This window comes from Pan paniscus, chromosome 9, assembly GCF_029289425.2.
Source record: "Pan paniscus chromosome 9, NHGRI_mPanPan1-v2.0_pri, whole genome shotgun sequence".
NCBI classification, from domain to species: Eukaryota; Metazoa; Chordata; class Mammalia; order Primates; family Hominidae; genus Pan; species Pan paniscus.
The window spans coordinates 58675485-58729929 of record NC_073258.2 but is presented as its reverse complement, the minus strand read 5'-3'; the positions used below and the strand labels follow the sequence as shown (position 1 = coordinate 58729929).

The 54445-nt window shown below is 48.5% G+C and overlaps 3 protein-coding genes across 5 annotated transcripts; 2 read left to right on the top strand and 1 right to left on the bottom strand.

Moving 5' to 3' along the window:
• Positions 1-5181: 5181 nt before the first annotated feature.
• UBE2L6 (ubiquitin conjugating enzyme E2 L6) lies at positions 5182-21813 on the top strand. Of its 2 annotated transcripts, none has more exons than XM_008951835.4 (4): positions 5182-5614; positions 13048-13143; positions 18841-19027; positions 20966-21813. In XM_008951835.4, the coding sequence occupies exons 3-4, from the start codon at positions 18916-18918 to the stop codon at positions 21115-21117; spliced, it is 264 nt and encodes an 87-aa protein (XP_008950083.1). In that variant the 5' UTR covers positions 5182-5614; positions 13048-13143; positions 18841-18915; the 3' UTR covers positions 21118-21813. The 2 variants fall into 2 exon arrangements, with proteins under 2 accessions (XP_008950083.1, XP_003826475.1); XM_003826427.4 differs by lacking the exon at positions 5182-5614 and adding an exon at positions 5759-5885.
• Positions 21814-23270: 1457 nt separating this feature from the next.
• On the bottom strand, positions 23271-37004 carry SMTNL1 (smoothelin like 1). Its single transcript, XM_003826426.5, has 7 exons — positions 30081-37004; positions 29699-29831; positions 29535-29586; positions 27420-27575; positions 27109-27223; positions 26804-26955; positions 23271-23483 (listed from the first exon to the last, which is right to left on the bottom strand). The coding sequence occupies exons 1-7, from the start codon at positions 30858-30860 to the stop codon at positions 23339-23341; spliced, it is 1533 nt and encodes a 510-aa protein (XP_003826474.3). The 5' UTR covers positions 30861-37004; the 3' UTR covers positions 23271-23338.
• A 5653-nt stretch (positions 37005-42657) lies between these two features.
• TIMM10 (translocase of inner mitochondrial membrane 10) lies at positions 42658-44991 on the top strand. Of its 2 annotated transcripts, none has more exons than XM_003826429.5 (3): positions 42658-42812; positions 43236-43351; positions 44552-44991. In XM_003826429.5, exons 2-3 carry the CDS (start codon positions 43281-43283, stop codon positions 44751-44753), a joined length of 273 nt encoding a protein of 90 aa, XP_003826477.1. In that variant the 5' UTR covers positions 42658-42812; positions 43236-43280; the 3' UTR covers positions 44754-44991. The 2 variants fall into 2 exon arrangements, with proteins under 2 accessions (XP_003826477.1, XP_003826478.1); XM_003826430.6 differs by having other exon boundaries at positions 42706-42812; positions 43177-43351.
• Positions 44992-54445: the final 9454 nt, after the last annotated feature.

Below are 54445 nucleotides of genomic sequence, written 5' to 3'. Positions count from 1 at the left end.
ATCAAAGTCTTCCAGGTAAAACCCCACATGAAGTAGACAGAAGTAGACAGGGCAGAGATTCTCACCAGTGGTTTTTTTTTTTTTTTTTGAGATGCAGTTTCATTCTTGTTGCCCAAGCGTGAGTGAAATGGTGCAATCTTGGCTCGCTGCAACCTCCATCTCCCAGGTTCAGGCGATTCTCCTGCCTCAGCCTCCCAAGTAGCTAGGACTACAGGTAGGCACCCCCACGACTGGCTAATTTTTTTATATTTTTAGTAGAAACAGGGTTTCACCATGTTGGCCAGGCTGGTCTCAAACTCTTGACCTCAGATGATCTGCCCGCCTTGGCCTCCCAAAATGCTGGGATTACAGGTGTGAACCACTGCGTCCGGCCTTCTCACCCTCATTTTTAACATGAAGAACTTAAGGCCCAGACAGACGTGGCAGTTAATAAGCAGGAAGTCAGTAGTTCTGGGTTTAAGTTCCATCTTAGAGAGTGTGTGACCTTGGGCCAGTAGTCACCTAGCCTCAGTTTCTTTACCTATAAAATGGAGACAAGGCTGGGTACAGGCTCATGCCTGTAATCCCAGCACTTTGGGAGGCCAAGGCAGGAGGATCAATCGAGTCCAGGGGTTTGAGAACAGGCTGAGCAACACGGTGAAACTGTGCCTACAAAAATACAAAAATTAGCCAGGCATGGTGGTACATGCCTGTAGTCCCAGCTACTTGGGGGACTGAGCTGGAAGGATTGCTTAAGCCTGTGAGGTTGAGGCTGTGGAGAGTAGTGATCATGTCACTGCACTCCAGCCTGGGTGACAGAGTAAGATTCTGTTTCAAAAAAAAAAAAAATCTGGTAACAATAAAAGAACCTATTTTAGGAAGTTAGAGAGAAAATTAAGCAAGCATTATTGAATGGATCAATTGTGATACTGCATGTCAAGCACTTAGCACAAATCTATGTTATGGAATAAATGTTTGTGTCCCTCAAAATTCACATGTTGAAGCTGTAACCTCCAGTGTGGTTGTATTTGGACATGGGGCCTCTAAAGGGTAATTAAGATTAAATGAAGTCATCAGGGTGGGGCCCCAATCGAACAGAATTCATGTCCATGTGAGAAGCGACACTGGAGAGCTCACTTTCTCTAATACCCACATTGCCTGCACAAGCACCTGAGGAAAGGCCATGTGAGGACATAGCAAGAAGGCAGCCGTCCACAAGCTGGGAAGAGAGCCCTCATCAGATATCAAATCAGTTAGAATCTTAATCTTGGACTTCCAGCCTCCAGAACTGTGAGAAAATAAAACCTGTTGTTAAAGCCATTTGGCCTGTGGTATTTTGTGATGGCAGCCCAAGCTGCTGATACATTCTTGCACATCCAATATACATTAGTTATTGTTGTTATCTGTTGTTAACTGTTATTTCTCATGTCCAAAGTCCCACAACAAGGAAGTCAGTGAGTGGTTGAGCCCCACTGAGGAAGCAGGTCCTTCACTCATCAGGCCACCTTCCTGCTCTTGTGGCAAGAATACCCCCAGCTCCCCTCCTGGGACTCCCTGACTCCATGATTGCCTCTATCCATCCCTCCACCTCAACCACAAGGGCAGGGCTCATGGTACAGGAGTGGTGTGTGTGTGTGTGTGTGCGCACGCGCACGCGTGTGTGTGTGAGAGACTAACCCAGAGGAAGGGGGGGTGTGGGGTAAGCAGGAGGAGTTTCCTTCCCTGATCAAAAGAAGCAGGAAATTCTCTTCTGTCTCTGGTTCCTGGGAACTTCTTTTTTTTTTTTTGCCTGCTCTTGTTGCCCAGGCTGGAGTGCAATGGCTCAATCTCAGCTCACTGCAACCTCCACCTCCCAGGTTCAAGTGATTCTCCTGCCTCAGCCTCCCGAGTAGCTGGGATCACATGCATGCACCACCACACCTAGCTAATTTTGTATTTTTAGTAGAGACAGGGGTTTCTCCATATTGGTCAGGCTGGTCTCGAACTCCCCACCTCAGATGATCCGCCTGCCTTGGCCTCCCAAAGTGCTGGGATTATAGGCACGAGCCACCGCACCTGGCCCAGGAACTTCTTTAAGCTCTAGGAAGATGAGGAGAGCTCGGGTAGTTCTGAGATTAACCGTCCCTACTCCAAATAGGAACAAGCCCAAGGAATGGGCATGGAAGGAAATCAACTGATCCTTCCTGATCCAAGTTCTTCCCTTGAAGACACACTGAAGGTTCTTGGAGACATTTGAAAAATCTGAACCTCTTGCCCAGAACTCTAGAGGCATTATAAATAGATAACATACTTTCACACCTACAAGGTGTCTCCTCACATACACCATCTCATTTTATCCTCATAAGAGACTGGCAAGCCTTACAGCTGGCAGAGCTCAGTCTTGGAAGAGACATACCTCATATGTGCACGTCACTTAAGACGCCTTTCTCCTACCACCTTTTGTCATCACACAGATGTGTGTCTCTTCCTCTCAATGGTGAAGACGAGCCAGCCTAACCAAAGCCTGAATCCCATCGAGTACCCCATACAGGGCCTTGTATAAGTAGGTGCTCAATAAATTTTGTAGATGGATGAATAAATGCCAGTGACCAGATCAGGGAGAAGTAAAACAGGGTCTCCTATTGGAGAAGATAGTGTTGCTGTTGTTCTAAGGGAGCAAGCTCAGGCATCTGTTCCTACAGCCTGGTACATTCACTCCTAGGCAGGCACCTGACATCATTTTAATATTTATTATGTTATCATTATCATAACTGTCACTTATTGTCCACCATTCAAAGTGAATTTCTTTGCAAATATCAACTCATTGTTTCTCACATCCACTATTATAAGCTCCATTTAACAGATGAGGAAATGGAGGCACAGACAGGTTAAGTAATGTGCCCAAGGTTATTTAGCCAAAAATAGTGGAGCTGGGATTCAAACCTGATTGTTTATATCCTGGACTTAAAATTTTCTTGTTTTGCTTTTTGAGTCGGAGTTTCGCTCTTGTCGCCCAGGCTGGAGTGCAATGGCCTGGTCTCGGCTTACTGCAACCTCTGCCTCCCAGGTTCAAGTGATTCTCCTGCCTCAGCCTCCCCAGTAGCTGGGATTACAGGCGCACGCCATTACACCCGGCTAATTTTTGTATTTTTAGTAGAGACGAGGTATCGCCATGTTAGCCAGGCTGGTCTCGAACTCCTGACCTCAGGTAATCCGCCTGCCTCGGCCTCCCAGAGTGCTGGGATTATAGGCATGAGCCACCATGCCCGGCCTTGGACTTAGAATTTTCTTTTCTTTTTTTCTTTGAGCGGAGTCTTGCTCTGTCCCCCAGGCTGGAGTGCAATGGCGTGATCTTGGCTCACTGCAACCTCTGCCTCCTGGGTTCAAGCGATTCTCCTGCCTCAGCCTCCTGACTAGCTGAGATTACAGGCACCCACCACCATGCCCGGCTAATTTTTGTATTTTTAGTGGAGACGAGGTTTCACCATATTGGTCAGGCTGGTCTCGAACTCCTGATCTCAGGTGATCCGCCTGCCTCGGCCTCCCAAAGTGCTGGGATTACACGCGTGAGCCACTGCGCCCGGCGACTTACAATATTCAAAGTTCCTCCACTTCCCTCAGCTTAGCCTCACAATGGTCCTGGCAAGCAGATAGGAGTTTCCGCCGACCACCCAAGGCCATAACTGCACGTGGGGGCAGATGTGGAACTAGAACCCAGGTCTCCCTGGGGCTTGTTCTGACACACAAAGGTCTGCATTGTGAAAGGACATGAAAGGCACACCAGTGGGCTGCCCCACTGTGTGGGGACTTAGGACCCAGCTATATCCATGACTGTGAATTCACCTCGGGATGCAGCGTTCCTGTAAGAAAAGAAAAGGAGAGCTACGATACGTGGACAGAGGCTTTTGCTCCAGTTTCCATAGACACTGCCCCGTTTGCTCATGCTGTTCCCTCTTGTTAGAACATCTTCATCCCACGCTCTTACTTCTCGCTGACTCATCATGTTTCACAATACACTTGGATTTTTCTCTCTTCCGGGAAACCTCTGCCCCTCCCTGAAGAGGGATAAAGTGACCCTCCTCATACTCCCAGAGTACCAGGTGATTCTCTATAGCATTATCATTAAAAATCAGGGGCTGCATTCTCTCCCTCTGTCCCAGTAGTCTGGGAACTAACTCCTCAGGAGCAGGGACTCCCCTTTCTCATCCTGGTGTTTCCTATTGGCAATGCCTGCCACTCAGTAGTAGGCGCTTGTTGACTGAGACTATTGATCACAGGCAGGTTCGAATGTCTTTGTTCCCTCATCTCTATCCCTGTTAAGGGATTACGGAGTGTCCTATTCATTTCGGGCATATAGAAAATGCTGTTAAAGTTCATTGAATTGAATGAAACAATTAATCGTTCTGCAAAATCTGAGCAGAGAAGTCATTTGGTTTCAAAATACTTGGATAAAAACATTACGGTGGCTCACGCCTGTAATTCCAACACTTTGGGAGGCCGAGGCGGGTGGATTACTTGAAACCAGGAGCTCGAGACCCTGACTCTACTAAAAATACAAAAATGAGCCGGTCGTGGTGGCGCGCGCCTGTAAATCTCAGCTACTCAGGAGGCTGAGGCACGAGAACAGCTTGAACCGGGAGGCGGAGGTTGCAGTGAGCCGATATCACCACTGAACTCCAGTCAGGGCGACAGTGAAACTCTGTCAGAAAAACAACAAACAAAAAAACTGTGAGGTACTGAGATCACAAACTGGTGCTCAAAATATACTGATTTCCTTTCTCGTCTGGACTAAACGGGGGTAGGGAAGGGTGAGAAGGAGGGGATCGGCCCTCCCAACAAGTCTCATCTTCCCCAGATGCTGCTTGGTGCTCAGGGGCTGCAAGTACTCTGTCCTTGCACAGAGGGTTGGGGACTCCAGCTGTGCATGGGGGCACACATTAGGCCCACAGCTTGTAATGGACCAGTAGTAAAGTAAGGGAGGGGAAGCAGACTCTCTCTTGGAAAGGAGGCTCCTGAGTCCGTCTTGGGGCTTCCCCCACCAACTGTTTCCCAAACCAGCATACAGTAGGCACTTAGTAAATACTAAACTTAGTAAAGGACTGAATGATGGTAGACCGAACCCCTAAAGCAAAAGAGAAAGGGTCCAACAGCGCCTCCTTGCGGTGCTCTGCCCCAAGCCACGGGGAGAAACGTTGCAGCCCGCGCCGAACGCCGGGCAGCACAAAGGATCCCCGACTGCCGGCGAGCGGTGCTCGGAGGGCACAGGTCTACGCCATCCCCCACGCAGTTTCGGAGATGGAGCGCTGGGCCCATGGAGGGAAGGCGGCAGGCTCGGCGGCTCCGGAAGCTCGCTGGGGCAGGGGCTCAAGGCGGCAGTCCGATAGTGGAGGCCGCTGAGAACTGTCACGGAGCTGCGTCTGTACAGCGAGCATCCCTTATTTATTCAGGGCGAGTGTGTATTTGGGGCCGCGTGCAGGGGGCTGACAAAGACCGGAGAGCTCCCGGTGCGGCCGCCGGCGGAGCGAAGACTGGAACCCGTATGAGCGCCCCCCAGCGCCCCTAAGCTCTCGCCGCCGGTGCACGGCGCACCCCGCGGGAGGCAGGGATCAGCAAAGCCGTGCGCCCCGAGGCCCGCCCCCGTCTCCGCACAAAGACCGTGAGTCCCGGGTCCGAGCCTAATGCGCGGGGATCGGGCGGTTGCCCGGCGGGTCGTCCTTCGGCGGCCTCCTGGCCTCGCCGGAGCGGGTGCGGGGAGGCCCACGCAGCGACGGCGGGAGGAGGGGTGGGCGGGGCTGCCGGGGGTGGGGTCCCCGGGGCGGGGCGGGGCGCGCTGTGTCGCGGATCGGAGCTCGGTCCTCGGTCCTGCTGGAGGCCACGGGTGCCACACACTCGGTCCCGACATGATGGCGAGCATGCGAGTGGTGAAGGTAACCGCGTATAGGATGACCCCTTTCTCTTGGCTCCCCTCGCCCCCCGCATTCCCTCCTCCCTCCATCCCCTCCGCGGCTCTCCGAGCACATTTATTTATTTGTCTGGGCACCAGGGCTGGCTGAATCCCTGTCCTCCCCGCCCTCTACTCAGAGGAGGACTGGCCTGCAAGAGTGGCCAGAGCTGGAGTTTTGGGGGTTTGGAGGCCTCTGCTTGAGCCGTTCGCGTGGTGAAGATGAGCCGGCTCCCCCAAAACTGGTTTCAATTTCGCTTTTCCTGCCTGAAACTTGTGATAACAACTGGGTGCATCTCCAGTGCAGGAAAAGTCCTTGGCATCTTGGTGCCAGGCATTCTGCTACTGCTGGTGGTGGGTTATGAACACAGATGACCAGGATGAAGTCCTTGCCTTGGAATAAGCCCATAGCCCATCCCATAATTTGATGCCTGTATTACTAGAGTCCTGAGAAACACGGAATGCTGATTAGAATTTGGGACAAAGTTCCCTGGGTATTCTCTGGAGGAAAAGATGCGGAGGTGGACCTGGAAGGCCTCCTGGAGTAGGTGGCTTGCGTTCGTGAGTTCTACAAGTGTTGAATGCCTACATGTGCTGGCCCTGTTCTAGGAGGGGGGGGGGGGGGTGGGGCGGGCAGAGATGAACACAAATCCGGCCCTTGTTGAATTTTATTCCTATCAGGGACACAATTTGAAATAAGATCTGGAAGGATGGGGAGGGGGCAGTTTCCTCCAGAAGGTGGGAAAACCCAGCCTTCTGTTTGGAGATGGATTAGGGAGGAAGGTGATCCTGGTGAAGTGAGTCTGGCATCCCAAGTCTTTCAGAAGTGCCCCTTCCAGTCTGCAGGGTGGAGGGGCAGGCTCTAGGAAGAGGGTGCCTGCTACCCTCAGCCTCTGAGAAGAAAATGGCCTCAGACTGGGATGCCCAGAGCAGGCTTGGCCTAGATACTAAATCTGGAGGTTGGCAGCAAAATGAGGCAGAGGGTCTTTCCAGCCAAGTGGAAGAGAGATGGGAGCCAGAATTTATTGCATTGGAACCATTACATGCCAAACGGTTTACATGGTTATTTCATCTAATTCGCACAGCAGTTCTGTGAGATAAGTAATATATACCCGCATTTTACAAATGAGGAAATTGAGGCACAGAGGAAATAACTCGCTTGTCCAGAGTCTTTCAGTAAGGAGCAATGGGACTGGAATATGAAACCAGGTCCACAGGCCTCCAGCCTGCAGGCTCTCTTAATGGCCTTTCTACTTTCATTTTCTGTTCCTCTGAGTCAGGTGATTTCCTAGTAGGCAGTAGGAAAGAACTGTGTGTTTTAGGTTGGGTTTCAACTTCCTCAGGCTTTGGGAAAGTTTTGGCAGAACTCATCCTAAACAGATAAAGTCCAAGTGTCTTTATCTTTCCAAGACCTGGAAAATGTCTATTCCAGATCTTCTCCGGTCAGCCCTGGGCTTTGTTCTTGCCAAAGAGTCACAGATAATAGAGAAACTCTTACAAGTGCAGATGCTTCTAGTTTGGGGTAAAGATAAATGAAGGGCCATTGGCTCTGGGTGGAAGGCACCAGAAGCAGCTTATTGGTTGAACAGAAATAGAACATAGGCTGAGAGATAGGAGGGGGGCATGGGATGTGTTTATATTATATGTTGGGGGTGGGGGTAAGGCAGAGAAAGTTCAAATGGTCCACAGTGTTAAAGGACCCCTCCCCACTTGTGGACTGGGTTTGGAGAGCTTCAGTTTCTCAACCTCATCACTGCTGACATTTTGGGTCACATAACTGTTATGTATCCATTGTATGTTTTTAGATTTGAGGTTACTACAAGGTTTGTAAATAATATCTTATAACCTGTTATTTTAAACTGATGACAAGTTAACACTGATTACATAAACAAACAAGCAAAATGAAAACTAATGAAGGCCAGGCGTGGTGTCCCACTCCTGTAATATCAGCACTTTGGGAGGCTGAGGTTCGCGGACTGCTTGAGCCTAGGAGTTCGAGACCAGCCTGGGTAACACAGCCAAACCCCATCTCTACAAAAAGTACCAAAATTAGCCGGGCATGGTAGCACACTGCTGTAGTCCTAGCTACTTGGGAGGCTGAGGTAGCAGGATCACCTGAGCCCGGGAGGTTGAGGCTGCAGTGAGCTGTGATTGTGCCACTGGACTCCAATCTGGGTGACAGAGTAAGACATTGTCTCAAAAAAAAAAAAACAAAAAAAGCAACTAATACAAACTGTATACTTTAACTTCGTCTTTCCGCTTACTAACTTTTTGTTGTTTCTATTTCTTTCCTTCTTTCTTTCTCTCTCTCCCTTTCTTTCCTTCCTTCCTTCCTTAAGATGGAGTTTCACTCTTGTTGCCCAGGCTGGAGTGCAATGGTGCCATCTCAGCTCACCGCAACCTCCGCCTCCCAGGTTCAAGTGATTCTCCTGCCTCAGCCTCCTGAGTAGCTGGGATCACAGGCAGGCACCATCACGCCTGGCTAATGTTGTATTTTTAGTAGAGACGGGGTTTCTCCATGTTGGTCAGGCTAGTCTCGAACTCCTGACCTCAGGTGATCCACCCACCTCAGCCTCCCAAAGTGCTGGGATTACATGAGCCACTGTGCCCGGCCATTTCTATTTCTTTCTTATTGTACTGTCTACACCTCTTGAAAAATTGTTGTAGTTATTATATTTAATTGGTCATCTTTTCCTCTTTCTACTTAAGATATGAGTAGTGTATACACCATAAATACAGTGTTATACTAATCTGTGTTTTTCTTTCTTTTTTTTTTTTGAGACGGAGTTTCGCTCTTGTTGCCCAGGCTGGAGAGCAATGGCTCGATCTCAGCTCACTGCAACCTCCGCCTCCTGGGGTCAAGTGATTCTCTTACCTCAGCCTCCCGAGTAGCTGGGGTTACAGGCACCTGCCACCACGCCCAGCTAATTTTTGTATTTTTAGTAGAGATGTGGTTTCACCATGTTAGCCAGGCTGGTCTCGAACTCCTGACCTCAGGTGATCCACCGGCTTTGGCCTCCCAAAGTGCTGGGATTACAGGCGTGAGCCACCATGCCCAGCCCAGATGATTTTTTATTGCTCATTAAAATTTTTTTAAATTTCTGATTGAAGAACTCCTTTTTAGCATTTCTTGTAGGACAGGTCTGGTGTTGATGGTATCTCTCAGCTTTTGTTTGTCTGGGAAAGTCTTTATTTCTCCTTCATGTTTGAAGGATATTTTCACTGGATATACTATTCTAGGGTAAAATATTTTTTTCCCTCAGCTGTATTTCATTTAAATATGTCATGCCACTCTCTCTTGGCCTGTAAGATTTCCACTGAAAAGTCGCTGCTGGACATATTGGAGCTCCATTGTATGTTATGTGTTTATTTTCTCTTGCTGCTGTTAGGACCCTTTCTTTAATCCCTGACATCTGGGAGATTGATTATTAAATGCCTTGAGGTAGTCTTCTTTGGGTTAAGTCTGCTTGGTGTTCTATAACCTTCTCATGTTTGGATATTGATATCTTTCTCTAGATTTGGGAAATTCTCTGCTACTATCCGTTTGAATAAACTTTCTAGCCCTGTCTCTCTCCCTACCTCCTATTTAAGGCCAGTAACTCTTAGATTTGCCCTTTTGAGGCCATTGTCTAGATCCTGTAGGCATACTTCATTCTTTGTTTATTCTTTTTTTTTATTTTTGAGACGGAGTCTCGCTCTGTTGCCCAGGATGGAGTGCAGTGGCACAATCTTGGCTCACTGCAAGCTCTGCCTCCTGGGTTCATACCATTCTCCTGCCTCAACCTCCTGAGTAGCTGGGACTACAGGCGCCCACCACCACGCCCGGCTAATTTTTTTTTTTTTTTTTTGTATTTTTAGTAGAGATGAGGTTTCACCATGTTAGCCAGGATGGTCTCGATCTCCTGATCTCATGATCCACCCGCCTCGGCCTCCCAAAGTCTTTGTTTATTCTTTTATTCTTTTGCTTCATCTGACTGTATTTTCAAATACCCTGTCTTTAAACACTCTAGTTCTTCTGCTTGATCAATTCTGCTGTTAAAAGACTGATGCGTTTCAGTATGTTAATTGCATTTTTTTCTTTCTTTCTTTTTTTTTTTTTTTTGAGACAGAGTTCCACTCTTGTTGCCCAGGCTGGAGTGCAATGGCATGCTCTCGGCTCACTGCAACCTCTGCCTCTCCAATTCTCCTGCCTGAGCCTCCCAAGTAGCTGGGATTACAGGCCTGCACCACCATGCCCAGCTAATTTTTGTATTTTTATAGAAACAGGGCCTCACCACGTTGGCCAGGCTGGTCTTGCACTCCTAACCTCAGGTGATCTGACTGCCTCGGCCTCCCAAAGTGCTGGGATTACAGGCCTGAGCCACTGCACCCGGCCTCAATTGCATTTTTCGACTCCGGAATTTCTGCTTGATTCTTTTTAATTATTTCAATTTATTTGTTAAATTTGTTGATGGGATTCTGAATTCCTTCTCTGTGGAGGAAATATTGAATTTCTTTGAGTTTTCTCAAAACAGCTATTTTGATTTCTCTGTCTGAAAGGTCACATATCTCTGTTTCTCTGGAATTGGCCCCGTGTGCCTTATTTAGTTCGTTTGGTGAGGCTATGTTTTCCTGGATCGTCTTGAAGCTTGTGGATGTTTGTTGGTGTCTGGGCACTAAGGAGTTAGGTATTTATTATAGTCTTTGTAGGCTGGGCTTGTTTGTACTCATCCTTCTTGGGAAGGCTTTCGAGGTATTGGAAGGGGCTTGGCTGTTGTGATCTAAGTTTTGGTCACTGCAGCCATGTCTACATAAGGGGGCACTCCAAGCCTAGTAACACTGTAGTTCTTGCAGACTCTTAGAGGTTACTACCTTTGTGGTTTTGGATAACATCAGGAAGAATTCTCTGGATTACCAGGTAGAGACTCCCATTTTCTTCCCTTACTTTCTCCCAAACAAATGGAGTCTTACTCTCCGTGCTGAGCTCCCTGGAGCTGGGTGAGGTGTGACACAAGCATCCCCATGGTCACCAGAATTGGGACTGCACTGGGTCAGGCCTGAAGCCAGCACAAGACTGGGTTTTGCTCAAGGCCCGCTGTAATCACTACCTGGCTATGCCCTACGTTCGCTCAAGGCCCTAGGGCTCTGCAATCAGCAGGTGGTGAAGCCAGCCAGGCTTGTGTTCTTCCCTTTAGGGTGGTTAGTTCACTGCTGGGCCCCAGAGAGGTCCACAGTTGCTGTCCATGGGCCAGGGCCTGGAGTCAGAAACCTTAGAAATCTCTCTAGTGCTCTGTGCTACTGCAGCTAAGCTGGCACTGAAACCACAGGACACAGTCCTTCCCACTCTTCCCTCCCTTTTCCCCAGATATAGGAGTCTCTCCCCTTGTCCACCACCACCACGGGTCTATGAGGAGTACTGCCAGGGTACTACTGCTGATGTTCGCCTAAGGCCCAAAGGCCCTTCAGTCAGCTTGTGGTGAATGTGACCAGGCCTGAGACTCACCCTGCAGGGCAGCGGTCTCCCCTCTTGTTCGGCCAGATAATTCTTTGTTAGGATGTTTATCAGCATCTCTGGCCTCTATCCACTCTCCCGATTTATGACAATGGAACAATGTTCCCGGATATTACCGGATGTCCCTGGCTGGGTAAAATCGCCCCTGGTTGAGAACCACTGGTTTGTACCAATTCATTGTTCCAGAGAAATGTGACCTGCCCTTGAGTGTCTTTTTATCTTCCCCAACAAGAAAAGGCCTGTAGTCCCACAAGATGGACCCTAAAAGAGGGGCAGCATTCCTTTGTCAAATACATTTGAGAAGTACTGCATGCCGTGGGCCCACAGCTTGGTCAATCACCATACACAATAGCATATTAAAGGCTGTGGGAAGTTCTCCAGTGAAGAAACCTCTTTAGCTGAGATTTCCCAAATGTACTTGACCTTGGAACTCTTTTCCTGTACTACCTATTAACCTTCTGCAGGACATACTGTACTTACATGCCCCATCTGGGCCCTCTGCCCTGGTGCTTCTCCCCTTCTCTGCTTTATGGATTCCTGTTCATTCTGCATGGCCCAGCTCACAGAGTGCACCCTCTGTGAAGCCTTCCTTCTCCCCTCTCATCTCCTTCCCTACTGGATATCCATACACATTCACATAATCACATCCATGTTTCGTCCATTACTCTATTGAAATTCTTGAGGACTGGGTCCTGTCTCAGTTAAATGTCAGTAGAAGATGCTCAGTAATGGCTGTTGGGAGAATTCAAAAGGGATATTCAGGTGTTTGGGCCACAGTTTTGGGAAGATGAGTCACTCCTTGCCCCCTTGTTTCCCCACTTGGTGTGTAGAGTTCTTCTCTGCTATGGTCTTCTGGAGTCATTTCCCTTCTCCAGCCCTGATCTGGCAGAGTTTGAAGCGGTGGGGTCATGTCTTTGCTGTAGATGCTCAGTCGATGCTTATGGAAGGAAGAAAGGAAGAGAGGAAGGGAATTAGAACCTAGTGACTTTCTAGGAAGAAGGCTAGAGAGCAGAGGTTAAGTACCCTGCTTTCAGGAGAAAAGCCTCCTAAGAGCACTTACTCCCAAGTTTTAATATCTGGGAGAAGTGATCTATTTTTCCCTGCACCTAGTACCTAGGTGTACCAGAGTTGTGGTGAGGCCACAGTCAGAAAATTCACTTAAAGCACCAGCACCGGCTGGGCGCGGTGGCTCACGTCTGTAATCCCAGCACTTTGGGAGGCTGAGGCGGGCAGATCGCGAGGTCAGGAGATCAAGACCATCCTGGATAACACGGTGAAACCCCGTCTCTACTAAAAATACAAAAAATTAGCGGGGCGTGGTGGCGGGCGTCTGTAGTCCCAGCTACTCAGGAGGCTGAGGCAGGAGAATGGCGTGAACCCAGGAGGCGGAGCTTGCAGGGAACCGAGATTGCGCCACTGCATTCCAGCCTGGGCAACAGAGCGAGACTCTGTCTCAAAAAAAAAAAGAAAAAAGAAAAAGCACCAGCACCATGCCTGATACATACTAAGTGCTCAGTAAATGTAGGCTCTGACTTTACCGGCTTCTGCCCCTAAGATGGCCAGTTTTGAACTTGGGGCAGCTTGCTGCTGGGGCAGGGGGAGGGAGCTGAAAGAAGGAGGACTAGGCCAACTGCCCACTCACTTGTGTCCCCTGCAGGAGCTGGAGGATCTTCAGAAGAAGCCTCCCCCGTACCTGCGGAACCTGTCCAGCGATGATGCCAATGTCCTGGTGTGGCATGCTCTCCTCCTACCCGTGAGTATCCATGGGGACCATGGCTTTGGATTGGGGCCAACTTAGGCCAGGGACATGGGCAGGGAGGGTTAGGACTAGGCAAGAATTTTCCCTGCTTGAGATCCTTTTACTGGAGGTTATCATTGCTGGAGGGGGCTTTTCTCTGAATTGATTGCTTCTGAGATCCAGATACTTCTGAGGTTCATCTTCTGATAAAGATGCCAAAGGACTTTTGACTCAGTAGGAGACCCCTTCCTTAAACCAGTAGCCACCAAGCCCACCACAGAACTTCAGGAGACAAACAGCATCAAAAAGAAGAAGAAATAAAGATTTCTTGGACCTTTGTCAAGGGATAGGGATAAACTTTCAGGCTCTCACAGTTGGTAGAATTTGCTCCCGCAAACCTAAATTGTATTTTGTTTTTCTGTAGTCTTATTTCAGAAAATTGTTACATATGAAAACACAAATAGCTCATTTCTACTGTTCTTATTTTTCTCTGTTTATTATTTGGTATTTTCTTGATAAAGTCTCTCTGAAAGCAGTATTCCAAAATAGTTTTCAGAGTGCAAGATCTCTCTTTTTTTCATCCGATTATTAGTGACTAAAGATACTTTGAGAAATTAATCTACACTTTTCATTACTTGGAAATAAAATTTAAGACATTGAACTTTTTGTTAGTCAAAGCTCTTTGGAATATCAAAGGAACAATTCATCTTATCATTTAGGATTTGGACTTTTTTTTTTTTTTTTGAGACGGAGTCTTACTGTGTCACCCAGGCTGGAGTGCAGTGATACGATGTTCGTTTCCTGCAACCTCCACTCTGGGGTTCAAGCGATTCTCCTGCCTCAGCCTCCTGAGTAGCTGCGACTACAGGCACGTGCCACTATGCCTGGCTAATTTTTGTATTTTTAGTGGAGACAGGATTTTGCCATGTTGGCCAGGCTGGTCTCAAACTCCTGGCCTCAAGTGATCTGCCCACCTCGGCCTCCCAAAGTGCTGGGATTACAGGTGGAGCCACCACACCCGGCAGGATTTACTTTTTATTGACAATGCAGTGGCCTAGGTTGTGTCGTCTTCTCTTTAAACTGACCTATAGTCCAGAAAAGTAGAGAAAGGCCTGAGTCAGGTCAACCTGGGAACCTCTGTCAAGTCCCTTGGGTTACTGTGTTGAAACGATCCACTTACCTGGCTTAGAGTGAGGACACCTGTTCTAGGCCTCAGGTGCCGGGAGAAGATGCTCAAAGGAGCTCCAGGGACTGATTATATCTCCAAGGAGACCAACTTTGAGATGATGAAAGCAGGGGTGATAGGAAAACCTAGGGAATGTCTCGTTTGGCAGAGTACTATGAAATCAGAGGACCTCAATAGTTGGCAAGACCAAGGTGGTTAAGTGTGCCCCAGGAACTGGCCACAGACCTTCCAGCCATATAGGAGTCCTGAAGAAACATGATACTTGGGAGGAATCCCAGAGCTGGGGGACCAAAGCTTGATGTAAGTCATCAGCTAAGGGGGCCTGAAGGTGCCTGGTGAGGCCGTAAAGGAGGGGATGGTTGACTGGCAGAGGAAGGAGAACCAGGAAAGGTCTTTTGGAATAGCACACAAATTCCTCCTCAAAGGCTCAGTCTCAGTTTATGTGTTCACCAAAGTGGCCCCACTTGTCACATCTTGGTCATGGAAGGATTCAGCTCGATGAGTCTTTCGAAGCTAATAGTAAAATTCTCATTCCTTGAGAGTTTCCTGTGGACCAAGTGCTGTTTTAAGCACATGACATATGAGGTCATATTGAATCCTCTCAACCATCCAGTGAGGAAGGTTGTCTTCGTCTTAAAATTGCAGAGATGGAAACCAAGGAGGTTAAGTAACTGGTCTGGGGTCACTCAGAATAAGGTGGCAGGAGTGGAATTCAGCGGACTCCAGGGTCTTCTCTTTTAACCACTCCATTAAAAATGAATAGTTTTCAAAATTTTTTAAAAAGTAGCAGGCCGAGCACGGTGGCTTACACCTGTAATCCCAGCACTTTGAGAGGCTGAGGTGGGTGGATCACTGGAGGTCAGAAGTTTGAGACCAGCCTGGCCAACATGGTGAAACCCTGTCTCTAGTAAAAATACAAAAATTAGCTGGGCATGGTTGTGGGCACCTATAATCCCAGCTACTGAGGAGGCTGAGGCACGAGAATCACTTGAACCCGGGAGTTGGAGGTTGTAGTGAGCTGAGATTGGGCCATCGCACTCCAGCCTGGATGACAAGAGCAAAACTCTGTCTCAAAAAAACAAAACAAAATAAAGTAGCAAAATACTTTATTTAACCTAGAACTTAGAAGGTAGTGGGACTTTCTCAACTGACTGTAAGATACAGCATGGAATCCTCTGGTCCAGCTTCTCCATTTTACAAACGAGGAAACTGATCCTCAGAGAAAGCTCAGTCATACAGCAAGCCCGAGGCAGAGCTGGGACAGGTCCCCGGAGCTCTCAGCTCCATGACTCTGCTACCTCCTTCCTCTGTTAAGTCCTACGAAGCCCAGAAAGAAGCCCCTTCAGGCAGGACACACTGATACCCCTGTCTTAGTCCATTAGTGTTGCTGTAAAGGAATACCCGAGGCTGAGTAATATATAAAGAAAAGAGGTTAATTTGGCTCAAGCTTCTGCAGGCTGTACAAGAAGCATGGCGCTGGGCGTAGTGGCTCACGTCTATAATCCCATCTCTTTGGGAGGCCGAGGAGGGCGGATCACCTGAGGTCAGAAGTTCAAGACCAGCCTGACCAACATGGAGAAACCCTGTCTCTACTAAAAATACAAAATTAGCTGGGTGTGGTGGCGCATGCCTATAATCCCAACTAGTTGGGAGGCTGAGGCAGGAGAATCGCTTGAACCTAGGAGGCAGAGGTTGTGGTGAGCCGAGATCACGCCATTGCACTCCAGCCTGGGCAACAAAGTGAAACTCCATCTCAAAAAAAAAAAAAAAAAAAGAAGCATGGCACCAGCATCTCCTTCTGATGAGGCCTCAGGAAGCTTCCTCTCATGGTGGAAGGCAAAGGGGAGCCACGTGTACAGATCACATGCAAGAGAAGAAGTGAAAGAGAGAGAGAGTGAGCAGGTGCCAGGATCTTCTAAACAACCAGCTTTTTCAGTAAGTAATAGAGTAAGAACTCTCTTATGACTGTGAGGTTGGCACGGAGCCATTCGTGGGAGGTCTGCCCCCAGGACCCATACGCCTCCTGGTAGGCCCCACCTCCAACATTGGGGATCAAATTCTTTTCTTTTCTTTCCTTTTTTTTTTTTTGGTGACAGAGTCTCACTCTGGAGTGCAGAGCAAGACTCACTGCAACCTCTGCCTCCCGGATTCAAGCAATTCTCATGCCTCAACCTCCTGAGTAGCTGGGACTACAGGCGCACGCTACCACGCCCAGCTACTTTTTTGTATTTTAGTGGAGGCAGGGTTTCATCATGTTGCCTAGGCTGATCTCAAACTCCTGAGCCCAGGCAATCCATCTGCCTCAGCCTCCCAAAGTGCTAGGATTACAGGCGCGAGCCACCGCCACGTAGGTCTTGGGGATCAAATTTCAACCTGCGATTTGAGGAGACAAACATCCAACCACAGCACCCTCCCATCCTGCTCTGAGGCCTCAGCCGCTGGCCTTCTCTGACTGATAGGTGCAGCCTTTTCTCCTTACTGAGACCATAAAAAATGAGATATTTTCTTTATCTTCCTACTTTTTTTTACTCCATCTCTCTTTTTTTTTTTTTTTGAGATGGAGTTTTGCTCTTGTTGCCCAGGCTGGAGTGCAAGGGTGTGATCTCTGCTTACCACAACGTCAGCCTCCCAGGTTCAACTTCTGCCTCTCGGTTCTTGCCTCAGCCTCCCGTGTAGCGGATATTACAGGCATGCGCCACCATGCCCGGCTAATTTTGCATTTTTAATAGAGACAGGGTTTCTCCATGTTGGTCAGGTTTGTCTTGAACTCCCAACCTCAGATGATCTGCCCACTTTGGACTCCCAAAGTGCTGGGATTACAAACGTGTGCCACCGTGCCCGGCCTAGTTAGATCACATGGCTAGTGAGTGTCAGAGCCGAATCACACCCAGGCAGGGTGGCTCCAAGTGCTGGGATTACAAACGTGAGCCACCGCGCCTGACCTAGTTAGATCACATGGCTAGTGAGTGTCAGAGTTGAATCACACCCAGGCAGGGTGGCTCCGGAGTCTGTGTGACCCCCATACTCTGTTGCACAGGCTAATGCATGTCAAGCCCTTAGCACAGGACAGCACAGACAGGTGCTCAGAAAAGTGTTCAGGTGGCTCAAAGTCTAGAGGGTCTTCTGCTGGCTCCTTGCAGCTCCCAACCCCTAGGTCACTCCAGCCCCTGAGTTTGTTTGTTTTTAATCATAGTAAAATACACATAACAAAATTTACTATCTTAACCATTTTTAAGTATATAGTTCAGTGTCATTAAATAGGATTAAATAGGATTACAGCTGGGCATGGTGGCTCACGCTTGTAATCCCAGTAATCTGGAGGCCAGAGCAAAAGGATTGCTCAAGGCCAGGAGTTCAAGACCAGCCCTGGCAACATAGTGAGACCCTATCAAAAAAAATTTTTTAATTAGCCAGGTATGGTGGTGGGCCCCTGTAGTACCAGCTACTCAGGAGGCTGAGGTGGGAGGATCACTTGAGCCCAGAAGTTTGAGATTACAGTGAGCAATGATAATGCCAGTGCACTCCAGCCTGGGTGACAGAGCGAGACCCTGCTTCAGTAAACAAACAAACACACATTGTTGCACAACCATCACCACCGTTCATCTCTAGAACTTTTTGTCTACCTGTACTGAAACTCTGTACCCCTTCAGTAACTCCCCATTCCTTTCTTTCCCCAGCACCTGGTGACCACTTTTGTATTTTGTTTCTATGAATTTGACTATTCTGGGTACTGCACATAAGTGGTATCTTGCAAATCTGTCCTTTTCTTGTCTAGCTTATTTCCTGTAGCATAGTGTCTTCAAGGTTCATCCATGTTGTAGCATATATCAGAATTTCATTCCTTTTAAGGCTAAATAATACTCCATTGTGTGTATATGCCACGTTTTGTTGATTGATCCATTGATAGACACTTGGTTTGCTTTCACCTTTTGGCTGCTAGAAACATTGGTATACAAATACCTGTTTGCTTTCAGTTCTTTGGGTGTCTACCCAGAAGTAGAACTGCTGGATCATATGGTAATTCTGCGTCTAATCTTTTGAGAAATGGCCATACTGTTTTCCATCACAGCTGCACCATTTTATTTTCCTAAGCTCCTGAGTTCTTAGGATTTCCTCATTTTCTCCATTTCCTCACCCCCATTCTAATGTTTTAAGAAAGGATGTTCCATCCTTTTCTTCCATAATCTCAGAAAGTCTTGAAAGCTGAGATGGTCCTTAGAGCTCATCTAGTCCATCTTTATCCACTTTTCAAATGAGGAAACTGAGGCCTAGAGGTGGGAAGTGGCTCACCCGTGGTCACACAGCAAAAGCCAGGATCAGACTTCTCTGCCTCCCAGGCCAGTGCCCTTTGGTGATTTCACATTTTCACTAATCCATGACTCAATTGTCAAATGAATGCAGGTGCTGTGTGTGTCCTGGCTCATGATTCCTCCTGGGAGTGAAGCAGAGGATGCCTAGGACCCTCGGATTGGGGCAGGAAGGGAGGAAAACCAGACTGGAGCTTGACCCTTTTTCTCTCTGCACAGGACCAACCTCCCTACCACCTGAAAGCCTTCAACCTGCGCATCAGCTTCCCGCCAGAGTATCCGTTCAAGCCTCCCATGATCAAATTCACAACCAAGATCTACCACCCCAACGTGGACGAGAACGGACAGATTTGCCTGCCCATCATCAGCAGTGAGAACTGGAAGCCTTGCACCAAGACTTGCCAAGGTGGGGCTGGGCTTTGCCTGGAGAAGGGACTGATACTGGGTAGAGATTACTGGAGAGGGGGTTCACAGCTTATTCTGAGCTTGAAAAGCCCCAAAGAGAGGAGATAAAAATTGTGAGTCTTGGCTGAACTTACTATGAGATAGAAGGGATGCTTCCTGGACAGACTGACCTCCTCCTGCCTCTCTTCTTATACCTGTGCAGTTGTGACAGAGGAACGTTGCTGCGGTTCATGGGAGAGGCAGCTTGGCTGCACAGGGAAGGGCTCGGGAAAAGAAAGCCCGCTGTTCCCTCTGTGGACTTTGGGCAAGTTTTCGTTCCTTTCTGGGACTCAGTGTCCTAAATGACAGTGGAGGGAACTGGCCTCATAATGATAATACCTGTCACTTGACTGAGCACTTTCGGCACTGTGCTAAAAACATCACATGCCGACTTCATTTTTATTTCCTCCACAAGCCCGTGAGGTAGTGTTGTTATTAGCCTTGTTTAGTAGACCCGGACATCTGAGGCATATGAGAGGTGAAGTGGTTGCCTAAGGTCATACAGATGACAAACGGCAGCACTTGGCTGACTCGCAAGCCACATGTGGCTGTTGCAACTGAGGAACTCAATTCTTTTTCTTTTTTAAGACAGAGTCTCGCTCTGTCGCCTAGGCTGGAGTGCAGTGGCGCGATCTTGGCTCACTGCAACCTCCACCTCCCAGGTTCAAGCGATTCTCCGGCCTCAGCTTCTTGAATAGCTGGAATTACAGGCGTATGACACCACACCCAGCTATTTTGTATTTTTAATAGAGAGGGGTTTTGCCATGTTAGGCAGGCTGGTCTCGAACTCCTGACCTCAGGCGATCCGCCTGCCTCGGCCTCCCAGAGTGCTGGGATTACAGGTGTGAGTCACTGCGCCTGGCCAGAACTCAATTCTTAATTGTACTTACTTTTAATCTTTTTTGTTTTTTCTATTGAGACACGGTCTGTCTCTATTGCCCAGGCAGTTAGTTCAGTGGTGCAATCTTGGCTCACTGCAACCTCCACCTCCTGGGCTCAAGCCATCCTCCCACCTCAGCCTCCCAAGTAACTGGGACTACAGGAGCATGCCACTATACCTGGCTAATTTTTGCATGCTTTGTAGAGACCAGGTTTTGCCATATTGCCCAGGCTGGTCTCAAACTCGTGAGTTCAAGCCATCCACCCATCTTGGCCTCCCAAAGTGGTGGGATTACAGGCGTGAGCCACCATGCCCAGCCTGATTTTAATTCATTTAAATTTAGATGCCTGCATGTGGCTAATGGCTACCATATTGAACAACACAGCTCTAGAGCCTGTGGCTGAATCAGTGTGCAATCCTCCACCTGGACCAGCTCAGGAGTTTTTAACTCAGGAAACGAAAGTCCTTAGGTTGGTGGGAGTGGGAGCAGGGAGAGGAGTGGTCCTTGGATGAGCTTCAGGGGGTCTGGGAACTGTCTGTTTTGCATGTGGATGTGCACATCTGTCTCGGGAGATGGGCTGCTGCCTTCACTAGGTTCCCAAAGGCATCTGTGAAAGATGAAGAGCCAGGGGCAGTGGTGGTTTTCAGTCTTTAGCCTTAGACCCCTTTTGCCCAAGGAAAAGTTTATTTGGACTACCAATATAATGGAGGAAAACAGAGCAGTTTTTGTTGAAATGGGGATAAGACCCAGAAACCTCACTTATCTCAGTGGTCCCCGTGATGAGGAGCTTCTCTGAAGCCATGGAATGTAGTTGTTTGAAAACCACTGATGTAATCAGTCAAGGCCTTAGGTGTCACCAACCAAGAATGAGCGGGGCGTTTGATCTGGTCGTAGAGTAATCCTAAGCGATGTAACCTTTCCCCCAAGGAGTGGGTGTGGAGTGTCAGGACATTGGGAGCGGGCAGCCATGACTCCCTTCTGTCTGCCCTGATGTCCTGATCTGGCCTGTCTCTCCCCAGTCCTGGAGGCCCTCAATGTGCTGGTGAATAGACCGAATATCAGGGAGCCCCTGCGGATGGACCTCGCTGACCTGCTGACACAGAATCCGGAGCTGTTCAGAAAGAATGCTGAAGAGTTCACCCTCCGATTCGGAGTGGACCGGCCCTCCTAACTCATGTTCTGACCCTCTGTGCACTGGATCCTCGGCATAGCGGACGGACACACCTCATGGACTGAGGCCAGAGCCCCCTGTGGCCCATTCCCCATTCATTTTTCCCTTCTTAGGTTGTTAGTCATTAGTTTGTGTGTGTGTGTGGTGGAGGGAAGGGAGCTGTGAGTGTGTGTGTTGTGTATGGACTCACTCTCAGGTTCACCTGGCCACAGGTGCACCCTTACCACACCCTTTACATTCCCCAGAGCCAAGGGAGTTTAAGTTTGCAGTTACAGGCCAGTTCTCCAGCTCTCCATCTTAGAGAGACAGGTCACCTTGCAGGCCTGCTTGCAGGAAATGAATCCAGCAGCCAACTCGAATCCCCCTAGGGCTCAGGCACTGAGGGCCTGGGGACAGTGGAGCATATGGGTGGGAGACAGATGGAGGGTACCCTATTTACAACTGAGTCAGCCAAGCCACTGATGGGAATATACAGATTTAGGTGCTAAACCGTTTATTTTCCACGGATGAGTCACAATCCGAAGAATCAAACTTCCATCCTGAAAATCCATATGTTTCAAAACCACTTGCCATCCTGTTAGATTGCCAGCTCCTGGGACCAGGCCTCAGACTGTGAAGTATATATCCTCCAGCATTCAGTCCAGGGGGAGCCACGGAAACCATGTTCTTGCTTAAGCCATTAAAGTCAGAGATGAATTCTGGAGTGCAGCTGAGTCTTTGATGAGGGGATGGGGTGGTTTCATCAGGACCATAGAGGACTAGGGATTTAAGCATAAATTTCTGACCTTGCTTCCCTTGAATGTTCCCTAAACATCATAAGGAATGTTGGCCATGGAAAAATAGGCCATCCTTGGACAGAGGAGCTTTCAGAAGGTCCACAGGGATGACATCCCCGTTTTATTTTATTTATTTATTTATTTATTTATTTAAGACAGAATCTCATTCCGTCGCCCAGGCTAGAGTGCAGCAGTGCAATCTCGGCTCACTGCAACCTCCGCCTCCTGAGTTCAAGCGATTCTCCTGCCTCAGTCTCTTGAGTAGCTGGGATTACAGATGCCCACCACCACGCCTGGCTAATTTTTGTATTTTTACTAAAGATGGGGTTTCACCACATTGGCCAGGCTGGTCTCGAACTCCTGACCTCAGGTGATCCACCCGCCTCAGCCTCCCAAAGTGCTGGGATTATAGGTGTGAGCCACCATGCCCGGCCAACACCCCCATTTTAAAGATGAGGCAATTGAGGCACAGAGCACTTCAGTGGATTGCTGGGGTCCACTCTGCCAATCCACACCCCTGCAGGTGAGCCAGGGTTATGGCTGGGGTGTGTTTTGTTTTCTGTATTTTTCATGAGCTGCTTTCATCAGCACACATGCCCCAAATGGCTGATAAAGCCAGACTAGATAGTTAGCAGGAAATTGTAATCAGCTCAGGGGTTTGTATCTCATGAGCAATGGAAAAACAAAAACAGGCCAAAACTTCAGCCAGATAGAGGGATTAACTTAACCCAGAAGAAGAACTTTCTGGTTGCAATTGTTGTAAGCTCCTGGAATACTGCTGGCTTTTCAGAGATAGAATATGGGGTGATTTGAGTCAAGGAAGTCACCCAGATCCTACTAGTTTCTAGAGAATCTTCTCCAGCTCCTGCCCTGGAGTCCCCTAACCTGAGAAGAAGTGTGAAAAGAGGGGAAGATAACCAGAAGAAGTGCCACCAGAGTCAAAATGTAAGTTTTTTATTTTTGGCGACCACTTACTGAACACTTGAGTGGCAGTACTGGGCAAAGCTTTTTGCCCATTTCATTATCTCGTTTAACTCTCGCAACACCTTCATAAGGTTGGAACTCTCATTATCCCCTTTCAGACTGTAAACTGGGGCCCAGAGAGGTTAACTGTATGTGTCACACAGCTGGTTAGTGGTGGGACCCAGGCCATTGTCCTTTCCCAAACACCTTGCGCAGTTATTGAGACCTCAGCAGGTGAGGAATCCCCTATGGCCAGAGTTTATTATCCCAGAGTGCAGAGGTTCCTGGGCCAAGTATGGAGAGAGCACTGAGGGGCCAGACAGGATTTTACAAAAGTACTTTTAATGCAGTTAAAACCAACGCCACACACCCTTGCCTAAGCCCCTGGCTCTGGTGCCTCCATGGAGCAGAAGGGAGCCCCCGGGCCGTGGCTGGTGAGCTGGGCACCCTGCCCATCTCTGCCCACAGAACCAGTCACCTCCTCACTTCTTCTTGGTCTTCACCAGTCCTTTCTGCAAGAGGCTGCGGTACAGTTCCTGGATGTATGTGTAGACGCACTTGGAGTCGGGCACAGCCAACCGCACCATGTCATCCACGTCCAGCAGCTGAGCACAGTCAGCCAGTTTCCTGAGGAATGGGGTGGAATGAGGAGCAGAAGGGCAAAGGTGAAGGATATGGGAGCCAAGCGGATGGGTGCAGGCAGCCCAGCAATGACGAAGCCCATAGGATGGGCTGGGATGTTGGGGCTGGGAGATCATCTAAGCCAATCATCCCATTATATATCTAGATGAGATAACTGAGGCCCCAACAGAGTTAAGACAAACCCAGGCCAGGTGCTGTGGCTTCCTTTAGGTAGGTCACAGGATATAGACAGGTAACCCCAAAGCCAACACCAGTGAATAATTCAATAATGAGTTTTAGGCCAGGCACAGTGGCTCACACCTATAATCCCAGCACTTTGGGAGGCCAAGGCGGGAGGATCCCTTGAGCTCAGTAGTTCGAGACCAGCCTGGACAACCTAGTGAGACCTTTTCAGAGAATGGGAGCTTCTCCAAAAAATAAAAACAAAAATTAAAATAAAAAAAGAATCAAACCCAGCTGGGTCTGATTCCAAGCCCACATTTTCATTGCACTTATTGTCCTCACATGGGAGCAGGACCCTCTGGTCTCTAGTTCTACATTAACCCACCACTTTCACATGCGTATGTATCTGTCCTCTGGAACCGGGGAGCTTCTGTTAGACCAAGCCCCTCAGGAAGAATTTAAAGGGGCCAGGTGCGGTGGCTCATGCCTGTAGTCCCAGCACTTTGGGAGGCTGAAGCAGCTGGATCACCTGAGGTCAGGAGTTTGAGACCAGCCTGGCCAACATGGTGAAATTCCATCTCTACTAAAAATACAAAAATTAGCTGGGCATAGTGGCAGGCACCTGTATTCCCAGTTACTCGGGAGGCTGAGGCATGAGAATCACTCGAACCCAGGAGGTGGAGGTTGCAGTGAGCTGAGATCATACCACTGCACTCCTGCCTGGGCAACAGAGTGACACTCTGTCTCAAAAAAAAAAAAAAAAAGAAAAAAAAAGATAAAGGACAGAAACCAAATCCTAGCCAGAGTCCTGGCTTGCAGCTGCAGCATCTCCAGGATCATCACTCATTCAGTCTCTATGTACTTATCAGGAGCCTATTATGTGCCAGGCCCTCTTCCAGGCTCTGAGAGTTCATCAGTGAATAAAACCAAAACTTCTGCACTCTCATGGCATGGAAATTCTTGTGGCAGGAGACAGTAAGCAACACACAAAGTAGATGGTACATCAGATGGTGAGAGGTGCTAAGGAGGAAAATAAGGCAGGAAGGGAGACAGGGTATGTTCTTATGTTGGAGGAGATCTGGTATTTTTTATTTATTTTTAATGTATTTATTTATTTATTTTTGAGATGGAGTCTTGCTCTGTTGCCCAGGCTGGAATGCAGTGGCATGATTTCGGCTCACTGCAACCTCTGCTTCCCGGATTCAAGCGATTCTCCTGCCTCAGCCTTCCAAGTAGCTGGGATTACAGGTGTGTGCCACCACGCCCAGCTAATTTTTGTATTTTTAGTAGAGACAAGGTTTCGCCATGTTGGCCAGGCTGATCTTGAACTCCTGACCTCAAGTGATCCCTACGCCTCGGTCTCCTAAAGTGCTAGGATTACAGGTGTGAGCTACTGCACCCAGCTGTGGTATTTTTTAATAAGGTGCTCAGGGTAGGCCTCTTAGAGTAAGTCATGTGCACATCTGGGGAAAGGAGTCCAGGCAGAGGAAACAGCAGGTGCAAGGGTCCCGAGGCAGGAATGCTTGGTGTGTTTCAGGAGCTGCTGGCACTTAGCAACAAGTCCTCTTTTTCTAACTTTGCAGCTGCCCTTTGGGGCTCTGTGACACCACTGGCTTTGCTGAGGCCGATAATCTGAGCTAATCAGTATTGGGACCTCATGCCCACCTCATGCTTTATCAGGTGCTTCCCCTTGGACATTCTCACAGACTCCTCCCCTCCATCCTCAGCCAGCAGAAGAGGAAGCGGAGACTCAGAGTGTTTTGGTGGTTTGCCCAAGGCCAAAGTGAGCAACACAACCCCGGGGGCCTGTCTGACACCTCTGGCACCCTTACTCTGAAGCTGGGTCTCAGCAGTCCCTGCCTACCAAAGCCAGCCATAGGTGCTGGCATAGGAGAAACCAGGGCCCCAGAGGAAATCCTCCCTTGGGGCTGAGACTGCAGGGCCAAAATCCACGCCAGACTGGGAGCTGTGGGAAGGACACACACTGGAGGATTTTGGAGAATGGGACAAGCTCCCTGCAACCAATGCAGTGCCCCATGGTTTTGGGTTAGGGTGCTGTCCCTCTACGTGGGAGAGGCAAAACCTTCATTCCTATTGAGCCTGGGGAGTGGGTGGGGAAGGGCTCCGCCACTGGGGGCTTCAGCATTGGCCACTCCCTCCCCTCATCCCCGGACTCCATGGGAATCGGAGGAGAGTTCTGGAACGGGCAGTGGGGTGTGATGGCTGTGGCAGACACTCTTTCCTCTTCACACTTAATCTTCACAACAAGCCCTGTAATGTGGGGCCTCTAGAGAGGTTAAGCCAGCTGGCGAGGGTCACAGAGCTAGGGAGAAGCAGGCAGGATTCAAACCCAGGCACCTCAGCTTCTATTCTCCTCTCTCCTTCTCCACACATCCCCACGACCTCCTGGGCTTTCAGCTGCCTGATGCCTCCTGTCGGCCTGTCTTTGTCATCTGATGACTCCTCCCACCTTCCAGTGGCTCTGCCTGACTCAGAACCAGAGTCCAGGCAGCTGCAGGAGCAGGACAGTTGGTTCACAGCCTGCAGGTCAGGAGCACTTGGTGAGAGCAGAGCTGCTTGCCCTTCTGATATTCACTTAGAGCTGTAAGTCCAGACTGCAAGTTTCCCTTTCATTTTTTAAAATTGTAATTTTTTTTTTTTAAAGACAAAGTTTTGCTCTGTCACCCAAGCTGGAGTGCAGTGACTCAGTCATGGCTCACTGCAGCCTTGACTTCCTGAGCCCAAGTGATCCTCCCATCTCAGCCTCCCCAATAGCTGGGACCACAGGTATCCACCACCATGCCCAGCTAATTTTTTGGTTTTTTGTAGAGATGGGGGTCTCACTATGTTGCCCAGGCTGGTCTTGAACTCCTGGCCTCAAGCGATTCTCCTGCCTCGGCCTGCCAGAGTGCTGGGATTATACAAGTGAGCCACTGCGCTTGACTCAAGCAGAGATTTTTGTCTTTTTCACCCACTGCTGTATCCCCAGGGCCTGAAACAGTGCCTGGCCCTCAAAAAATGTCTGTTGGATACATGAATGTGTGGCACCAGCATCGGTGTAACTGCCTCACTACTCAACCCCTGTGAATCCAGTCCTTGCCTAGGCTCCCATTCAGCTCTGCCAGCCCATGGCTGTGGCTTACTCTGCTGTGGAGAAGGCCAGGGTGAAGTTGTGCCGGCGCTTTGCGGGATCCAGCTCTGCGTAGTCAAAGGCGTCAGGGAAGAACTTGTGGATGAGGGCACAGAAGGCCATACCACTGCTCCAGCTCGAGGAGAAGTTCTGGATGTCCACGTGCTATGGCAGGCAGGGCACAGAGGAGGCCTCAGTGAGGCTCAGCCAGATGGCCTGGACTTGGCCCCCTTCCCACCCTCCCACCCTTTGGGGTTTGCACCACTTGGACCCTCCCTGGACCCCTGCCCCACCCACGCAGCTCTGCCCCATGCCCACCTCGTATTTTTTTGTCATGGCTCGGCACCACTCCAACAGCATGTTCTTGACACCACCAATGGCTGCCCCGGCTGCCTTAGTGTTCCGGAACAAGGCCGTGGGGCCGGAAGCTGCCCTGTGAGGGGAGAGGGGTGCAAGGCCAAGCCAGAGAGGCAGGAGGCCATGAAGGGCCCCACTGGGAGGATCCCCAGCCCCCAGGTGTCAGTCCTCCTGCCTTGGCCTGGGCTGTTCCCACTGCCCCTGAGGCCACCCTCCCACCAACCCAGGGTTCTTACGGGAAAGCCCAGCCCAGCCCCTGGCCTGTGTCCTACCCGCCAAACTTGTCCACGATGGCTTTGCGGTTCTGTGCCCGGGGCCCCCGGGGCCGAGCAGGGGCTGATACCCTGCGCTCTGGTGCCTTCTCCTTCTTCTCCCCTGAGGGAGGGGACTCAGGGGGACTCTGGGGCACGTCGCTGGGTGAAGACTCACTATGTGGAGAAGTCCAAAGACGTGTGAGAGAGGCTGGGACTAGCACTGCAGGACACAGGGAGGGGGCTGTGGGGCTGGAGGGTGGGCGGCACTGCAGTCTAAGGGGGTGTGTGCAGCTGTGCCCAGCACTGGGAGGACATTGAGAAGGAATCGTGAGTCTCAGTCTAACTTGGGGGAGAATGTGGTCTGGTGAGGACATGTGGGTAGAGCTAGGACACCTCTGAGGTCTGACCTGAGTTTGGAACCTGGCTTTGCTTCTCTTTTTTTTTTTGAGATGGAGCTTTGCTCTTGCTGCCCAGGCTGGAGTGCAGTGGCGTGATCTTGGCTCATTGCAACCTCCGCCTCCCGGGTTCAAGCGATTCTCCTGCCTCAGCCTCCTGAGTAGCTGGGATTACAGGCGCCCGCCACCACACACAGCTAATTTTTGTATTATTAGTAGAGATGGGATTGCACCATGTTGGCCAGGCTGGTCTCAAACTCCTGACCTCAGGTGATCTACCCGCCTCAGCCTCCCAAAGTGCTGGGATTATAGGTGTGAGCCACTGTGCTTGGCATGGCTTTGCCTCTTATTTGCTGTGTGATCTTGGGACTGTCACATTGTTTGAGCCTTAGCTTCCTCATCTGTAAAATGAGGACAAGAATACCTACCTGCCCTACGTAAGAAGGTGAATGTAAAGCATCCAGCTGTGCCTGCTGGGTGACTATTCACTGGTTATCTTTCCCTAAGAAAGGGACAAGGAGGCCGGGCACAGTGGCTCATGCCTGTAATCCCAGCACTTTGGGAGGCCAAGGTGGGTGGATCACCTGAGGTCAGGAGTTCAAAACCAGCCTGGCCAACATGGTGAAACCCCGCCTCTAGTAAAAATACAAAAATTAGCCAGGCGTGGTGGCACACACATATAATCCCAGCTACTTGGAAGGCTGAGGCAGGAGAATCGCTTGAACCCGGGAGGCAGAGGTTGCAGTGACCTGAGATCACACTATTGCACTCCAGCCTGGGCGACAGAGCAAGACTCCATCTCAAAAAAAAAAAAAAAAAATGGGGGGAGGACAAGGAGGCAGATTTCAGTTCCAGATAATCCTTCTAATGACTGAAGTTGTGCAATGGCAAGCATAAGCCTCTTATTTTATCCAGCACCTGCCACGGACCAGGCACTGGGCTAAAGTGCTTTGCACTTGTTACTCATTGAAGCCTGAGAATAATCCTACGAGGTAGATACAATTGCTATGCCCACTTCACAGATGAGAAGAGGTTCAGTGACATGGCCAAGGTCACACAGCTGGTACATGGCAGAACCATTGTCCCAACTCAGGCTTTCTGATCATGCTTTTTGGAAGACTGGCACCATGGAAACATGTTCAGCTGAAAGATAAGGAGCTCCTGTGAAGTGTCAGGGATGCCATAGGGCAGACTTCAGCCATGGCATGGGAAGTGGACCAGGTATCCTTCGCGCTCCTTTCTGCCTCTGGTTTTTTGTTGTTGCTGTTGTTGTTGTTTTGAGAGGGAGTCTTGCTCTGTCGCCCAGGCTGCAGTGCAATGGCGCGATCTCGGCTCACTGCAACCTCCACCTCCCGGGTTCAAGTAATTATCCTGCCTCAGCCTCCCGAGTAGATGGGATTACAGGTGCCCACCACCACGCTCAGCTAATTTTTGTATTTTTGGTAGAGACGGGGTTTCACCATGTTGGCCAGGCTGGTCTCAAACTCATGACCTCAGGTAATCCACCCACCTCGGCCTCCAAGAGTGCCGGGATTACAGGCGTGAGCCACTGCAGCCGACCATGCCTCTGGCTTCTTTTGTTTCCTGGGCTCTGCCCTGGGATAGGAAGCTGAATGCCAGGAATCCTCGAATATCTTGAAATCAGGTGCTGGGGGAGCCCAGACTGAGTTGATGGTGGACGCTGAGGGAAGCAGGAGGTAGGGGGAATTGGAGCTGGAGCCCCAGAGTTTGACATTACCTGGCTGAAGGACTGGTCTGTCCGGAAGCTACAGAGTCTGGACCCAGCCCATCTGGAGGAAAGTGAAAGGAGGGAGGGAAGCTGGGGCTATCCATGATATGCTTCTTGCGCCCCTCCCCCAGGTGGCCTCTGCAGCATCCCATGGGCTCTGGGCTCTCACTCACCTGTGCTGAGGTTGTGCCCCTCCCCAGTGGGGCTCTCAGGCCACTCCTCTGGGGAGCTGGGAATCACCCCTGCCCCTCCCTCTGGCTCTTTTTCCACGTCCTGCTCCTGCTCTTCGCTGGGACTGCCTGGCTCCTGGAATGAGCATGATCTGCGTGAGCTCATGGTCACACAGCACCTGCCCTGGCTTCATGAGGACTTCAGAAAGTTCTGAAAGGCAGCCTGGGACTACGGTGCTGCACTCCTTGTCCCCCCTCCCCCACCCTGGGCTCTGGAAATCATCAGGAGGAAGACTGGACTTTCCCAACTGACTGAAGCAGAGGGGGCTTGCTTCCAGAAGCAGGAGACGACAGAGCCTCCTTGCTCCTTTCCTGCCTCACTCACTGCCTCCTCCGCCTCCTCCACCTCCTCTTTTGCATCAGCCTCCTCTTTTGCACCATGTTTGGCCTCCTCTTTCCCATCGGGCTCCTTGGGTTCAGCCTTAGCCTCATCCTCCACAACAGCCTTCCGCGATTCAGCCTTGGCCTCTTCATCAGTAGCCTTCTCCTTGGGTTCAGTGCTGCACTCTTTCCTCTGGCCTGTCTCCTCCTGAGAGGCTGTCTTGGCCTCCTCCTCCTCAACTGTTGCCTTAGGTTCAGGCTTGTCTCTGTCATTGGCATCGGCTTTCTGCCCAGATTCAGGTTTGGCCTCTTTCTCCTCAGCCTTCTGCTTCTCAGAGGCCAGCGTGCTCTCCTTTTCCTCAGCCTCTTTGGGTTCAGATTTGGTCTCTTCTTTCCTGCCAGTCATCTCCTGAGAACCCACAGTGGTCTCTTCCTTCTCACCATCCTCCTTTTTAAGTTCAGCCTCAGCATCCTCTTTCCCACCAGCCTCCCTCTGAGATTCCACTTTGACCTCATCTAATCCATTTACTTCCCCCTGGAGTTCCGCTGACATGCCATCCTCGGCTGGTGCCTTTTCCTGCTTTCCTGACTCAGTGGGAGGCCCCTCATTGATGGCCTTTCCAGCTGTGCCTTTGGTCTCCTCTGCAGGGGCTCCACCTCCTGACATCTCAGGGTTGTCCGCAACTGGGGAGACGGTGGTCCCATCCTCAGAGGGCTTCCCTTCCTTCTGCTCCATCTCTGGAAAGAGAAGACAAGCAGACCTGGTCATGCCCCAGCCCAGCATGAGGTGAAGACCCCACCCTCAGAGAGCTCTGGCCTGGGAGTCAGGAAGTCCGTGGTTCAGTCTTGGCTCCTACTTGGACATGGGGCCCAATCACGAAGGAGAGAGAAGTGCTTCCCCAAAGCTGGGATGGTTGGGCTACATTGACATGATGTTGGATGGTGTTCACCTGATGCCCCTCGGTAGGTTCTGGCTTTGGCTTTAAAGAACATTGAATCACATAATGCCGTTTCAGTCATGTTGCCTCTTTTTGATTAAGCCACTGAGGTGGTCACAATTTTATTGTATTATTTATTTTTTGAGACAGGGTCTCGCTCTGTCATCCAGGCTGGAGTGCAGGAGCACAATCTCAGGTCACTGCAACCTCTGCCTCCTGGGGTCAGGTGATCCTCCAACCTCAGCCTCCTGAGTAGCTGGGACTACAGGTGCTCACCACCACACCTGGCTAATTTGTGTGTGTGTGTGGTTTTTTTTTTGTTTTTTTTTTTTTTGTTTTTTTTTTTTTTGTAGAGATGGGGTTTTGCCATGTTGCCCAGGCTGGTCTCAAACTCCTGAGCTCAAGCAATCCACCTGCCTCGGCCTCCCAAGGTTCTGGGATTGCAGGCATGAGCAGCGCCTGGTCACAATTTTATACTGGCATCCTAGAACACCTATGGAACAATTACTACTCTCCCTTGAGAGCCTAGGCAAGCAGAAGTATCTAGATAGAATTGAATAACACCATTTTGTTTCCATTGTATTTATTTTTACAGTTACTTTCTATCTCTGGTAAGTGATATTGAGTTTCCATTTCCAACAGTGATACAGTGTCTTTTAAAAATACATTTACTGAACTTAAAAATAAGTTGATTCAAAGGAAGTAATTCAGGAAACTGGAATATAGGCGGTGCAGATGTAGCAAAATTATAGAGGTGGTGTATAAAAATGGCTGAAATTTGGGAACCCCAGGGCCAACTGGTCTCTGGAGCTTTGCCAGCTCTGCCAGCCTGTGGTTTTTGGAAAAGGTGGGCCTAGGCAAGGAAGCGTTTCCTTGAGTGAAGAATGGAGCCGTACTCTCCCTGGCCTCTGCTGGGCAATCTGACTCTCCAACTGCCCCCGGGAGCATGGGGGTAGATTATGACATCTTAACTCGGAGTTTCCTATTTAAGTACTGTATATACTGGAGGATCTACAAAAACAGGTGTGTGGGGGCCCTGGGTTAGCTCCTTCATGCTCCTGCCCTTCTTGGGGGGTGTAGTTACAAAGAAAACAATCCCCAAATAGGGCTCAGGGCATGACTCAGGCAGTAAGAAAAGTGGACACTCCTGTCACACACTAAAAATACCCCCTGCCCTTGGCAGTACCATCTTTCTCAGTGATAGTACCAAGGGCACCTGGGTAATTGCGCAGAGGACAGGAGGCAAGAAGACAGGGACAGGGCTCTGTTCCCACCACCCACTGGGGTCTTACCCAGAGTCCTGGGGTTCCTGAATTCGATGCCCTCACTATTTCGTAAAAGTAGGCTGGGATTTGTAAAGATGCTCACACTGTCCTCTGATTCCTGCTAGAGCCCCTTCCTGGTTCAGCGGCTCCAGCAATGTCTTAAAGTAAGAGGGAAGATGACGCCGGGCATGGTGGCTCACACCTGTAATCCCAGCACTTTGGGAGCCCGTAGCGGGCAGATCACAAGGTCAGGAGTTCGAGACCAGCCTGGCCAATATGGTGAAACCCCATCTCTACTACAAATACAAAAATTAGCTGGGTGTGGTGGCAGACACCTGTAATCCCAGCTACTTGGGAGGCTGAGGCAGGAGAATTGCTTGAACCCGGGAGGTGGAGGTTGCAGTGAGCAGAGATCGCGTCACTGCACTCCAGCCTGGGCAACAAAGCGAGACTCCGTCTCAAAAAAAAAAAAAAAAAAAAAAGAGGGAAGATGAGCCAGGGGGATGGACGCACATCAGCAGAGATGCCGGGAGCTGTGAAGTTGTGGAGCTGGCTGTGACCTGCATCTTCCAGTCCCCACTGAGAACTGAGCAAGTCGTTTTCCCTCTCTGGGCCTCAGTTTCCACTGACAATGATGGGGTTCATCTGGATCAGGTTCTCCACACTGTGTTCTGTGGAAAACTAGGGTCTCCTGTGACATGGATAGGGTTTTCTGTGGGGTTGGGAGAAAGGATATTCTCTGGCTAAGGTTGCTCTACAAAAAAGCCTACTCTTCACCCTCTTAGAGATATACAGTTTCAGCCAGGCGCAGTGGCTCATGCCTATAATCTTAGCATTTTGGGAAGCCTAGGTGGGAGGATTACTTCGGCCCAAGAGTTCAAGACCAGCCTAGGCAACATATTAAATTCTGTCTCTATAGTAAAGAAAATTAAATTAAACAAAACAAAACAAAACAAAAACAGATATATAACTTCATTAGCATTTAAATAGATTTTAGAAACCAGATAGTCAAGAAACCTAAACCTTGCTTAAACTTCATTTAACTCACTTTTTTCCAAACCTATTTGACCATGACTTTTTTTTTTCCTCCCTTTGTTTTCTTTTCTTTTTGCTTTGTTTTTCCTGAGGAGCATCTACCACTCTCTCTAGCAGCAGAAGAAAGCATGGCAAATGCTGGTCTAACACAATCCCTTCCCCTCTTTCTCTCTGCTCTTGTTTGGAAGGTGACATGGACTAGCGGTGAAAATCATTGATTCTGGTGTCTTCCTGTGATGGGATCTCAGCTCCCATGGGTTACTAACTGTGTTAACCTTGAGCAAGCTGTCCATCCTCTCTGTGTTTTGATTTCTGCAGACAACAATAGGTCCCATCCCACAGGGATGGTGGAGGATTAAGAAAGCCCATGCTTAGAAAATATCTGGAGCCAGACGTGGAGGCACATGCCTGTGGTCCCAGCTACTCAAGAGGCTGAGGCAGGAGGATCACCTGAGGCCAGGAGGTCAAGCAGTGCACTATAATGATGCCTATGAATAGCCACTACACTCCAGCCTGGGCAACAAAGTGAGACCTCAGCTCTTAAAAAAACAAAACAAAACAGGATTCAGAGGCATGCTTGGCATGAATGAGTACTCAGCACCCATCAGCTCATATGGTGTGGTTTGGCTGTGCCCAGCCCTGTGCCAGGGCAAGGTCCTGACCCAGACTTGAGGGCATTTATCAGTGAGTCAAGGCAGAGAGAACTGAATGCCAGTAGGATGATAACAAGCCCTTTTTATACCTCAAAGTATGACAGTATTTGGCTAAGACATAGCTGAGTGCTCCAGTCATCTTTTATTTTTAAGAGACAGGGTCTTACTCTGTTGCCCAGGCTGGAGTGCAGTGGCTCAATCATAGCTCACTGTGACCTCTACCTCCTGGACTCAACGGATCTTCCCACCTCAGCCTCCTGTGGAGCTGTGACCACAGGTGTGCGCCATCACACCTGGCTAATTTTTTGTTTTTTGTTTTTTTTACAGAGATGGGGTCTCGCTATGTTTCCCAGGCTGGTCTCAAACTCTTGGCCTCAAGTGAGCCTCCTGCCTCAGCCTCCTAAAGTGCTGGGTTTATAGGTATGAGCCACTGAGACTGGCTGCTCTAACCATCTTTCCTTCTGTCTACACGCTGCATACTTAGGGTGGTGGAGGGGAAGGGTAGGTGCACGCACACGCACACACACCTCGGCTATCCTGCGTGTTTATCACCTCAGCTTTCCACCCTCCAGGCTTGTCACAAATAGAAAAGGAGTGAAGATGCTCAGAATGCTGAGAAACCAGGACGCCACCACCCACCGCCAGCATTCACAGCCCTACAGCAGTTTACAGCTTATGCTGCGGGGGCCCTGCTTTCTCTTGGTCATTTCTTGCTCCGACCCTTCAGAATAGGTTATTGGCCCCATTAGAGAGCCAATGGGAATTTCAGGCTCAGGGAGTTGAAGTCCCTTGACTAAAGTTATAGGACAAATGGCCTGGCCCTATCTAGAATCCAAGTATCCCAACTTCCACTCCAGAGCTCACACCAAATATATGCTCCCACTAGCTCCTCAGCCCAGTGTCCCTCCAAAGGCCCTGGCCCAGAGTGGGGGCACCCCACCAGTTGGGAAGGGCAGTCAGATTCAGCCGAGGAGTTCCTCCCTCTTTCTTCTAGGTGCACAGTAGGCCCTTCATGAAAGTTTCTCTGCCCCCACCTTCCTTTCTTACTCTCTCCTTTCCTTCCTCCTTCCTTCCCCAGGAAGTCTCCAAACCATCCCTGTTTTGTATCCAAAGCAGCACTGCAGATATCTCCCCTCCCTCTCTCTTCCTGTTTCTTCTGGCAGACCAGGAGGAAAGGGACCCAGGAGCCCAAGATCCAAACCCCAGTAGTATAAACACTGGATGTTCTGTGATGCGTCTGCCACCCACTGCAGCCTCATCTGTCATCTGGTTGTCCTAAGGCTTCCACCTTCCCCACTCAGCCAGGGGCCCTCCCTTGGAGAGGCCGACCTCAATTGCTTAGACTAGGGGTATCCAATCTTTTGGCTTCCTTGGGCCACACTGGTAGAAGTAGAAGTGTCTTGGGCCACATGTAAAATACGTTGACACTAATGATAGTGGATGAGCTAAAACAAAAATTGCAAAAAAAAAAAAAAAATCTCATAATGTTTTAAGAAAGTTTATGAATTCATGTTGGGCCACATTCAAAGCCATCCTGGGCCACAGGTAGCCTGTGGGCTGGACAGGCTTGGCTTAGACAGTCTACCCCCCAACCCAGTTTGACTCTTGAGACTCCCAAGGTCCCCTCCCCTGCTCTGTGGCCTCCTCGTGGATGGCCACTTGCAGTCTGCTCTGTGGGTGCTCTGGTGCAGGGCTGAGACCCCAGGCATCTAAAGACAGTAGACATTGTGGTGGAGAGAATTAGAAAGGAGCCTGGATTTCTCCAACTGGGGGGCCCTCCTGGGAGGCTCTGGCCCTTGGACAGTGGGAGTGAGAATTGGCAGATGGGGAGGGACCCTTAGAAAGGGTCCCAGGGCTTCTCCTACCTGTGGGGCTTCTGCCTGTGGCTCGGGAGCTGTCTCTTTCCTCCAGCTGAGTGGCCTCACTCCCAGGCTGCCTTTAAGCCCCAGTGGCCTCTAGCCCCCAGCTCTTTGGTCCCGCCTCCCCCCTTCCTCTCCCTCTTCCACCCCACCCCCACTTCAAGAGGCTTGGGCTGCCTGAAGAGCATTGTTTACTGGCCTGTTGGTACAACACTTTACCCTAGACTGGGAGGCTCGGATTTCCCGTGGAAGATCTGACAGGTGGCACCTTTCAATCACGGCACGTCCCTCCCGCCCTGAGCCTGGCAGCATCCGTCCTGTGGTCATCTTTCTCCCCAATGGACTCTCCTAACCCTAGGGACCTTGACAACCATCTTCAGGACCCATTTGGAGCATGGCCCTGGCCTCCACTGCTCATCCAGAGCCCAGGCGAGGCCTCTTGTGCTCCCTTCACACCCGCCCCGCCACGTTCCTTACATAGCCCCTTTCCCTCATCCTCAGACAAAAACAGCTGCTTAAGGCTGGGCTAAGGAGGGGGCGAGTAGGGCAGCTGCCAACACAGGGGATGTGTCTTGGGGCTCACAGTTGACTGAGAGATTTGGAGGGGGAGGGGCAGAGAGGGCAAAAGTGATGGGACAAGCTGACGGATCACTGGACGGAGCCTGGAAAATACAAAACTCCTGAGTTCTATTTTGAGCGGAAGTGACAGGTACACAGTAGGCTCTGAACACATTTTTATACTGAACTGACATTTTGCTAAGAAAAAAACAAAACAAGCCTGGGCATGGTGGCTCCTGCCTGTAATCCCAGCACTTTGGGCAGCCGAGGCGGGTGGATTGCTTGAAGCCAGGAGTTCAAGAACAGCATGGTCAACAGGGTGAAACCCTGTCTCTACTAAAAATACAAAAATTGGCTGGGCTTGGTGGCGCATGCCTGTAATCTCAGCTACTTGGGAGGCTGAGGCACGAGAACCGCTTGAACCTGGGAGGCAGAGGTTGCAGCAAGTCACTGCACTCCAGCTTGGGTGACAGAGACTCCATCTCAAAAAAAAGTCTTCACTTTCTCTGTGTGTTTTACAATCTAAGAAAGGCACTACTTTTGGAGAATGGGTGCAGAGGACACTCCTACGAAGCTTGGGACCCCCCCCAGTCCTCCTACCCCAAGCCCCACCACTGGGCCACACTGGCCTCCTTCCTATTCCTTAAATAAATCCATCCCTTTTCAGACTCAGGACTGGTTTTTCCTTCTACTCTTTGTAAGACTGCCTCCCTCTCATTCTTCTGGATTTAGCTGAAATTTCATTCCCTCAGAGAGGTTTTCCATGACCTTCAATTCCTCTCTATCATTTCAGCAGTTTTTATTGTCCTCATAATACTAAATCTAAAATTACCTTATTCATTTCCTTATTATCTGACTCTCTTACTAGGCTTTAAGCTCCATGAGGGCAGGGATTTTATCTACTATACTCATGGCTGTATGCCTAGAGCCTAGCAGAATTTCCTGGCTCATATTAGGTACTTGATAAATACATACCGAATGAAATAACTAATTAATTAACAGAAATATGACAGGAACTTGGAGGTCTTGCCCGGGATGATCTGAAAGAGAGATCTTTCTGTGCATCTAGGTTTGGGTACTAGTCATGAAATAGTCCAATATTAATGGTTGCCAGCCAGCTCTAGTAATACTTGAAAGCCGGCTGGGATTATAGGCATGAGCCACCATGCCCAGAGTATTTTGCTGTTTTCAATATCTAATGACAGTAGGATAAGAGAAATGAATTTAAACAAAAAACCAGCAAGCCAGAGAGAGATGTGGAAAAACTCGCCAATCTTGGGCAGATATACTCTGGATGGGTGCTGTTTTGAGAATAAAGTGAAGAAGCATGGATAGAAGTGGGGAGAGCAGTCAGGAGACAAACTCAGTGACCCTGGTGCAGGATGGTGGTGGCTTGGACCACAGTATCAGCCATGGAGGTAAGAAGAAGTGATGGGAAACAGTAATAGTGCAGACAGTGAATAAGCCAGGGCCAGCTTTTTCTTCAAGTGAATAGAATGACGTAAGCCATTTCATCACAAGGGAGGTTACAGGAAACCTCTGTTTTTGTTTTCTCTGCACCTCTCATGAGTGGTCAGGGACCACTTGAAGTGATTCTAGATGAAAACTCTGCATCTCTTCTTCTGGGGCTGGGGTCCCACCCAAAGGACAATACTGACCCACGATGAATGACAAATATACAACTCGCCTTTGCAAGGTTGGGAAGGGGTAGAATGCAGGGTAGAATGAAGAGCCAGAGTTTCAGCATGGTGTTGACAGAGATCAGTAGCTTTGGATGACATATCTGGAGTCTAAGGATATCTTCAAAGTCTGAGGCTATCTAAACTGTCTTCTACAAGAAGCAATTCAACTGGGACCATTGGAGATTCCTACCTGTAGGTCCCCATATAGAGGAAAGACACAGTCTCATAGTAAATAATCATAATAACAATAGCATCATCATCAATAAGAGCAATGGTTTTCCAGAGGCTGAGCAGCTGGGGAGATGGAGAGTTGCTGTTCAATGGGTATAAAATTTCAGTTATACAAGATGAATAAGTTCTAGAAATCTGTGTACAATATGGTACATATAGTTAACAATACTATTTTGTGCACTTAAAAATTTGTTGGCCGGGCGCGGTGTATAAAGCACTTTGGGAGGCCAAGGCAGGTGGATCATGAGGTCAGGAGACTGAGACCATCCTGGCCAACATGGTGAAACCCCATCTCTACTAAAAACACAAAAATTAGCTGGGTGTGGTGGCATGCGCCTGTAGTCCCAGCTACTTGGGAGGCTGAGTCAGGAGAATCCCTTGAACCTGGGAGGCAGAGGCTGTAGTGAGCGGAGATCGTGCCACTATCCTCCAGTCTGGTGACAGAGCGAGACTCCGTTTAAAAAAAAAAATTGTTAAGCAGGGCCCAGTGCAGTGACTCATGCCTGTAATGCCAGTGCTTTGGGAGGCTGAGGCAAGAGGATCGCTTGAGGCCAGGAGTTTGAAACCAGCCTGGACAACATAGCAAGACCCTATCTCTACAAAAAATTTTAAAAACCACTCAGGCATGGTGGCTCGTGCCTGTAGTCCTAGCTATTCAGGATGCTGAGATGGGAGGATTGCTTGAGCCCAGGAGTTTAAGGTAACAGTGAGCTATGATTGGGTCTCTGCACTCCAGCCTGAGTGACAGAGTGAGACCCTGTCTCAAGGAAAAAATAAATAAATAATAGGGCTTTATCTGTTAGAGATAAAAATAGATGAAGAAAATATGGACAAATGTTAACAATTCCTAAGTCCTGGTGATGAATATATGGAAGCTCAATGTCTTGTTCTCTCTGCTTTTCTGTATGTTTTAAATATTCCACCTGGGCATGGGGTGGCTCATGCCTGTAATCCCAGCACTTTGAGAGGCCAAGACAGGAGGATTGTTTGAGCCCAGGAGTTTGAAACCAGCCTGGGAAACATAATGAGACCTTATCTCTTAAAAAAAAAAAATTAGCCAGGCATGGTGGCTCACGCCTCTAGTTCCAGCTACTTAGGAGGCTGAGGTAAGAGGATTGCTTGAGCCAAGGAGTTCGCGATTGCAGTGAGCACTGATCATACCACTGCACTCAAGGCTGGGTGACAAGGCAAGATCCTGCCTCAAAAATCCTAAGTAAAAATAAAAATAAATTTGCCCCAATGAAAGTCTAAAAATGAAAAAGAATGAAAACAATGATTTATTTTTATTGAGCATCTACCATGGACTAGGTACTTTACTTACACAATCTTTTATACAAATATTTTTCTTTCTTTCTTTATGGCCAGCTCTTACTCATACTTGTATAATCTTATTTGTTTTCTTTTTTGTAGAGATTTTTAAAACTTTTTATTTAGAAATAATTATAGGTTCACAGGAAGTTGCATTAATAGTACAGAGAGGTCCTGTACACCCTTTACCAACTTCCACTAAAGGTTAAATCTAACATAACTATATTCAATATCAAAGCCAGATAATTTATATTGGTACAATGTGTGTGTGTAGTAGTTCTACGACTTTTTTTTTTTTTTTTTAAGACCGAGTCTTGCTCTGTCGCCCAAGCTGGAGTGCAGTGGCGCAATCTCGGCTCACTGCAACTTCTGCCTCCCTCCTCCCGGGTTCAAGCGATTCTCCTGTCTCGCCCTCCTGAGTAGCTGGGACTATAGGCGCATGCCACCACACCCAGCTGATTTTTTTTATTTTAGTAGAGACGGGGATTCACCATGTTAACCAGGATGATCTCGATCTCCTGACCTCGTGATCCACCCGCCTCGGCCTCCCAAAGTGTTGGGATTACAGGCGTGAGCCACCGCGCCTGGCTTTTTTTTTTTTTTTTGAGACGGAGTCTCACTCTGTCGCCTGGGCTGGAGTGCAGTGGCACGATCTCGGCTCACTGCAACCTCCACCTCCCGGGTTCAAGCGATTCTCCTGCCTCAGACTCCCGAGTAGCTGGGGTTACAGGTGCCCGCCACTACACCCAGCTAATTTTTTGTATTTTTAGTAGAGACGGAGTTTCACCAACAAGGCTGGTCTCGAACTCCTACCCTTGTGATTCGCCCGCCTGGGCCTCCCGCAGTGCTGGGATTACAGGCGTGAGCCACCGCACCCTGCCAGTTCTATGACATCTTATCACCTGTGTAGATTCTTGTAACCACCACCACAATCAGGATACAGAATTATCCATCAACACAAAGATCTCTCTTGTGCTACCCTTTACAGGTACACTTCTATCTCCCCATCAACCCTAACACTAGACAATCAGAAATCTCTTCTCCATCTCTATAATTTTGTGATTTTGAGAATGTTACTTAAATGAAATCATACAGTATGCAACCTTTCATCAGGCCCAGTAGATATTGCAAGATTCCTCTTGTAAGAAACCATCTCCTTTTCCCACGCAGTTTCTTAACTTTCCATAATGTTTCTTTTTTGCGGGGAGTGGGGGGTCGGAGTTTCACTCTTGTTGCCCCGGCTGGAGTGCAATGGTGCGATCTTGGCTCACTGCAACCTCTGCCTCCCGGGTTCAAGTGATTCTCCTGCCTTAGCCTCCTGCTTAGCCTCCTGAGTAGCTGGGATTACAAGCACCCGCCACCACACCGGGCTACTTTTTTGTATTTTTAGTAGAGATGGGGTTTCACCAAGTTGGCCAGGCTGGTCTCGAACTCCTGACCTCAGGTGATCCACCCACCTCAGCCTCCCAAAGTGCTGGGATTACAGGCGTGAGCCACTGCACCCGGCCAATGTTGACTATATTTTCAAAGGCAAAAACCAAGGCAAGATATGTCCATCTGTACAAGAGTATCATAGCAGCATTATTGCATAATAGGCAAAAACTGGAAACAATCCAAACATCCATCAACAGGAGAATGGATAGATGAATTGTGGCATACTCATACAATCAAACACTAGACAGCAATAAAACAGAAGGAATAACAGATGCACACAACAATATGGAGGAAATCTTACAGGTACATTGAGCTAAAGAAGTCAGGCACAAAATAGAAAATAATGTATAATTCCATTTACACGAAGTTCAAGAACAAGGAAAACTAATTGATGGTGATAGAGGTCAGAATAGTGGTTAACTTCGAGAGGGGGTATTGATGGAGAAGGAACACAAGATAACTTTTTGGGGTGCAGGAAGTATTTTATATCTTGATCTGGATGGCGGTTATACAAATGTACATATACATACATATATATTTAATTAAGCTTAACATTCGTGTATTTTATGCACTTTATGAATGTTATACCCCAATCTTTAAAAATCAGGGCACAAGTTTGGCAAAGATGAGTCTTCAAAGCAGTAGAAAGGTCAATTGTTTAAAATTAGGATGGTCTTGGACAATTAGGGAAGCTTATGATGACCACACATAAAATGTCTAGCCCATCTTTTCCAATGGGCAATGTGCCCTTGCGTCATTAATTTACATCTTGTAAATTTATTTTACCAGGAAATTGTGTGACAAATCAAGGGACTGAGTATTGTTTCCTTGTTTCCTTCTTTTTAGTGGGGAATGAGTGCATGGTGCAGTTTGAAGAACACATTAAGTCTTGAAAGTTGGAAAGTTCACCAGTACCCTTCTTTTCCTCACCCAAGATTAGCCCTGGTGGCAGCCGAAATTGCTTTTATTAATCTCTTTGTGGCTCAGGACCTCTAACTGTTGAAGAAAACATATTTTACACGTCTTGTCTTTCTGCGAGCAGGAAGCCTATCTAGCTTATCTTTGCAACCCCACACGGGGCTTAGTGTGACCTACACACAGCAGTAATCGCACAACGTCCCGTGGAGCACTGCTTCTCAAATTTGGCTGTACATACGAATCACCTGGGGAATTTTAAATTGTATTGCTGCCTGAGGAATTTTAAACTGTACTCCCAGAGATTCTGATTTAATTGAAATGAGGTGAGTCCTGGGTACTGGGATGTTTAAAAACGTTCCAGGTGATTTTAACGCGAAACAAAAACAGAACCGCTGTTTGGGGGCGTTCTTCCTTCTCCACGCCTGATTTGCGCTCAGGAGTCGGCTGTCTGGAACGGGGGTGAGGTTCACAGGTGTCTGTCGCCACGCCTCTTCCTACAGAACCAATAAACTGAAGCCGCTCGGTGACATCCCAAAGGACTTGAATTCTGATCGGGCTGCAGACGCTCTGCACCCCGCCTAAGCCTCTATGGTACTTTGGTGTCCTCTCTAGCACTGGCAAGTCGCCTTCCTCTTCGCCCGGCGCCAGCCGCTCCCTCTCTATGATCGCCGAGTTCCCGGCGCCGTCTCGTTGGTATTTAATTCCGGAAGCGAGTTTGAATCAAAGAAGAGGCGGGACTTTCCTCCCGGAAGTAACCCACGTGCTTCCGCTGGAGCCTCTCGGGAGGCGGGTAACGTTATAGTATTTGTCAGAAGTTGGGGTCTCCGTGGGCATTGTGATCCGTCCCAGGCAGTGGTAAGTGACACATGACCTCTGAATTCAATGTGGCCCTGATGATGGCGTCGCCATTTCAGACGTGTAGCCTTTGGGCTGGGTCCCGGTCGCCTCTGTTCAGCGTATGATCCCATTCCCAGGGCCCTGGAGGTTCAGGTTCGTGGGTTAGAGCGTTCTCCTCCGGTCCTCGATCTCCTGAATAGAGGTGACCTCCAGGGACTGGGGCATCAGAGATCCGGGGCTCGATTTCCAGGCTCGCCATAGACGTCCTGTGCGACCTTGGGCTAGGCCTCAGTTTCCACATCCGTGAAATGGGGTGGTTAAGCTCACTGAGGTTAGTGGCCCGTGGTGGTCTGGCGCCCTGTGAGTCCTCTGTATCCTCTAGCCCCAGGGGTAGGAGAGTGAACGGCGGCGGTGGGTGCTGATGGTGATGTCTGCTCCCAGGATTAGGAGGCCAGAAGGAGATCCCTTCCACGGTGCTAGGCTGAGATGGATCCTCTCAGGGCCCAACAGCTGGCTGCGGAGCTGGAGGTGGAGATGATGGCCGATATGTACAACAGGTAAAGAGAACTATGTGCTACCCTGTCTTGGAAAATAAGTCTTGGTCACTCTTATCGAAGGTTAATGACTTATGATAAATTCCTTCCTGAATGTAGGGGAGCCTGAGGCCCATGCTTACCCTCCCCACACCCACCTTCAAGGTTGATCCTAATGTAGATGCAGTAAAGGGTCACTAGAATGAGTTGGGCATTTAGATGGGGATGGAACTGGCAATGCAGGAGCCAAGCAGGAAGAGAAACTCCAATCCAGGCTCTGGTTAGGTTCCAAGAAAAGCTGAGTATTTGCCTCTTGACAAATAGCACATAGCCAGCCCATTTAGTAGTTAACATTTTAAAACCCTTTATTCTGTGTCAGGCACTTGTTAATCTTCAAAATAATCCAGTGGGTTAATTTTATTAGTCCCGTCTTAAAATGAGGAAATTGATGCTTCTAGAGGTTAAGTAACTTCCTTAGGGTCGGCAGCTGGTCAGTAACAATGCCAGAACTAGCACCTCAGTCTGATTCTGCAAGTAGTGCTCATAACCATTTGGCAAATTTGGGAACAAATCCTGGCTCCACCAATCACCAGCAGTATAATTGGACATGTTACTTGCACTGTTTGACAATTGGTTTCCTCATTATGAAAAAGACATAATGATACCTACCTCATAGGACATCATAAATATTAAATCTAAAAATATATGAAAGCCCTTAGCCTCAAGCCCAACACTTGGTGAAATGTCTGCTATTTTTATTGGCTTAAGCTCTCTTGATTGGTTGGTTTATCCTGAAGGCTATAAATTAGATGGATTTTTAAGTGTAGACTGTGAGGTCAGATGACCTGGCTTCATAACCCAGCTCTGTGTGATCCTTAGAAAATTACTGAGCCTCTGTTTGCCTTAATTTCCTCATCTGTAAAATGGGGATACATATCTCTTAGGGTTATTGTAAGCATTGCATAACAGAATGCAGGTAAAGCACTTAGCATGATGCCTGGCATGTAGCCAGTCCTCAACAAATGGTTTCTACTTAGTTAGTCATATACATGGACTTAGACAAGTTTCCTACTTGCAAGGACCTTCCAGTGGTTGAGGTGTAAACTGAGGATTTACACTGCTTTCTTGGGGAAGGTGAAATCAATATAGCAGGGCTGGAATGGTCAAGGTTCCTGGGATGTCACAGGATGCTGCTGACATGACCTTGCCCCTCCCTCCCTCCAGAATGACCAGTGCCTGCCACCGGAAGTGTGTGCCTCCTCACTACAAGGAAGCAGAGCTCTCCAAGGGCGAGTCTGTGTGCCTGGACCGATGTGTCTCTAAGTACCTGGACATCCATGAGCGGATGGGCAAAAAGTTGACAGAGTTGTCTATGCAGGATGAAGAGCTGATGAAGAGGGTGCAGCAGAGCTCTGGGCCTGCATGAGGTCCCTGTCAGTATACACCCTGGGGTGTACCCCACCCCTTCCCACTTTAATAAACGTGCTCCCTGTTGGGTGTCATCTGTGAAGACTGCCAGGCCTAGGCTCTCTGTAGAGAGTCTTCAAGATCCCGGAGTGGTAGCGCTGTCTCCTGGTGAAGGAGTATTTGTCACACTGGAATATGACTGTGTGTGTATGTATGTGTATATATATATATATATAAACAAGTTTGTTGACACCTACTATGTGCAAAGCAGTGTGCTTGGCATTTGAGAGTAAAGAAAACAGACACAGCCCCTACCAGCAGAGGGAGACTAATGTAGTGTTTAAGAGTAAGACAGGCCGGGCAAGGTGGCTCATGCCTGTAATCTCAGCACTTTGGGAGGCTGAGGTGGGTGGATCACTTGAGGTCAGGAGTTCAAGACCAGCCTGGCCAACATGGCAAAACCCCGTCTCTACTAAAAATACAAAAATTAGCTGGGTGTAGTGGCGGGTGCCTGTAATCCCAGCTACTCAGGAGGCTGAGGCAGGAGAATCGCTTGAACCCAGGAGGCAGAGGTTGCATGAGCTGAGATTGTGCCACTGTACTCCAGCCTGGGCAACAGAGTGAGACTCCATCTCAAAAAAAAGTAAGACAGCTTAGGTTTGCCTGCTGTCTGCTGCTTTTTGTGTGGCCCTGCACCTGTCACTTTTGTGTGCTTTAGCTTCCACATCTGTAAAATAGGGTTAGCCCCCTGACTAATCCTGTTTTACAGATGAGCAAGCTGAGGATTTAAGAGGTAAGTTGCTTGCTGGAGCAAGCTTGCTGGAGGTCACACAAGCAGAACAATAACATGGAGGCCAGACCCGACTGCTGCGTTTGCTGTCTCCAGATGGGACTGTGGTTGACACCAGTGCCACTGTGACAGCAGTACCTTCAAAGTGGGCCTTGCTGGTAGAAGTGTCTGGGATGTAACTAGGTCATTGGAGTAAAGGAGACAGAATAGAGGCAGTGGGTTTGGGGCTTGTGAGTGCAGGTTCAAGCCAGACTGCTTAACTTTGAGTTTCTACTGAAATTTTCTAGCAGTGTGATCTTGAGTAAGGCATTTTAACTGCTCTGTGCCTCAATTACCCCATCATAAAATGGTAGTAAGGTTACCCACCTCATTAGGTAGTTGCAAAAATTAAACGTGTTAATAACCAAAGCACTTAGGAGAGTGCCTAGCATACACTGAGTATCCAATAACATTAGCTTTTTTCATTGCTAAGTTTGGTGGGAGGTGAAGATACCAGATGTACTGGAAAACTTCAAAGCCATTACTAGTCTTTAGGGTAGAAAGAAATAAAGCTCCTTTCCAGGTACTGAAGTGCAGATTTTGGTCAACAGGTGGCGCCGTCTGCTCATGGTCAGCACTGCTGTGGACAATTCCGCACATTTTATCATTTGCCTATTCTTTGCTGGCCTTGTTCTTGAAAGAGAGGACAGGTGAGGAAAATCGATTATTGTGCATGCCCTCAGGTTTAGCAAGAAACATCAAGAATTCTGTGTTAGCACATAGCCAGAACATCTAGAAGGGGTGGTAGGAGTGGGGATTAGAGGTTCCAGCTGGAGGCAATGGCACTTGCAAAGGCTTTGTTGAAGTGGCGGTAAGTGTGGAGGTGGAGCATTCAGGAAAGGAGAGCTTCAGCTTCAGTGTGGCTGGAGTGCTGGGTGTGAAGAGAGGTGAAGATGAGGCTTGGAGGCTGGGCAGATTTCGCTCCAAAAGAGCTTGGTGAGCGGTGATAAGGAGTTTGGATTTTCTCCTACTAAGCACAACAGCAAACTATTGAAGAGTTTAAATCGTTCAGTGACAATGACACGTTTGCGTTTTGGTGGCTCACTCGAGCTGCCAGCCAGGTAGACAGTGGCAGAAGATGGAAGATAAAGCACTAAAGGGTGATGAGGCAGGAAGCCAGTGAGGAGAGAAAGGGGACGATGTGAGTGACAGTAAATCATTTGTTGGGTTGCTATTGTGTGCTAGGCTCTGTGCTAAATTCTTCACGTGTATTATTTCAGCTAATCCATCTAACAACTCTGTAAGGCAGGTACAATTGTTCCCAGCTGAAGAAGCTGAGGCTCTCAAAAGCTAGTAACTTGCCTAAGTTCATGCAGCATGCAAGTTGTCCAGCCAGGATTCTAACTTAGACACCAGAGGCCACTTTTAACCACTCCTCTAGGACTGGGGGAAATGGTCCCTAGTGAGATATGTGTCGAGTTTCATATTTCATTCAACAATATTGTTGGCCTGCTACATGCGAAGAGCTGTGGAAAGTGCCCAAAGTGAGTTAGATCCCTATGAGCAAGTGGGATGGGGGTGGAGTGGACAGTAGGAGGGCTGGAACACACATAAAAGGGTATAAGAAATAACAATTAGGCCGGCCAGGGGTGGTGGCTCACGCCTTTAATCCCAGCACTTTGGGAGGCCGAGGAGGGTGGATCACTTGAGGCCAGGAGTTTGAGACCAGCCCGGCCAACATGGTAAAACCCCATCTCTACTAAAAATGCAAAAATTAGCTGGGCTGGTGGTGCACGCCTGTAATCCCAGCTACTTGGGAGGCTGAGGCACGAGAATCACTTGAACCCAGGAGGCAGAGGTTACAGTGAACTGAGATTGCACCACTGTACTCCAGCCTGGGAGACAGAGTGTGACCCTGTCTCAAAAAAAGAAAACAAAACAATGAAGTAGGTACTTTCTGCCATAGGGAGGAGTCATAAACTGCTAGTCCTCAGGTGCATTTTTGCTTATCAGTTTTAAAAATCAGAGAATGTCTCAAAGAATTAGGATGTCAGCTTCTTTTGAAAATTTGGGCCAGAAGCGGTGGCTCACGCCTGTAATCCCAGCACTTTGGGAGGCTGAGGTGGGTAGATCACCCGAGGTCAGGAGTTGGAGACCAGCCTGACCAACATGGCGAAACCCCGTATCTACTAAAAATACAAAAATTAGCTGGGCTGGTGGTGCATGCCTTTAATTCCAGCTACTCAGGATGCTGAGGCATGAGAATCACTTGAACCCGGGAGGCAGGGGTTACAGTGAAATGAGATTGCGCCACTGCACTCTAGCCTGGGAGACAGAGCAAGACCCTGCCTCGAAAAAAAGAAAAAGAAAAATTGGAAGATCTGACAACAGTTGACCTGCATTCCTGCTTGGCATCAGCCTGATGGTGGATGGGCAGAGGCTCAGTTGTCTGCCAAACCTCCCGTCACTGATGTCTTCCCTCGCTGTCATCATCTGCTTGACATGTAGGCATTTGGTGTGTGCCTTCTGCTCTGGGTGCCCAGATGAATTGGATGCTATATGAGAAAACATTCTGTAAATGTCTTGTGGTAGGCAACCTCAAAGATCACTGGGGCCTCCAATGATCCCTCTTTCCTGGTATTCATGCCTGTGTATAATCCTCTCCCTTGAGTGTGTACTACACCTGGATACTTGCTTCTAATAAACAGAACACAGCAAGGGTAATGGGATGCTACTTCTAAGGTTAAATTACAAGAGTGTAAAGTCTGTCTTGTTTGTTTCCCTTTCTTGATCTTCCTCTCATTCTCTCTCTCTCCCTCTCTCTCACTTTCTTACTGTCTTGTCCTTCCCTTTGTTTACTCTGATGAAGCAAGCTAGCAAGCATCCATGTTGTGAGCTGACCTATGAAGAGGCCCATGTGGTGGTAAGGAACTGAGGGCAGCCTCCGCCCAGCAAGGAACTGAGTCACTCATCATATGGGTGAGCTTGGAGACAAATCCTTCCCCACTTGAGCTTTCAGATGATGGCAGCCCTGGCCGATGCTTTGCAGGCTTGTGAGAGACCCTGAGACAGAACACTCAGCTAAGCTATACCCTATCTCCTGAGATAGAGTATAATACATGTAGTTTTAAGCTACTATGTTTTGGGATAATTTGTTACTCAGCAATAGATAACCAATACATATACCATCTACATAACTGTTTCAGTTGTCTGAGACTATATTTAGTCATTTTACACCTACATCAAGAATGTGTCAGGCACCATTCCAGGTACTTGGAATACATCAATTAACAGAATAGGTAAAGAGGCCAGGCATAGGGCTCACATCTATAATCCCAGCACTTTGGGAGGCCCAGGTGGGAGGACTGCTGGAGCCCAGGAGTTGAGACCAGCCTGGGTAAAATAGTGAGACACTGTCTCAACTAAAAAAAAAAAAAATTAGTTGGGCATAGTGGCACGTGCCTGTGGTGCCAGCTGCTCAGGAGGCTGAGGTGGGAAGATCGCTTGAGCCCGGGAGTTTGAAGCTCCAGTGAGCCCCCGTCACAAAACTGCACTCTAGCCTGAGCAACAGAACAAGACCCTGTCTCAATTAAAAAAAAAAAAAAAAAAAGGAAAGAAAGAAAAAAATAGGTAAAGATCCTTGATTCTTGCCCTCTTGGAACTTGTATTCTAGAGGGGGATGGTTTTTCATAGTAGAAGTCTGTGTTGACAGCGCTGTTTAAAGCTCCTTCAGCATCTGGGGAAAAGGTTCTTCTTTCAGATCTTAGGCCTCTTTGAAAATCTGACAAAAGTCACAGCCTGTCTCCTGAATGCACATAGAATTTTGCATGCAATTTTAGAGATTTTCTTTTTTTTTTTTCTTTTTTGTTTTGAGACAGAGTCTTGCTCTGTCACCCAGGCTGGAGTGCAGTGGTACAATCTCAGCTTACTGCATCCTCCACCTCCTGGGTTCAAGCAGTTCTCCTGTCCCAGCCTTCCAAGTAGCTAGTATTACAGGTGCCTGCCACCATGCCCAGCTAATTTTTGTATTTTTAGTAGAGATGGGGTTTCACCTTATTGGTCAGGCTGGTCTCAAACTCCTGACCTCAGATGATCCACCCGCCTTAGCCTCCCAAAGTGCGGGGATTACAAGCGTGAGCCACTGTGCCCAGCCACAATTTTAGAGATTTTCATAAGAGCTCTTGTGGGCTGACCTAAGAGGAGTCTTGTGACAAGCATTGTTTTAGGTGCTGAGGCAAAGAAGATAGAAAATCTAAACCAATTGCAGTCAGGTACAGTGGCTCACGCCTGTAATCCCAGAATTTTGGGAGGCCAAGGCAGGAGGATCGCTTGAGGCCAGGAGTTTGAAGTCAGCCTGGGCAGCATAGTGAGACACTCATCTCTACCCGCCCCTCGAAAAAGAGATGTTCAGCAGGGTGTATAAAGGAATGTGTCCCATTGTCTTGGTGCTCAGGGAAGACTGCCTTCCAGAAAGTAATAGGTGAGTGAGATTTGAAGGATGGTTAGGAATTTGTCAGGTAGGAGGCATGGTGGGTGGTGAGTTCTGTGTTAAGTGGTGAGAGGATAGTGGTGAGGAAGGTGGGCAAAGGCCCTTGCCCTCTGAACTGTCAGAGGAACAAATATATGATGAGTTTTATCAAAGGGAAACTCAGATGTTATATAGGTTACATTGCAAAAGGATTCATTGCTGGAGTCAGGCTAGTTACTACAAGAAGTCAGGCACTTAAAGGAAATGATCATTAAGATCTGAAGTGTTGCCTGGGCACAGTGGCTCATGCTTGTAATCCCAGCACTTTAGGAGGCCGAGGAGGGTGGTCATTTGAGGCCAGGAGTTCGAGACCAGCCTGGCCAACATGGTGAAAACCCACCTCCACTGAAAATACAAAAATTAGCCGGGCGTGATGGTAGGTGCCTATAGTCTCAGCTACTCAGGACTCTAAGGCAGAAGAATTGCTTGAACCCGGCAGGCAGAGGTTGCAGTGAGCCGAGATAGATTGCACCATTGCAGTCCAGCCTGGCAACAGAGCAAGACTGTCTCAAAAACAAACAAACAAACAAACAAACAAACAAAAGATCTGAAGGGTTAGTTGGCTAGGCTAGTGCAGAGAATGTTCTAGCCCAGGAAGAACTTGAGGTAGGAGAGAGCATGGAGTATTAATGGGTGTGAAGGAGGTTACCATGGCAAAAACACAGAGGGCAGAGGGCAGACCCAGATGGCACAGGACTCAGGGGCCATCATTGGGAGTTTGTGCATTTCCCCGAGGGTCACAGGAAGCCTTTCAAGGGATGTGGCCTGATCAAATCTACATCTTGATTAGTCCATTCTGATGGGCTAGTGGGGTCATGTGCGGGGGGTAGGATTGGGAAGACCCGGTTAGAAGGGTTGCAGGAGTCCAGGCCTGAGCTGATGGTGATCTGGGCTTGGGGGATGGTAGTAGCTGGAGATGAGAAGTCTTTACGTGGTAGGACCCACAAGCTCGCTGATAGGCTGGATGTGGAGAGTGAGGTGGGGAGAAAGCCTGGGATGACTTGAGTTTCGTGTCTTAAGCCACTGGGTAGAAGAGGGTGGTGATTTTATGATACGGGCAACAGTGGAAGCAAGCAAGTTAGGGAGGAGGAAGGTCAGTTTCGGTCGTTTGAGATTATTGCATACTCTTTATTGTCTCAGAAGATCCAGTGTAATTAGTGTTTTACCTTTCCAGCTGCAACCTCACACCACAGGCTCTGCATCCTATGTGCTTTGTTCACACCAGCCCTTGATCAGCTCTCGGAATGTCTCTGCATCCTCCTGTTGTAAGATTTTTCATTTGCTGTTTCCTCCTCTGGAGGATTGATAAATTCTACTGATTCTGACATGGAAAACTCTTAGCACAAGCATCACCCTGAAAGATTCCTCCCTGAGCCCCAGTCTAGATGAAATTCCCTTCTCTAAGCGTATGTTCTCATGGCACCATGTCTTTCTTCCATGGCGCTTCCTATAGATGATGTAACACTTGATTCATCTGTGACTCTCTCCTGCTGGGCTCTGTGTTCTCTGAGGATAGGGTCTGTGTCTTATTCAGCATCGAATCCCTAGTGCCTGACACACGCAAACGTTTGTTTTTGTTTTTGTTTTTGTTTTTAAATTGAGATATAATTCACACACCATACAATTCAGTCTTTTAAAGAATACAATTTAGGCCGGGAGTGGTGGCTTACACCTGTAATCCTAGCACTTTGGGAGGCTGAGGTGGGCGGAGCACTTGAGTCCAGGAGTTCAAAATCAGCCTGGGCAACATAGCGAAACCCTGTCTCTACTAAAAATACAAAAATTGTCCAGGCATGGTAGCACATGCTGTAGTGTCAGGTACTCAGGAGGCTGAGGCAGGAGGATTGCTTGAGCCTGGGAGGCAGAGGTTGCAGTGAGCTGAGATCGTGCCACTGCACTCCAGCCTGGGTGACAGAGCGAGACCTTGTCTCAAAAAAAATAAAATAAAGTATACAATTCAGCATGTTGTATATTCACAAAGTTTTACAATGATCACCATTATCTAATTGTACAACATTTTCATTACCCCAAGAAGAAACCCCATACCATTAGCAGTCATTCCACATTTCCCATTATCTCCTCCCTCCAGTCTCTGGCAACCACTAATCTACTTTCTGTCTCTGTGGATTTGCCTATTCTGGGCACTTCATATAAATGCAGTCATACAATATGTGGTCTTTTGTGTCTGGTTTCTTTCACTTAGCATAACATTATCAAGGTTCATCCATGTTGTAGCATGTATCAGTACTTCCTTTTTATGGCCAAATAATATGACATTGTATGGGTATACCACATTTTGTTTCTCCGTTCATCAGCTGATGGACTGCTGGGATGTTTGCACTTTTTAGCTGTAATGAATAATACAGCTATAAACACTTGTATACACATTCTTGTGTTAACAAATATTCTCAATTCTCTTGGGTGTAGTATATTTAGGAGTGGAATTGCTGGGCTATAGTGGTAACTCTATGTTTAACTATTTGAGGACCTGCCAAACTGTTTTCCGAAATGGCTGCACCATTTTATGTACATTCTTCATGCAGAGATTTTTTTTTTTTTTTTTTTGAGACAGAGTCTTGCTCTGTTGCTCAGGCTAGAGTGCAGTGGCACGATCTTGGCTCACTGCAGCCTGTCTCCTGGGTTCAAGCGTTTCTCCTGCCTCAGCCTCCTGAGTAGCTGGGATTACAGGCACATGCCACCACACCCAGCTAATTTTTGTATTTTTAGTAGAGACGGGGTTTCACCACGTTGGTCAGGCTGGTCTCAAACTCCTGACCTCAGGTGATCTGCCCACCTTGGCCTCCCAAAGTGCTGGGATTACAGGCGTGAGCCACTGTGCCCAGCCTAAATATTTATAATAGCTATTTGTTAGGCTAAATAATTCATTAAATAATGAATTGAATTGGATACTTTTATTTTCAGCACTTAACAGACTAGAAGAGTGAGGCTCATGAGATGGAGTGATTTGGACAAAATCACACAAATAATCAGCTGCAGAGCCAGGATTTAGACCCACCCTGTCTCAGTGCTCTTGTCCATTAAGCTGTGAAGCAGCCTCTAGCCAGGAGCCCACATGACAGCCAATGTGATAATGCTGTTATACTTAACCTATGAGTAGTGTCAGGAGAACAGAGTTTAGGAAGGAATTAGTTTTGGGGGTAGAGGAGAACGTTGATAAATCCTATTGATTCAGATATGGAAATATATCTTAGGTCTCTTTCCTCTTCTCTGTTTTTTATTACTTTATTTATTTATTTAGAGACAAAATCTTGCTCTGTTGCTCCAGGTGGAGTGCAGTGGCACGATCTCAGCTCACTGCTACCTCCGCCTCCCAGGCTTAAGTGATTCTCCCACCTCAGCCACCTGAGTAGCTGGGATGACAGGCATGCACCACCACTCCTGGCTATTTTGTTTGTTTGTTTTATATTTTTTGTAGAGACAGGGTTTTGCCATGTTGCCCAGGCTGGCCTTGAACTCCTGGGCTCAAGAGATCTGCCCGCGTTGGCCTCCCAAAGTGTTGGGATTATAGACCTGAGTCACCATGCCTGGCCTATTTTTTATTATTTTAAATGGGAATTATTTTTGTTTGTTTGTTTCTTCTTGTTTTTTTTCTTTATTTCTTCTTAAAACAAAACAGGATCCATGTGCAGAATGTGCAGGTTTGTCACATATGTATACGTGTGTCATGGTGGTTTGCTGCACCTATTGTCCCGTCCTCTAAGTTCCCTCCCCTTAGCCCCCAACCCCCACTCCCCAAAGGGCCCTAGTGTGTGATGTTCCCCTCTGTGTCCATGTGTTTTCAATGTTCAGCTCCTACTTATGAGTGAGAACATGCGGTGTTTGGTTTTCTGTTCCTGTGTTAGTTTGCTGAGGATGATGGCTTCCAGCTTCATCCATGTACCTGCAATGCAATGGCACGATCTCGGCTCACCGCAACCTCTGCCTCCCAGATTCAAGCTATTCTCCTGCCTCAGCCTCCTGAGTAGCTGGGATTACAGGCATGTACCACCACGCCCGGATAATTTTGTATTTTTAGTAGAGACGGGGTTTCTCCATGTTGGTGAGGCTGGTCTCAAACTCCTGACCTCAGGTGATCCGCCTGCCTCGACCTCCCGAAGTGATAAGATTACAGGAGTGAGCCACCATGCCTGGCCTCATTCCTTTTTATGGCTGCAAAATGTGAACTATTATGGTGGTCTCCTAACTGCTTTAAGGTCTCTGTCCTTTCCAATATATGCTCCATTAATTAAACACAAAAACCTGACGATAACGCTACCCTTCATTAAAAACAAACAAAACCAAAAGAAAACAAAATCCAGGAGTTTCCTGTTACCTACTCTGCAAGATTGAAAGTCCTTGGCCTCCCAGAGGTAATTCCAAACTGATTTTAGCCTACCTTTTCAGCTTCCTTTCC

Excerpts from the sequence above, each read along its gene's own strand:
- TIMM10 (XM_003826429.5), top strand. The coding sequence starts at position 43,281 with ATGGATCCTCTCAGGGCCCAACAGCTGGCTGCGGAGCTGGAGGTGGAG. Across the intron at positions 43,352-44,551 it reads ATGGCCGATATGTACAACAG|AATGACCAGTGCCTGCCACC; the intron begins GTAAAGAGAACT and ends CCCTCCCTCCAG.
- UBE2L6 (XM_003826427.4), top strand. The coding sequence starts at position 5,859 with ATGATGGCGAGCATGCGAGTGGTGAAG. Across the intron at positions 5,886-13,047 it reads CGAGCATGCGAGTGGTGAAG|GAGCTGGAGGATCTTCAGAA; the intron begins GTAACCGCGTAT and ends TGTCCCCTGCAG. Across the intron at positions 19,028-20,965 it reads TTGCACCAAGACTTGCCAAG|TCCTGGAGGCCCTCAATGTG; the intron begins GTGGGGCTGGGC and ends GTCTCTCCCCAG.
- SMTNL1 (XM_003826426.5), bottom strand. The coding sequence starts at position 30,860 with ATGCTGGGCTGGGGCATGACCAGGTCTGCTTGTCTTCTCTTTCCAGAG. Across the intron at positions 26,956-27,108 it reads CCATGACAAAAAAATACGAG|CACGTGGACATCCAGAACTT; the intron begins GTGGGCATGGGG and ends TGCCTGCCATAG. Across the intron at positions 23,484-26,803 it reads CTGGCCTTCTCCACAGCAGA|GAAACTGGCTGACTGTGCTC; the intron begins GTAAGCCACAGC and ends CCCATTCCTCAG.